A 72,089-nucleotide genomic window follows, 5' to 3' on the forward strand; every position below is an offset into this window, starting at 1 on the left:
GCTGCTGGGCACAGGCCGAGAGTGAACTCTTCCAGCTTAGGAGGGCTATGAAGCGCTTGGGCCCAGACCTCCTGTCCCACCCGTTGGATGCTGGAAGTTGAAGCAGCAGCAGGGCATGAGAAGCCCCCAGGCTGAGGTGCCTCCCCCCAGGCGCTTCTATCTGAGCACCTTCCCTGGCCCAGGCCCTGGAGGTGGAGGAATCAGCGGTGGCCCCTAGTCTCATGAAGCTTACAGGCTCTCTAGTGGCAGGGATGTGAGGGTGGAGGGGGTGAGATAAGACAAGAACACAAAACTGATACAAGGTAGAGATCAGGGCTCCTGTCCCATCTCTGTCACTCACAAGCTGGGTAAATATGTCACTTTTCGTTGTCACTGTTGGCTGACAGGACTGCGTTGAGGATCTCTGCCCAGGAGGAGTGAACAGTCCCCCAGGGAGACAGCAGAGGTAGTGCTCAAAGCTTAGATGCCCACACACCAGGTGCTCAGCAGAAGCAGGAAGGGACGTGAAGGTGTGGCTGCAGGGAGGCTGGGGAGGAGGGCCCTGGCTCTCCATCTGGTCTGCCATCCATGCACTCACTGGACACTTTAGAATAGTGGTTTTGGTATTCCTGGGCCTTGAGTTCTTTCTTGATACTAGAGAGTTGACAATTTAACAAGATAATCTATTGGGACTTTGTTAGATGCGTGGATGAATGGGATCTTCCTGAGGCAGAGCCCAGCTTGCTATCCCCAGAGTCATCTTTGCATTCCCAGACCCAGACCATGGTCTCAGCCATGACAGGAGCCCCGGAAAGTGGGTGAGTATGTCAGTGGAGGATGAATAGATGCCTTAGTTTTCCCTTTATCTTAGACCTTCCCCTCTCATTTTAAATGCCATCTTATTACTTTCTCATGTTGAATACTTCGAAAAAGGCATTTAAAACATACTTTCTGAATGGCCTTTCACTCAATAATCCTGGTGTCTGGAGTTCCAGGGTGCTTACCCTCATTCATGACAGATGATTTCCTCTTCCTTTTTCTAATTTGGTGCTGTGAACTCACTTTTAGCTGGTCCTTATCAGTGGGAATCCATGTGACCAGGTTTGAGGGTGTCTCACTAAGAGCTTCTGTGTCTGCTTCTGGCAAGGATGCTTCAGGGGTGTGACCAACCCTGGACCATGTTACTTGTTCATTTTATTTGGGCTTCCAAGGCCATGTAGATAATATAATTGTGAACCCCAAATCCAGGTGATAGCAAATCTTTGGTTATGAATTCTCAGGGGAGACCCTCTGTTGGCGCCAGATCCCACAGTGAGACAGACAAGATTCTTCCGTGCTCTCTGGGCTGATGGGGAGATATTTTTTTTCTACTCTACTTTTTAATTGAGGGTGTCACTCTTTAAGGGACTAAGCTTTGTGTTAGGGTCTCAGCTTTCAATGCCCAGGCAAGGCCTCATCTCCTATCTCTGGTGCGTATAAAACCAAAACCCCTTCATTGCCAAGATCTACCGCCACTGAGCAGCTCACTCAGCTCTGGTTTTTAATTTCCTTTTTGTGTATGGCTCCTGCGAAGTCCTCTCACTTTCTTGAAACCCAGCTGTGCATTTTAAAGGATGTTTGCTTAATTTTCTGCAGCATCTCGAAGTGTTTCATAGTGGGGATGTGCTTGCCGGGTGATAACATTCACAGCAACACAAAACACAGTTTCCTCTAAGAACACGGTTCAAATCTCTCCCTCCTTAAAACAACCAGTCAGCCAACAACAGATTCTTCACCCCTCACCACATGACCTCTCACTACCTTCACAAACTCCTGGAAAGAGCTGTCTGTCCTAACGGCCTACATTTCCTCATCTCCCCATCACCCTACAACCCACTACAGACTTCTGCACACTTCCAGCACTTTCCAGAAACTGCCTTCACCCGAATCGTGACCCACAAAGGACACTGTTCAGCCTACTATAGGCAACATTAGGCATTTTGATTCCCTTCTTGACGAGTTCTCTTCCTGGCTTCTGTGCCTCCCTTCTGTCCCTTTGGCCACCCTCTCTGGCTCGTTGCTGTCTGCCTTTCTCCAGGCAGCCCTAGACTGCTTCTCTCCTGGCACACTCTTCCTGCACAATCTCACTCAAGCCCATGGCTTCAATTGCTGTCTCACACCCTGATGATCCCCAGGTCCCTATTTCCAACTGTAGTACATAGGGTCCTCCTATATATGTTTTGTCATTATTCTAAAGTCATAATACAGTGACTTTTAGTGGTTAACTAAAAGGTTACCTCAGAACCACTCATGGCCATTTCTGGGAAAAGAGTCAGGCACCAGGATAAAACCAACCCCCGCCTACAAAAAAACAGGGGTCATGAACTCACATGCATGAAGAGGCCAGGCAGGAGACATAGGTGAGCAATGTAGACCAGGGAACAGAGGTGAGAAGGGGCCAAGTGCCTGTGTGTGGGGGCAGCTGCCACTCAGTTCTACCAACCGTGCCTCCCTTGACTTTCCAGCAGAAGCTAGAAATCTGGGGTTTTACATAAAATCAATCAAAATGACATTCTAATGATATTCATTAGATATTCTAATGCTGCCCTGAGATCTTCCCCCCCAGGAAGTACTGAGACAGAGAGCCCTCACCGAGCAACCACCCTGTGCTATGGTGGCCAGACAGCGCTCAATCTCACACACCTGGGAAACACTGCTGGGCACAGGTCAAGAACTCTTCCAGCCACTCTACATGTATATTAATCTATCTACCTATGAAAACCAAGTGAAACAAGTCTGTGGGCCCCATGGAGATCCCTTCTAAACAAACTTGAGCAAGTGCCTGGGAAGGTTCCTGAAGTGGCTGTGGAGGGTCCCGTCCTGCCTTGGCCTTTGGCGGTGTGAGAAGGGGCAGCCTGTTTCCAAATGGTCTTACATCAGCGTTTCACCACCTTCACCCTATTGACATTTGGACCAGATGCTTCCTTGTTGTCGGCGACTTTCCTGTGCATTGTAGCATCTCTGGCCTCTACCCACTAGATGCCAGTAGCATCCCCCTAATTGTGATGACCAAAAATGTCTCCAGACATTACCAAGTGCCACCTGGAATGGAACAAGAATTTCTCACCTAAGTGAAACATTTTAATCAATCAACACTCCTGCCAGCCACCCAGCTGGCTGTGGAACCATGTGGGCCTCCTCTTACTAACCGAGTGGCACCAGAAAAAGATTACAATGAAGAGACAAAACAACAACCAACCTTGGAAGAAATAAATAAGATAATGCACTATGAAACAAGAGCCTAGGACAACATTACAACTGGAAAACAAGAAAATGATCTGGAACTTACAAATATAATCACTTTTTTTTTTAATTTTTAAAGATGTGGGAAGAAAGGTTTTTGAACATTTTTCATGATGTAGAGTAAAATGACAAAAAAATGGAAAATATGAAAGAAAACCTAAGAGATGAAGGACCGATCCATTCAATACTCATTTAACAGAAGTTCCAGAATGAGAGAACAGAGAAAATGGAAAAGAGGAAATCAGCAAAGAGTCTATGTGACCAAGAAAAGCACGGCAAACAGAGAGAAGAAGTCTGTAAAGCCACTGTCACCTGGCCACACAGTGGACCACCCGAGGACTTCTTAGAAACCCAACACAGAGACTCCCACTTCCCGGCAAGGTGGAGTAACACGGACTGGGTTAACCCTCCTGCCTGAATCACCACCATAACAAAACCAGGTGAAACACAGAAAAGTAAGTTTTCAAAATACTGGACACCAAGCAATGAAAGACAGTAATGGAAGCAAAGAAATCCCAGAGAGACAGGAAAGCACACTACTAAGCTGAGAGCTTCCTGAGCAGTCTGCCCATTGCCTTGTGACATTTTCCAGTCTGACCCATGGGAAAAGGCCCTAGGAATGGCTCCCTCTGATCCTTTCAGATGGCTTTCCCTTGGCCTTGGGTAGTTTCCTCACACTCACATAAAAGTATAATGTTATATGTCAATGATACTGCAGTGTAAAAAATGAAGAGAAACACCATTTGACCCAGTAGTTCCTCACCTAGAAATTTACCTGAAGAAAACAAAATCCCTTATTTGAAAAGATATATGCACCCCTATGTTTATCACTGCACTATATGCAATAGCTATGATATGGAAGCAACCTAAGTGTCTGTCAATAGATGAATAAAGAAGTGGTACATATATACAGTGGGCTATTATTCAGTCATGAAAAGAAAAGAAATCCTGCCATTTGCAACAAACATGGATGGAGCTAGAGGGTATTATGATCAGTGAAATAAGGTAGGTGGAGAAAGACAAAAACCATATGATTTCACTTATCTGTGGAGTATAAAAACAAAGCAAAACAGAAGGAACAAAACAGCAGTAGACTCATAGACACTGAGAAGTAACTAGTGGTTACTAATGGAGAGAGGTTGGGGGATAAAAGGGCACAATAATTCACAATCACAATAAAAGTAGATCATGGGGACTGTTGAACCACTGTAATGTACATTTGAAACCAACATAAGATTGTATATTAACAATAATTTTTAAAAATGAAGACAAAAGAGATATTTTCAGATTTGCAAAACCCAAACCAGCAGAGGCACACCAAACAAAAATGTTAAAGGACATCCTTCAAGTAACAAGAAAATAATCCTAGAAGGAAATTTGGATTTACATAAAGCAAAGAAGAGCATCAGGAACAGTACTGTATGGGAAGAGATGGGACAAATAAAAAACAAATAACATGATAGACTCAAATCTAACCATATCAATAATTACAGTAAATGTAAATAGTATAAACAAGAAAAGAAGAGGAAAAAAAGGCAACAAAGTTGGAAATAAAGAAGTAAAACTATTTGCAAATGATGTGATCTCATACATAGAAAATCCTAAGGAATCCACACACAAAAAAATCAGTAAAACAAAAAGTTGAGTATGACAAGGTTGCAGATACATAATTAATGTATGATATCTATAAGTACATGAAAAGATGTTCGACATCATTAATTAGGATGAGACACCAGTTCACATTCACTAGAATAGCTATAATAAAAAGGACAGATAATAATAGTGTTGGTGAAGATGCAGAGAAATTCAAACTCTTGCATATTGCTGGTGGGAGTGTACAATGATGCAACGGCTTTGGAAAAAACACTTCGTCAGTGCCTCAAAAAGTTAAACATGACCCAGAAATTCTATTCCTAAGTATAGACCCAAAAGAAATGGAAAACATGTTTGCACAAAAAGTTGTCCATGAATCTTCATCCCAGCATTATTCCTAATAGCCAAAAAAATGGAAACAACACACATGAGCATCAACTGGTGGATTGATAAGCAAAATGTGGTCTAGTCACACAGTGGAATGTTATTCTGCCTTAAAAAGGAATGGAGTACCAACACTTGCTATAACATGGATGCCCCTTGGAAACCTGCTAAGAAACACAAAAGGCCACATGCTGTTTGAGTCTATTTACATGAAATGTCCAGAGTGGATGAATCCAGACAGAAAGTAGGGTAAAGGTTGCCAGTGGCTGAGGGGAGCAGACAATAGGGTGTTTTTTCAGGATGATTAAAATGTTTGGAAATTATATAGTAGTGATAGTTTCACAACTCCATGAACATATACTAAAAACCACTGAATTGAACAGTTTGAAAGAGTGAATTTTATGGTATTAAATTAGATCTCAAGTTTTAAAATTTAATAAATCAAGAAGAGGGGATTAGATATATCAAAGTTTTAATGATAACCAATAGGAAGATCTACCAACAAAAATAAAACTAACAAAATTAAAGAAAAGAAAAGGTGTGAGTGAGCTAAATTCTTTGTCCTTCACATAGGGAGCTATAAAGCTCTCAGTAGAACATTTATGATCATCCTAACAATTCAACAGGCAGTGACCAGAGGAATTAAAAACAACTTAAAAGCGGCTACCTCAGGGAGATGGAGATGAATGGAGATTTTTACTTCTTCATTTTATAGTCTGATAACTAATTTAATTAACAAATGGAAAGAAAGGAGAGGATACATTAACTGTCACAAAAAATGTATGGGCTTTTTTTGGTTCCATTTTAATTATTGTATGCAGAGCATTACTGAATTTGTGTCTCAGATAGGTCACAGAAACAATTCTACATTTTCCCCAGTGGACATGTCATCCATTGGGATAAAGTAGATTGAAATTAACAACAACAACAAAAAAAGCAAGCCTTGGTTTAGCCCTTGAAATCTTCCATCCATTTAGCTAGTTACTATACCAATAATATAAAAATATGTTAAGTACAATCCTTTACCTAAAAAGCTGCCAAATCTCAACGAATTCCCCTTCTGGCTCATAACATTCTGAGAAAATACAGCAAATCATGCAAAAAATAAAAACGAAATATTGTTGGTTCTTGGTAAGATTACAACTAAGGGGCTTTTGTTGTTTAATGTGGGAAGCATCATTTTTATCCAGCCCTTAAGAAATCATAATTGCCCTTCATATAGTGACATATTATTCAAACAAAGATGCTTCCCTTTGGATTAAAAAGCAGTCAAATATCAAGAAGCAAGTGACTTGGGGGAAAAGCTCTTTGTTGGTGCTCCTCTAAGGCTTTTGAATCTTTTAGCCAAAGCGCTGGGAGAGAGGAAAGATGTTACCTAGCGACCCATCACCCTAGAGATGTGTATGAAGATCTCTTTGCCCTGATCATTTCTGGCTGTGCGGTACTAGTTTTCAGTGATCTAAGAGCACCACTTACCACTCACCTGACATAAAGGAAGCCCAAGTTATCTGGGATAAATCTGTTGTGTTTACCGATCAATGGAGATGTTATTCACAACCTCCTGGTCATTCTCTTTAGTACTTTATAGTTTGGTCTTATGAGCTGAGCTACTTAGGATCTCAGGTAGCAGGTCTTAAAATGTTGCTGAGTAACTGCCAAATGATCCATTACTCAGGAAGTGATTGGAACAAAGGACAGAGGTACTACAACATTTATGGAATTTTACCTATCATATTGTCCTGAAGGGATACTGATAAAATTAATGTACCACACCACATGGTACCACACCACATAATACCACAGTAGGATGCTTTAAAGAACCTAAGTTGAATTGTTTTCAGATGCAGTTTGGCTTGCTAATAATGTCATGCCATTTTTAAACACTTTCAGCTACTGGCTACACTAAGACTTATGCTCATTGAGCTCACTGACACTCCAACTGGTTTGACCTCTTTCCTTCCCTGACCCTCTTTCTAAACTGAGTGCCCATTTGGTGGGTAGTGGAGGGGTGGGAAGAGAAATAGATGGAAGTGGGGTGGATGGGCTGGTGAGTGAATGTCTCTGTCTTGCCAATGGGTTTCAGCCCCTGGCAAGTTCGCTATGAATTCAGTGTGACCAAAGAAATTGACAGCAAAACGTTCTTCGGGGTGAAAGGGTTTATTACCCGGCTTGTTCTCCTGCTTGTTCTTTAGCTTATTGCCTAAAGGTGTGGAAGCGGCAGCCCAGCAACAGGCCAGTTACATCATCAGGTGGTTTAAGTTCAGTGAGGATCCTGGCCATAGGAACCCCAACTTCCCCACAGTCTCAGTGGAGTTCCCAGGGCCTTGAAAAGTCAATGAGGTATCTTGGGCAGTTGAATGGGGATCTGATGAGGGGATTATGCTGGAAAAGTAGGTGGAAGAAGGAACTACTGAACATCCCTCTTCAGTTTCATTCTTGAGCAGGTGCTATACTTTGTATTCATAGCCTCCTTGGCCATTACCTTTGCGATGGAACCAGAGAATGGAAGACAGTGTGGCCACAGTGCCCTCTGGTGGCCATAAGGGGACTTGCCATTTGGTACTCACATAGTCATTGTCTTTTCTTCCTATCCTCCACCCCACTAGGCTATAAACTCCATGAGGACAGGGATTTTTGTCTGGTTACTCATTGTCGTATATCCAGTGTCTAGGATAGTGCCTGGCACATAGTACGCGTCCCATAAATATTTACTGAATTGAATGACTGACACAGATTTCAAACCCTGATCCACCACCTTATTGTTGTATGACCCAAGCAGCCCTAATTTCATAAAGCCTCTTTCCTCATGAGTAAAATGGAGGTGCTAACACCTACCTCCCGCAAGCACTGACTGAGGAGAAGAGACTTACATATAAGGTCTGAGCAAGGGCATTCAGTCGACGCCAATTCCCTTCTCACCTACCAGTCAGCAAAGATGATGCACTCTTTATATTTTGACAGCAACAGCTGATTTAATGGGCATATTTGCCACAATAGGGCAGCCTGGGGAAATTTCCCAAACCTAGTCCTGGGTTGCCCAGGCAAGGAGTAAATGTATCCAGATAGATAGGGCCTACCAGGTGAGGTGTATGATTCCTCTTCTGGCATCCTCCCCCTGACTCCCCACCCCCACAGCCACACCCAGCTCTTCCTACTGTCCTAACGCATTGGGCTCCCTCTGCCCTCTGAGCCTTTGCAGATGCTGTTTCCTAGGCCTCCATCTCTTCTGTCTAATCCCATTGCCATGACCCACTTTCAAGCCCTCTGAGTGGCTGCATCAGCCTCCTCCTGGCCCCCCAAAATACACCTTTCTGCAGTGAATTCAATCTGAACTGCATATATGCTTATCTCACCTTCCAGCTTCAATCTGATCTCGGGACAGAGTCCAAGTTCTCTGACTTACCATTTTGTGGTCTGGACTTAGCCCAGCTCCTAGCCATTTTTCCTCTCCTGATCCCAGCTTCAAATCCTAAACCAAATAATCCAGTTGTTGGTAAAAGACTTGGGTGATTTCCCCAGGCTGCCCCATTATGGCAAATTTGCCCCTTAAAGCCCAAGGAGACTCTGCCCTTCTCGGCCTGGAAATCCATTGCCCTGCAAGGCAGGCATGTATTGCTTTTGCGGGCCCTTTCCTCTGGTAATGGAATCCCCTTCTAGCTCTCAGATATGGAAGTACCTATAGTGCTGACCCATTTCTGGGCTCAAGGGTGAGCTTGACACTTAGTCTGATATATTTGTTTTCTTCTTTAATTGGAAGGCTGTGGGTGCAGCATGACCTTCCCAGTTAGCCCCAGCACACTCCCCTTTGTCTTATTCCAGCTTCCTCCATTTGTTTTTTCTGCTTGGGTCCTAGAGGCATTTGAGACTCCTGTTACATGTCTCCCTTCTGCCTTGTCAGGCTCTGATTCCTTCCTGGATCCCAAGTGTTTGGCCTTCCATCTCCCAGCTCAGCTCTGACACCCAGAGGTGGCCCTGGTTCTATGGAGGTTCAGTTATGTCCCTTCAGGTCTTAGGAGCTGGGGCTCAGAGATCTAAGTTCCCTGAACAGAGAAGGCTGCCCAGCTGAGAGTGTCCTTGTTTACCCAGGAGAAACAACTGGTGGACCTTTGTGTAGGTTCATTTTAGGGAGGACAGCACAGCCCCAGGTGGTTCCTTGGGCCGTGTCCTGTGAGAATAGCCCCTGCAGTTCCAGACATCATCAAAAGCAGCATCTGCTTCTGTCCAACACCTCCACCAGATGGGTCTCTGCTGTGTGCTCAGAGCCTGGCCACAGTAGGTGTTCAGCCCATTTGGTGTGTGAAGAATGAAGGTCTTGGCCTCTCTGGGGCTTTCACATCTAAGATGAGCTCATTGTTTTATTGATCTGCCCCCTTTCCCTGGCCCTTCACTGGTCTCCAGGGTTGAGCACAGGGCAAAGGGGCAGAATAACAAGTCTCCGTGGCGGACTGTGACCTTCAGATTTCCCCTGGGGAGAAAGCCTCTGTTGCCAAGAGCTGTTTTTTTCCCTTTCTGGCAAAGGTGAAGAAGAGTGCATCCTGGGAGGGGAGAGGTAGCTCCAGACCAGACCCTCTTCTAGGAGGAGTCACTTCAGGGACCACCTTCATCTCAGGGAGCCCTTGTGTCCTGGTTCCTCCCAGAGCCATCCCTGGAGGGTTAGAGAGAGGCGAGTTCTAGGCTTGAGGTGAGGGTAGGGACGGCCACACTGGTGAGCAAGACCTGAGGTGTGTTGTGTGTTTGGGAGCTGGATTTAGATCCTTTGCTTAGACCCAAGTCCTGACTTAACAAGGAAGGAAGTTTGACGTCTGAACATGGACCCCTGCCTGCCCCATCCCTTACTTCCTCAACTGACCTTTGCTCCAGCCCTAACTGCTCTGCAACCACTGTCCTTTCCCAATTAATGACAACCCCATGGTACCAGACCTTAAAAGGCCTTCAGCACCAAATTTGGGGATAATGTATGGTGGAGTCTGCTGAGGACCCTGTGAGGAATGGACACATTCTCACCTCCACCAAAGAGGTGTTAACAGTACCAGAGGTGAGATGCAAAATACTTAATAACCAACACAACATGGGCATTGACTAAGTGGAATATTCCAGCTGAATATCAGACCTAATGCCATATATCCTTAAATATGCTACTGATTTTAAAACACACATACTATTACTCAAAAGTTGTCAGTTAACTGTGATGCTTTCTTATCACTTATAATTTCTATTTCATATTTGTGGGAAGAGCTCTTTTTGACTTACTTCATTCAACATAGATTGTTAAAAAGTGCATCTTAGGGTAGACGAAGCATGTCTAACATTGCTGAGCCTTTACCATATGTAAATTATCACCCAAAATAATTCATAATGTTGATCATTTATTAGGGCCATTTTACAGATTAGGAAACTGAAGTGAGCAGAGGTGAAGTCAGCCCTCTGAGGTCACACAAGCAGTAAGTGGCAGATCCAGGCTTTAGCCCAGGCTAACACCGAGAGCATCCTATTGGTCACTATACATAAAGATATGTAACCTTGAGGGTCTCAAGAAACCATGTCATCCACTGCCAGCATCATCCCCTTTGGCTTCAGGGCTGGTGGGTGTGGGGCACTGGAGTGGCCCCTTCAGCAAACAGCTTGAGGGAGAAATCAAGGGCTGGGGCAGCCTGGGTCAACATCCCCAAAGAGATGACATCGATGTGGGGTCCACAGAACTCAGGGAGGTTGCCCAGTGTGATGCCCCCACTGGCCTCCACGCCCACACTCGGGAACCTGGCCTTCAGTGCTGTGGCTGTGGGGTGCAGCTCCTGCAGGACACAAGCCAAGGAGAGGTGAGAGCCCGCAATACTGCCCCTTCCCAGGAGGCAGACCCCACCTCACCTCAGGCCTGAAGTTGTCCAGCAAGACGAGGTCTGCTCCAGCCTCGGCTGCCTCCACAGCCTCCTGTAGGCTGCTGCATTCCACCTCCACCTTCAGGGCAAAGTTGGCTGCCCGCCGGGCCCTTAGCACTGCCTGCCAGGCAGGTGGGAGGAGTGAGAGTGAGGAACAGGTGGCACTCGGCACAAGGCACAGTGAGCTGGGACTTGCTTCAAGAAGGCCCAGATGGGGCTAATGAGGAAACTGGACATTGGATGGTTTCTTTTAAATTAGGTAAAACCACATGAAATTATCACTTTTGTGAGTCCAAAAAATGGCCAAATATCAATATTTAGTGTTCAGACCTGAATTTCAATTTGACTCAGAATATTAAAACCAGAAGTGGTCTTCAACATTTCCATAGATGGGGAACAGGTCCAGGGAGCTACGGTGACCTGCCCAAGGTCACAGAGCCATCAATACCAGGTTCCCTACAGCCTATCCTTTGCTCTTGAACATCATACTAAGCAACAGAACTTCAGTAAAGACAAGTTCACCCCTTCACTTGATGGGGGGAACAACTGAGGGGTGGGAGGTCTTATGCCACTGTCCCCGACTATCACTGTTCCCCGGGGAGCGGGGGAGCCTCTGGTGGGGGAAAGGGCTAAGATGGGGGGTTGGAGCAGGGCTGGGTAGGGACTCAGCCAGACACACACCTTTTCCACACTTCCGGCCGCCATGACATGGTTGTCCTTCACCATCACCAGCCCACCGAGGTCATAGCGGTGGGAGGCAGCTCCGCCCACGAGGAGCCCATACTTCTCCACCATCCGGAAGCCTGGCGTGGTCTTCCTCGTGCCTGCCACGTGCCCAGCCCAGCCAGTCGCCCTGGCAGCCTCCACAGCGGCAGCGGCAGTGCTGGCAATGCCACTACAGCGAGCCAGCACATTCAGGGCCACACGCTCCCCCAGCAGCAGACAGTGTGCAGGGCCCTGGACCTCAGCCACCCTGGCCACGGGCACCAGCTTTGATCCCTCGGGGAGGAACCAGGAGACCTGGCAGTTGACTTGGGCAAAGACTGCATCAAAGAAAGGCCTCCCAGCCAGTACCCCTGGGGACTTGGCCCACAGCGCTGCCTGCGAGGGGGCCGCACCTGTGACCAAGGCGGCGTGGTTGAGGCCCGGGCAATCCTCTCGGAGCCAGCTGTCCGCCAGGGTGGCCAGAGTGGCATGGGGCAGCAGGAGCGCCAGGCCTGGGAGGGAAAGAACAGCAATACATTTTGGCTTCCTCCCTTGTAGTCAGGGGTGATTATCAAAACATTGAACATGCTAAACCAGACTCCAGCCAATGAGAGTGAATATCTGGGGGTCCCAGGAGAGGGGCAGGGTCACTGGGTGGGCCCTGTGGGCTGGACAAGGTTGCCAGAGTAGACAAATAAAAATATAGGACACCTAGTTAAATTTAAACCTCGGACAAACATCAGAGGTTTTGTTTTTTGTTTTTTGTTTAGTATAAACATATCCTTGGTGATATTTAGAACTTGCTTAAAAATTATGTCAGTTATCTGAAATTCAAATGCAACCCAGTGTCCCACATTTTACCTGCAAACCTAGTGCTGGATCGGCAGCTACTTCCCAACTAGAAGAGAAGGGCACACCACCTGGCCACCCCACAGCCTCTTCGGGAGGCCTGACACAGGATTATTTAGGAGCTGAAGCTCCCAGTACAAGGTAAGCTGTGTGTCTTTTTTTTATCCCAGTCTGCTCTATAGCACCAAGTATTTTTGAAGCTAGAAGTTCAGCTTTGTACTGACAGAGAGACTGAGAACTGGAGGGGCAAGGCAAGCCAGCCAAGGCACACAGCCCACTGGCAGCAGAGTCAGACAGGCCGGGCCTTGTGGCCGCACCCTCCTATCCCTCTGCCTCTGCTGGCCTGGCGACCCCTCCCATGCCTGATGTTTCAACAAACCGTCCTCTCTCTAGAGATGAGGGCTATACAAGGAGGAAAGAGCACAGTAAACTGGGCTTCAGCCCCCGCTCTACAAGACACAGCTTCAGGGATGTGGGCAAGTCCTTTGCCTGTAAAGAGAGAGTTATGGACATGGCCTGTGGGGCCTCTCTGCCAGCACGGAGTTGCTACGGAGCCCCTCGCACTAGTGGGGTGACTGCAGAGGCCGCACTCAGTCATGGTACGGCATGGCCATCTGTACCCCAAGAGACTTGCCACTGTGTGGCTTCCCAGGTGAGGAGACAATTTGACAGCACATGAAGGGGTTGGGTTGGGTTGGATTTCCCCCACTTTTGCTCCAACTTGAAGCTAAGGCCAGACATTCTTTCAGTGACTGCCCTTTGCCCTTCTTCCCCACATCCTTTCCCACAACTGCCCTTGGTGGCTTCCATTCCTCACTCAGAGCCAGCCGTGCTCTGGTTGGCGATGGGAACAACGTCAGTAAACACGACAAAGACATAGTCCCGAACCACACCATTCATGGTCTAGCCAGGCAAAAGGCCTGGGAACAAACAGCAGGGATGCAGAGGCCTCCCCCCCTCCATTCAACTAGGCACAGTCATGTTTGCTTTTTAAAGCGAAATTTCACTCTTTCAACTGGTAAATATTGGATAAACAAACTACAATAAATCTATACAGCAGAATTCTATTTGCCAATAAAGAATCAACTGCTCTTATGCACAACAGGGACACATTTCAAATGTATTATTCTAAAAAAGCAGCCAGATTCAAAAGGCCATCCATATGACATTCTGGAAAAGGCAAAAACAAGAGCAGCAGAGAACAGCCCAGTGGTTGCTGGTGAGGGGAGAAGGGCTGCACCAAGAAGATTTTGGATGTGATCAAAGTGTTCCATATCTTGTCTATGATGGTGGCTACATGACTGATGCATTTGTTAGCATTATTAGAACTATACAGAGAAAGGGGTTAACTTTCAGTAATTATACCTCATTAAACCTAACTTCTTAAAAAATTAAAAAGTAAATTTGAGTGGATCATTCTCCTGCTTAAAACTCCACTCTCACTGTATTAACTCCAGTTCTCTTGACTTCTTTCCATCTTTCATTTATTCTTTTGACAAATCCTTATTGAGCATCTATTGTGTGCCAGGTACTAATTGCTGGGAGACTGTGGGCAGCTCTTCGTCTTAGCTTTCAGGCCCTAGCTTATGCTGTTCCAAGGTTGTGCCTCTACCTGGAAGTCCCTTGCGTTACCCTCATTCCCCAAACCCCCCTTCACCTTCATTCTCTTTCAGGTCTTCTCTTAGGGGTCACTTCCTCAGCAGGGGCTCCCACAGACCCCTGAAATCAATCACATGCTCACTTGGCTCCTCGCACTTCCCACACTGTCATACTCCACTGTAGTTTCCTCTTTGGAGGCAAAGATGTGTGTGTCTAGAGGGTTTTCTGCTGTAGCGCAAGTGCCTAGCACACTGAACCATACAAATGTGCTTGCTGCTTTGATAGGCAAAAACGGCCAAGTATTGGCAATCTCATATTGTTCAGCTTAACACTAAGTGCTCAGTTATAATTATCCAAGCAGAAAGGCTGCACCAGGGAATGAATCAGAGCCCAGACCCTGGGGCCACGTGGCTTGGGTTTCAATACTGCCTCTATCACCTTCAGCTAAGTGACTTTGGGCAAGTGACTCCACCTCTACAGAGCCTTGCATTCCTCCTCTCTAACAGGGGTCATACTAATAAGCACCGGAGAGGCTTGTTAGGAAATTAAGTGAATTAAAATTTGCAAAGCCCTTAAGACACTGTCGGGCACATAGTAGGTGTGTTTGCTAAAGGAATGACTGAAGCACTTACCAAGGGTCACAGGAGCAGAGGAGGAAAAGACTCAGTGTCCCTGAGAGAGGGGGAGGTAGTGTTACTTGCCTTAAAGGGCGAGTAATGTTTGCCAGGCAGGCATGTGGGGTGGCAAGGAGGGAGGGCAAGACATTTCAGGCTGAGAGAGCAGGTGTTCAAAGCTTAAAGGCAAGAAAAGAGAGTAGGTAGGGGCAGGCTGACTAAGGTTCATGGGAGAACTGATGGGAGGTAAGGCCAGAGTGAAAAAGGGCAAAACTACTCAGGTGAGAAACTTGCAGATCCTAGGGACCATCACAGAATTTTAAGCAAGGGAATGATATGATTATGATTTTGTTCTAGAAGGATCACTTCAGCCACCAACTGGAGACAAATTGGGAGGCTAAAGGAGGCTAGAGGAATTGGTCAGACAAAAAGCAATGAAGTGCTGAGCTCAGGCAGTAACTGTACGAATAGTGAGCAGGGGCCAATTGGAGGGTTATTTCTGAGGAGGATTTACCGGAATTAGCAGCTAAGTAAGAGCAGAAGGCTTGAGTTTCTGTGCTGGGTAGGTGAGAACTGACATAAGGAGCTATTCAGGGAAGAGTAGGTGGGGCAGTGGACAGCGAGAGCAGAAGGCGGCAGCCACTACTGACCGGGTGCGTGTGGTGCACTGGCTGTGGGCACCATGTTCTCCCACTCTTGCCTGAACTCTCCAGAGGAGGCTGCTCCCATTTTGCAAGTGCAGAAACTGCATCCCAAGCAGGTTACCATATGGAGCCCTAGTGACACAGAGCTGGGGAGGAAGAATGATTTTGGTCTTGCAGATGAAGGTTGAGAGGCCAGCAGGAAATGTGGATGACTGCGTCCTGGTGGTGGATTGAACAGTAGTTCGGGAGTTCAGAGAAGTCTTGGGGTGATGAATGGAGATTTGGGAGTCGCCCGCATACACGGATGTTGACTTAGCATAGCAGTGCATAAAGTCACCAGGTCAAGTAAGAAGAGGACTCTGAGAAACACCAGTATTTAAAGGACACCCAGAGGCGTTGCTGTCAAAAACAGAAGCAGCACCAGGAGAGGGTGGGTGTCTAGATGAAGAAGGGGGTTCCAAGAAGCAGGATGTGAGCAGAAGCAAGATGAAGGAAGGCTGAAAATGGGCACTGGACTTAGCAACTGGGAGTTCTCCACCAGAGCAGTCTTAGTGCCATGTGGTGGAGGCAGGAGACACGTTGCCAAGGTCAAGGAGTCCACAGGAAGTGAGGAAGTGGAGGCACTGCTCCTGTCTGCAGAAGTTGAAGAAGCAGGGCCCTTCACCTGGGCTGCACATTGGAATCACCTGGAGAGATTTTCTGACTCTGCCTTTCAGCCCCATTCCAGACCAACCAAACCAATCTTTTCAGAGTGGTTCCCCAGGCATCCAGCTTTTGGAAGACTCCCTGTGTGACTCAGATGTACACGGGTGTTAAGAATCAATGCTCACCAAGACCACATATTGTGCCTCCATTTACAGGAAATGTCCAGAAAAGGCAAATTGAGACAGACATGTTAGAATAGGGTTTCCCAGGGCTGGAAATAACTCTAAATTACATGGGATCACACTGGGGTGATGGAAATGGTCTGCGGTGATGGCTACACAACTCAGTAAATTTACTAAAAAAATCACTGAATTGTTCACTTAAACAAACAGGAACCAAGGCTGTGCCAACAGGCAGGAATCACTTTGCAACCCTAGTCAACCAATGGATCTGGGCATCAAGCATTAAAAGCCAACATCTAGGAGAAAGACAGCTAGATGCTGCTGCTCCTGATGGGGAAACACACACCACCCACAAGCAGCTGAACCAGAGTCAGATCAGACCTCTAGATGCAACCACCAACTTTCAAGAAAACCAGAGGACAGAGGAACATGTAAAACTATACCATGGGGATACAACTAGCAAAATTCAGACCATAGGAAACTCTACCAAAGGATAATCTCATTTCTTCAACAAATATTTTGCAAGGAAAACAGAAGAATAAAACAATCTTAAAACACAGACTAACCAATCACAATCTATGGATCTTATTTGGATCCTAATTCAAAGAAACTGAAAACAAATTAAAACATTCATGAGACAACTGGAAAGCTGAACATTAACTGGATATTTGATAACAAGGGAATTTTAAAATTTTTTGTTGTGATAATTGTATTGTGGTTGTAATTAAAAGAAAAGTACCTATCTTTTAGAAAATGCAAGCTGAGATACTCATGTTTGAAAGATCTGAAAGCTGGTTTTGCTTTAAGGTAATCCTGGAAGGTATAAAGTAGAGGGGTGTGGATGGGTCCAGACTGACCAAGTTGATGGCTGTTGAAGGTGAGTGAAGGCACATGAGGACTCATCATACTTGTCTGTCTACTTCTGTGTATTTTTTTAGTTCTCTATTAGAAAAATGTTCTCTATTAGAAAAAAGGAAGAAAGGAAGGAAAGAGGGAGGGAGGGAGAAATGAAGGAAGAAAGGAAAAGGGAGGGGAGAGGGAAGGAGGATAGAAGGAGAGGAGGAAGTAGCCCTCATTTGAGGTCAAGGGCATTTTTTGGATGGGTAAGGTAGTCGTTCTCAACTACACCTGCACAATTGAGTTATCTGGCAAGCTTTGCAAAATGCTGATGCTTGGGCCCAACCTCAGAAATTCTACTATAACTGGTCTGGAATGTAGTAACATAATCCTAATTTGTAGCTGCCATATACTGGTGCCTACCTTATGCTAGGCACTTGCTATAGTCATAAATCCTACCAGCAGTTCTTCAAGGTAGAGATCATTCCTACTCAGAGACGGACAACTGAGGCTCAAAAAGAGAAACTACCTAAAGATCAGAGCTAGAAAATGATCAGCAAGGGCCCATATCTTCTTTCTCCACAGCCAGTACTTTTAGACACCCCCACACCTTCCACCAACAGGGGTTACTCTCTATCCCCTTCTTCCAGATTAATTGTTCTGACTGCCTATTGCAGAAGCAGGTCATTTGTAGAAAATAAATATGTACCTCTGATTTTTCTTAGGCCTGACTTTGCCATGCATTGCCAACAAAAGGGATTCCTGCAGGTAGCTTTGAAAATAGGGGCTCCCCTCCTTAGCAGCTGTTTCTGAGAAGGTCTTCAGAGAAGAGAGTGCTGTTCTTGCTGCCTGAGGAGACCTGGATAAGAGAGCTTGCCAGGAAGCCACTACCCAGAGGGCACAGACAGATTGCCCCTTGCCACCTTCTACCCTTGCAAAAAGGGTATAAAAGCTCTCTCAAGATGCCTGGGCTTCAGAGATTATAGTTTTAGTCTGTGGGATGTAACTTTTATCCCTCAAGTCAATACCTTCTTAATTGGTTGTCCAGAGTTTTATTAAAATTTGTTATCTCTATTTTTGAGGAGCTCCAAAGCATCCTGGGGTATTATCTGCTCTTTCCTCTTCAATTATACTGTAAAAAGATGGAGATAAACCAAAGACTCTGGCAGAATATATGAAAATCATCCTCCACTGGCACATTTGCTGTGCTTGTCTGGATTGCTGACTGATTTTTACTGTGTTTCTAGGACACCCTAACTAGATGGTGGCTCCTGACCAGGAGGGATGGTGCCAGGAATCAGAACTTGCCTCCCTTTTTCTTTCCTGCAGCCATTAACAAGCACTTGCTTGTGCCTTTGATGGATGGGGACAAAGGAGACTCTGTAAATGCACCTAAAATAATATAACAAGTCTCTGTTAATTTTATGTGTACAGTGTGGTCTGTGCTTATACCAACAGTGGTGTAATGTTATACAAGGCTGACAAAGTGTTCCAGCTAAAACCAAGGAAGGATGGCTTTCCCTAATTTACAGGAAAAAATTAACTTAGAAGTGTTAATTTTAAAGGTTTGCCCTTATAAAGTAGGTGCCTTCTACCATCTTCTGTAACAGAACCTGGAGTGACAGCTAACACTCTCACAGTCCTCTCTAAGTACTGCTACAAGCATTTTATATATATTAGTACATTTAATCCTCACAAGAACGCTATGAGGTAGGTACTATTATTATCCCCATTTTACAGATAAGGAAACTGAGGCACTGAAAAGGCAGGTACCTTGCCCAAAGTTCATGTGTCTGGGAAGTGTGGAGTCAGGATCATAAATCCAGGCAGGCTGGTTCCAGAGTTATCCTCACTCGCCCCACCTTATCACACTGCTATTTAATCTAGCACTAAATTAATTTTTAAATTACTACATGTTTATTGTGCCAACAGTCAAAGACTTCTGCAAACCACACCCAGGGTTGTAGGGCTCTGCCCCCACCACCCGCCCCCTGTGGATTGGGAGTCAGAAACACCTGGGTTTGAATCCAGATTCCATCCTCTACACGCTAGGTAACTTAGGCACCTCTCTGCTAACTTCTCTGAGAGTCAGTTCCCTGAGAAAATCCAGGGCTGTCAAGAGGAGGGAATGAGGCGACTCATACAGTGCCAAAGCCCATGTCTGGCTAGACGTTTCTGAACCCAAGTGTCAGATGCTGGCAGCTTTGTTCTTCCATCTATTTGTTCATCCATTTGGCAAACACCAGATGGAGACAGAGACTGGCCAGCACTGCAGCTTCCAGATAAAGTTCTTTCCCCTTCTCTCCCTAGAGAAGAGAAATGACCTCCTGGTAGGGCCAAATGTGAGTGCCTGGCCCAGAAGTGGCAAACCATTCCATAGGATCTCAGAGCAGCCAGAACGGAGCCAGAGCAGGGCCCAACTGAGCAGGCCCTGAATGGCAGGAAAGTGTTAGGGTTCTGTTTAATAGGTGATGGGAAATCACTAAAACTTTTGATCCGAAGTCATATGATCAAAAATGCACTTTGAAGTTTAAATATTTAAATTGTGCATAGGGTTCTTGAGAGGTGCAAGTTGGGAGGCTATCCCAAAAGGCTGGGCAAGAAGTGATGAGTGGGATGAGGTGCAATGCAAGGCATCCTCCAAAACTGTGAGAGAAGGGCCACCTGCACTCCACGCCCACACTTGACCACCCAGCCTGTCCTGCTCACACGTGTGCAAGTCTTTCCTCTCTGCCTGCCATCTGCATCTGCCCCCCTGTCCCCACCCCTTCTCTCCCCACTTCAACAGTTTGGCCTCAGTCCCTGACTTGTCTACTACCTCCTGACTTAATCCCCTCCAGGCAGGGATCCCAGAGCCAGCCCTGGATTCCAGTGTCAGTCCTCCAGCTTGGCCCCAGTTAAACTTCACATGTTGTCACTTGCACTTGCATGAAAGCCGAAGTGCAAAGGAAGGCCTCCACCCTCACTCCCTGCACCGCTCAGGAGGATGGAACAAAACAGAGGTCCAGGTGACACCGTGGAGGGAAGTCCACTGAACTCAGACAACCACCTGGGTATCGGGAAGCAAGCAGTCAAAGGTGAGATTTCCAGTCAGAGCAGGAGAATGTTGAAGCCGGCACAGCAACGGAGCTGGTGTTCGTGATGACTGAATTTGAGGTGCCAGGGAGATGTCCAGGTCGAGTTGGATACATAGGGCTCCCCAGAGTGTAACTGGAGCCTTCTGACTGCAGAGCTTGGCCCCTGTCATTCTGCATTCAGCCTCCCCGTGACATCACCCCCACCCCACAGCAGAGAAGCTCTGACTCAACTCCCCTCCCCCGCCAGCCATAGATGGGACAGGACTTTGCCTCCTCCCTTCCTGGCAAGGGACAAAGTCCAGAGCTGTTCCCCAGACATGGCCTCCTTCAGGCCATCCCTGACCTTCCCTGGGGCTCAAGCCCTTTTACTCCCCAGAACCTGTTGGGGATCAACATGGAAGGAGAAAGAACAGTGAGAATAGGACAGAAAGGAGTGCTTGGGGTTCAGTCAGGCTCAAGGGTAGAGGGGGAGGGAAGAGAGACCCAAAGGAGACTTGGTCTCCCAGTTGGGGGTTGAGGGTAAGGGGTTGCGATAAGTTGGTATAGAAAGGGGGCAGGAGAAGGGACAGATGGCGATACAGGGACACAAGAAGAGAGGTCTGGGAGGCCCCTTTACCTTCAGGGTCCATGACAGCTTGGAGCCGCCGGCCAGTGTGTTGTTCACTGCTCAGATCCGGTGTTTGAGAGGCGGGGGACTGGGGGAGGGGCTGCCAGCGGGAGGGGAGGGATGGGCTGACCTAGCCAGACCAGCTCTGATGCTCCCCTTCCTGCCCTCCTCCAGGACCCCTAGGGCTACACAGAGCCGGCAGCTTTCCAGACTCAGAGGAGGAGCTCTAGGGCGGGCGCGGTTGCGTGACTCAGCAGTCCTCTCCTCTTTGAGCCAGAGGCCCTGGTCTCGGCACACACCCAGCCCTCCCGAGGGTGTGAGGTTGCCAGTGCAAGAATGTGCTCCCTTGTGGTGGCCAGAAAGCTTTTTGTGAAAGGAAGGAAAATCTTGAGCTTCAGACCTGGGTTCAAATCCTAATTCCATCCTTTTTTATCTCAAATACCTTTTTACATTTTTCTATGCCTCAGTTTCCTTAGCTGTAAAATGGGATAATATCTACCTCCTGGGTTCAACTGAGAATCAAGCGAGAAACCTCTTGGAGTGACAGAGTAGAAACACAACAAATATCCACCTCCCTTGCCTTCTCTTTTCCCAAGGTACTTTAAGGGCACAAGCAATTGAGAGCTGGACTTCTGAACCAGAAAGCTGGGAAACTACCAGAACCTGTACAGGGTTTACAGGCAAGTGCCTGTCCAAGAACTGTTGGGGATTCCATTTCTTCACCAGAAGTTGCACTTTATTTAGAGTTGCCAGAACCATTTGTTACCCAAAAAGCTGTCGTGAGTTAATACTACTTTGTAAAAGAGAGGCGTGTATCATAGCTCCAGCAACCTGTTTTTTTGAGCCTGTTTTCCCCCTCCTTGGAGAACCCCCTCAGGCTTTTCTTCCACTAGGGGCCCAAGCCCTCCAAGAGAGTGGGAATCGGACTAGTTAATGATGATTAGGATAATGGATACTCACAGGAACAGGGAAGAAGCAGATTAGGCAAGAGTAATAATAGCTTAGTTTAGATGCAAATCAGGATCACAGGGCTTGAGTTTCCCCTAAAGAGCTATAGATGAAGTCTTGTCCCATGTCCTTGCGCTGTTTCACAGGAGTTAAGACCCCACCAAGTGGACCCCGTGCTCACCTCAGCCACGTGGACCCCAGACCAGTGGGAGCCAGAGATTGATTATTAAGATTCCCAAAATATCTCCAGTTGACCTCATGTTCAGCCAGTCAGAAGATGCCCATTAGCTAACATGGGGTGTGTGAGAAGCAGAATCAGCTAATGTGCCTGCTGGTAGTCTACTCTGAGCTGCCTCTGCCTGTAATGAACTGTGAACTTTACAGCCACTTTCTTAACCCTGGAAGCCTTGAAAACTGAAGCCGTACCCTCCCTTAGAGAAGAGGTGCTTTAGGACCTATCCCGAGTGTTCTCCTCACTTGTGTCAAGTAATAAAGCTTATTCCTAGCTGAACCCTGCCTGGTGTGACCTCGTTTGGCTAAAGCCATTGTATCTGTTAACACATTGAGGCCAAGTCCACTGGCATCTTCCCCTTCTCCCATTTCTTTCTCTGCAGCACATAACCCTGACAGGACTGGAACTCAGTGAGGCAATCAAGGATCCTGGGGCACAAAACCGGAGGACGCCTCACTCAGGTTCCACTAGGAGCCTTGCTCACTCACTCTAGTGCAAGTTTCCTGAAGTCCGTCTCCAATTTTTTCCCTTTTTTCCCTAGGCGCCCTGGGTTTCTCCTGGTTTCTCTCCTAAAGGCTCTTTACTGTCTCTCACAGGTTCCATCCAGCCCTCACATTTTGGTGTTCCCTCAGGGTAGTGGGACAGTTTCTCTTTTCCCTCCTGGGCACACAGCTAAACTACATTTCCCAGTCTCCTTTGCACTGTGGGCCCCTGTGACTGAATTCTGCCCTGTGGATGTGAGCACATGTGATCCTAGCCACTTCCAGACCTGGCTCCTGAAAGTCTTCCCATGATCCTCCCCTCTCTCTCCTTTCTAGGAATGACAGAGCCACAAAATGGAAGGAGCTTGGGTCCCTGAATGACTTTATGGAAGGTCACCCTCCCAATGCCAACACTGAACTGTTCCATAATCAAGGCAAAAAGCTGTTGTGAGTTATGCCCCTGAGATTTTTGGGTTGTTTGTTATAGCAGTTAGCCTGTATTGACTAACACTAAGATTCTCTCCACTGCTCTCTCCTCTTCTCATTCTACACAGTGAATGATGTAATGTATGCATGTATCCATCTATGCCATTATTTAAATTGCTATCTAAAATCAAATGACTTGTAAATCTCTAGCTCTAGCTCTGACTTCCCTCCCAAGTTCCAGGTCTATTTCTAACCATCTCCAAAACATCCTTCCTAATAGTTCTAAAAATGAACTCATTGTTTTCCCCCAAAACTGCTCATCTCTCTGCATTTCCACACAATGATGTCAGCATCTCCTCATTCTCCCAAGATAGGAACCTTGAAGTCTAACCTTACTCTTCCCCCTTCACCCAAGAGCCAACTAGTTCTAAAATCTTATTCTCTAAATAACTATATTTCAATTATTTATTGTCACTTTGGGCCAGACTCCCACTAGATCCACCATTATTAGAATAATGCTCTCATCCTGGGCTGCACTGCCCTCAGGCCATCCTGCTGGAAGCCAGAATCTCTCAAAAGACAGATCTCATCTTGCCTTCTGTTCACTTAAAAACCATTGTTTGCTCATTCATTAATTCACTGATCCCTCCATTCAGGAAGCACATATTAGGTAGCTACTGTGTGCCAGGCCCTGCCCTTTGGCACCACAAAGATGACACGTGGACTTGGAGGGGTTTACACTTTAATGAGTGAGGGACACCCTCATGTGATGACTGCCTAGATGTTCATGCTGTCACATAGGCACCGTAGGATGGAGAAGAAATACTGTCTGCTTGGGATGGAAGGAGCGCCAGCTTTTTCGCAATGGCTGTGACATCTGAGCTGAATTTTGGCAGTTGAGGAGTTTAGTGGGAGTTCAAGTTGTGTGCTGTGGGGCAGGCTGGGGGTGGTTTGGCTTCAGGCAGAGCTGCACAAATGGCGAAGTATGTGGCCCTTCCCATGGCCATCGTCTAGTTAGGCTGTCCTGATACCACAAGGTGGACAGGCAGGTGCTGAGCACCCCAGGGGCAGAGGCTCATCCTTGGGAGCAAGTCGATTGTCTCCAAAAGACCTTGGGTTTCCACTGTTTCTGGCTCTACCTGAGACCTCCCCAGAACAAGACAGTCACCCTCTTTATTATGCTCCTCAACCAATACCCGATTAGAGTTTGAAATTGTTCTCTTTCCTTTTGTTTGGGGTCTGCTTTTGTTTAGGAATCTTAGAACCTTCTGACTGTATACCTCTCTCATCTTGTAATAGTCCTGGCTCTATCTGTCTCCTGGCACAGTTGCTGCACTTGGGACTCAGGAATGGGGTCTGTTTCCCAATTCCCCCAGCCCAAGGGCTGAGGATCACCTCTGCCAGCAGCCCCCAGGTAGCCCATCCTTCACAGGTTCTGCTGGCCAAATTGAACGTGGTCAAGGGTCAGAAATGGGGATGCCAAGGAATAGTAGGTATAAATGTTATGCTGGAGGAAGGAAAAACAAGGACATGCAAACAGAACAGAGAGATACCATAAAAGGAGAACAGACCAGACCCCAAGGTCCATGCCTTATATGGAAAGGGGACACCTCTTCCTGAATTCCATCCTTCTGATGTGCCAACTAAGACCCAGATGTCAGCCTCCTCCCTCTTGGAAGGAAAAAGTTCCTAGTTGTCTATCATGTCACCTTTAGCTAATCATACCTCTCCACACCCCCTAGGATAGCTTACACACTCCTCCCCCTCCTAATCCCTTATAAGCCCCCACCTCCCTGACCTGGTGTGACTTCCCTGGCCTGTAATACCCAGACCAGAGAACATCACCTGGGAATTGCGCTCAAATAAACTGCCTGGCCCTTTGTTGCCTCTCGTCCCCTGCTTATTTTGGCTAGAATTTATCTTACATTTGGTGGAGAAATCCCAGGAAGGAGCATGAAAGCAGGGCCCCGACCGGCCACTGGTTGCCCTGCTCCCTCCTTCACTGACTCGGGACCTCAGCCTGCTCTCCGCCGTAGACTATTTTCCAGTGAGTCCCTCAGTTTCCCCCAGTCTGTTTCCCTTCCTAACTCCATTTCACCTGGTCTGTTAGAAATCATAGCTACGTCCAGGTGGGGCATTAGGCCCCTGGGCATTCGGCCCACACTCTGCAGGCATCTGGCCCACCCCTGCCCCTGCAGTATGGGAGATGTCCCTACCCCAGGCCCCAGAATGTCTTCGGTCATCCAGCCCATCCCTAGCCCTGCAATGTGGGAGACGTGCCTCACCCAGGCTCCCAGGACATCTCCCCTGACTTGCTCCGCTTGGGACACTGGGCGCTCCTCTCAGCGGGATTAGTTGGGAAGTGGCACAGACATGGGGAACCAGCCCTCGAAAGCAGAGGCTCAGACCCCGCTGCGGTGTCTCATTTCTAATTTCGCGACTCTATATTTGTCCCAGGAAGTTCTCAAATAGAAGCTAGTCTTTCTTTGCGCCAAGGCAGGCAGGGCCTCAGTATCCCTTGGACAATCAATTTTGCTGGCCCCCTGAGGGAACTTTCTATTTTAGTCTTCTCACTGACTTAACTAATTATTGCCACCGGAGCAGACAGTAGGGTGAAATCCTGTATGTGCAGGCTTTTTGGACTTTGCGCTCCTGCCCAGACCTTTGTATTAAGTGTTAAACAACTCAGGTTCTCCTAGCCCGATCCAAGTTAAAGATTGTCAGCCTCTTACTCTGCCCAGTCCTTCTTCCTTTTCAGATCCGCTGGAGGACCTTGGTCTCCCACCTCCCTCAGCTTGCGATCCCCTCCCCCTCTCTCCACCACCATCTTTAAGTCCTTTGTCCTCACATGTGTCACTGCCATCTTAAAGTCCTACATTCTCAACCATGCTGTTGTTCTGCTCTCCTCTTCCAGTGGCTACACCACACCCCTCCCCCTCTCCTTCCTCTCTTCCCCCACCAGAACACACTCCTTCTGCCCTCTGGTTCTGGAAGCCACAAACAAGAAGCTGAGGAGAGAGAAAGCAATTAGATATCAGTGACTCAAGTCTTTATATTGGTTTGTCTGTCTGTGTATATGTTTTTGTGTTTTTTATGTGGGGGGTGTTGCTGACTAGCCATTGTGTCTCAGTTTCTATATTTGTGTGTCTAGGTGTGTAGATGAAAAATATTTTCCTACCTCTGGATGGTATTAATAAAAATTGATTTAAAAACAAGTGCTTGTAGGGGGGCAGAACCAAGATGGCGGCGTGAGTAGAGTAGCAGAAATCTCCTCCCACAACCACATATATTTTTGAAAATACAACAAATACAACTCTTCCTAAAAGAGAGACCAGAAGACACAGGACAGCAGCCAGACTACATCCACACCTGCGAGAACCCAGCACCTCAGGAAGGGGGTAAGATACAAGCCGCAGCCCGGCAGGACCTGAGCGCCCCTCACCTCAGCTCCTAGTGGGAGGAGAGGACTCAGAGTGGGGAGGGAGAGGGAGCCCAGAACTGCTAAATAGCCAGCCCTAGCCATCTGCACCAGAGTGCAGACAGTGCGTGCAAGGGGTGCTGGAAACTATTGAAACAGGACAGTGAGACCTGTGAGCAGTTACCCGCAGCTGGCACCCCGGGGACAAAGAAAAGAGAGTGCTTTTTGAAAGTCTTAAAGGAACAGGGGCCTCACCACTGGATGGAAGTATTCCGGGACATGTAGCCCTAACCCCCTGTGTGGCAGCGCACCTCGGAGGCCCCTCACGGAGATAAACAGCCTCCCGGCCATTTCCCCTACGATGTGGCTCTGCCATATCAGAGCAGCAGCCTGAGGCATGCCACGCACACCCACAGCAACTGCAGAGCTAAACTCCACAGGGGCTGGGCAAGAATCAGAAGCCCCGTCTGTGCGCAGCTACCCAGCACAAGCCACTAGAGGCTACTGTTCTCCCAGGAGAGGGAGGCCACAAACCAACAAGAAGGGACGTTCTCCCAGCCGTCACTCGTGCCAGCACTGCAAACTATCTCTATCGCCATGAAAAGGCAGAATTTGAGGCGGACCAAAATCACAGAGGCAACCCCTGAAAAGGAGATAGACCTAACCAGTCCTCCTGAAAAATAATTCAAAATAAAGCTCATAACCATGTTGACGGAGCTGCAGAGAAATATACAAGAGCTAAGGGATGACGTCCGGAGGGAGATTACAGAAATGAAACTATCTCTGGAAGGATTTATAGGCAGAATGGATAAGATGCAAGAGGCCATTGATGGAACAGAAACCAGAGAACAGGAACGCATAGAAGCTGATGCAGAGAGAGATAAAAGGATCTCCAGGAATAAACAATATTAAGAGAACTGTGTGACCAATCCAAAAGGAACAATATCCACATTATAGGGGTACCAGAAGAAGAGAGAGAAAAAGGGATAGAAAGTGTCTTTGAAGAAATAATTGCTGAAAACTTCCCCAAACTGGGGGAGGAAATAATTGATCAGACCATGGAAGTATACAGAACTCCCAACAGAAGGGACCCAAAGAGGACAACACCAAGACACATAATAATTAAAATGACAAAGATCAAGGACAAGGACAGAGTTTTAAAGGCAGCTAGAGAGAGGAAAAAGGCCACCTACAAAGGAAAACCCATCAGGCTATCATCAGACTTCTCAACAGAAACTTTACAGGCCAGAAGAGAAAGGAATGATATATTTAATGCAATGAAACAGAAGGGCCTTGAACCAACAATACTGTATCCAGCACGATTATCATTTAAATATGAAGGAGGGATTAAACAATTCCAAGACAAGCAAAAGTTGAGGGAATTTGCCTCCCACAAACCACCTCTACGGGGTATTTTAGATGGACTGTTCCAGACGGGAGCACTCCTAAGACAAAACAGATGTCACCAGAGAAAATAAAATCAGAGCAAAGAAAGCAGACCAACCAAATACTAACTAAAGGCAAAAAATAAAATCAACTACCCACAAAAGCAGTTGAAGGAAACACAAAAGAGCACAGAATAAAACACCCAACATATAAAGAATGGAGGAGGAGGAATAAGAAGGGAGAGAAGTAAAGAATCACCAGAGAGTGTTTATAACAGCTCAATAAGTGAGCTAATTTAGACAGTAAGATACTAAAGAAGCTACCCTTGAACCTTTGTTAACCACGAATCTAAAGCCTGCAATGGCAATAAGTACATATCTTTCAATAGTCACCCTAAATGTAAATGGACTGAATGCACCAATCAAAAGACACAGAGTAATAGAATGGATAAAAAAGCAAGACTCATCTATATGCTGCTTACAAGAAACTCACCTCAAACTCAAAGACATGCATAGACTAAAAGTCAAGGGATGGAAAAAGATATTTCATGCAAACAACAGAGAGAAGAAAGCAGGCATTGCAGTACTAGTATCAGACAAAATAGACTTCAAAACAAAGAAAATCACAGAAGATAAAGAAGGACATTACATAAAGATAAAGGGCTCAGTCCAACAAGAAGATATAACCATTATAAATATATATGCAACCAACACAGGAGCACCAGCATATCTGAAACAAATACTAACAGAATTAAAGGAGGAAATAGAATGCAATGCATTCATTTTGGGAGACTTTAACACACCACTCACTCAAAAAGACAGATCCACCAGACAGAAAATAACTAAGGACACAGAGGCACTGTACAACACACTAGAACAGATGGACCTAATAGACATCTATAGAACTCTACATCCAAAAGCAACAGGATACAATTTATTCTCAAGTGTACATGGAACATTCTCCAGAATAGACCATATACTAGGCCACAAAAGGAACCTCAGTAAATTCCAAAACACTGAAATCCTACCAACCAACTTTTCAGATCACAAAGGTATAAAACTAGAAATAAATTGTACAAAGAAAGCAAAAAGGCTCACAAACACATGGAGGCTTAACAACATGCTCCTAAATAATCAATGGATCAATGACCAAATTAAAATAGAGATCAAGCAATATATGGAGACAAATGACAACGACAGCACAAAGCCCCAAATTCTGTGGGACGCAGCGAAAGCAGTCTTAAGAGGAAAGTATGTAGCAATGCAGGCATACTTAAAGAAGGAAGAACAATCCCAAATGAATAGTCTAACATCAGAATTATCGAAACTGGAAAAAGAACAAATGAGGCCTCAAGTCAGCAGAAGGAGTGACATAATAAAGATCAGAGAAGAAATAAACAAAATTGAGAAGAATAAAACAATAGAACAAAATCAATGAAATCAAGAGAAAATGAACAAAATAGATAAGCCTCTAGCCAAACTTATTAAGAGAAAAAGGGAATCAACACACATCAACAGAATCAGAAATGAGAATGGAAAAATCACGACAGACTCCACAGAAATATAAAGAATTATTAAAGACTACTATGAAAACCTATCTGCTAACAAGCTGGAAAACCTAGAAGAAATGGACAACTTCCTAAAAAATACAACCTTCCAAGACTGACCAAGGAAGAAACACAAAAGTTAAACAAACCAATTACCAGCAAAGAAATTGAAGCAGTAATCAAAAAACTACCCAAGAACAAAACCCCCGGGCCAGATGGATTTCCCTGGGAATTTTATCAGACATACAGAGAAAACATAATACCCATTCTCCTTAAAGTTTTCCAAAAAATAGAAGAGGAGGGAATACTCCCAAACTCATTCTATGAAGCCAACATCACCCTAATGCCCAAACCAGACAAAGACCCCACCAAAAAAGAAAATTACAGACCTATATCCCTGATGAATGTAGATGCAAAAATACTCAATAAAATATTAGCAAACCAAATTCAAAGATATATCAAAAGGATCATACACCACTACCAAGTGGGATTCATCCCAGGGATGCAAGGACGGTGCAACATTTGAAGGTCCATCAACATCATCTACCACATAAACAAAAAGAAGGACAACAACCACATGATCATCTTTATAGATGCTGAAAAAGCATTCGATAAAATTCAACATCCGTTCATGATAAAAACTCTTAGCAAAATGGGTATAGAGGACAACTACCTTAACATAATAAAGGCCATATATGATAAACCCACAGCTAACATCATACTGAACAATGAGAAGCTGAAGCTTTTCCTCTGAGATCAGTAACAAGACAGGGATGCCCACTCTCCCCACTGTTATTTAACGTAGTACTGGAGGTCCTAGCCATGGCAATCAGACAAAACAAAGAAACACAAGGAATCCAGATTGGTAAAGAAGAAGTTAAACTGTTACTATTTGCAGATGACATGATACTGTACATAAAAAAACCCTAAAGACTCCACTCCAAAACTACTAGAACTGGTATTGCAATACAGAAAAGTTGCAGGATACAAAATTAACACACAGAAATCTGTGGCTTTCCTATACACTAACAATGAACCAATAGAAAGAGAAATCAGGAAAACAATTCCATTCACAATTGCATCAAAAAGAATAAAATACCTAGGAATAAACCTAAACTAAAGAAGTGAAAGACCTATACCCTGAAAACTATAAGACACTCTTAAGAGAAATTAAAGAAGACACTAACAAATGGAAACTCATCCCATGCTCTTGGCTAGGAAGAATTAATATAGTCAAAATGGCCATCCTGCCCAAAGCAATATACAGATTTAATGCAATCCCTATGAAATTACGAACAACATTCTTCAACGAACTGGAACAAATAATTCAAAAATTCATATGGAAATACCAAAGACCCCAAATAGCCAAAGCAATCCTGAGAAAGAAAAATAAAGTGGGGGGGGATATCACTCCCCAACTTCAAGCTCTACTACAAAGCCATAGTAATCAAGACAATTTGGTACTGGTGCAAGAACAGAGCCACAGACCAGTGGAACAGATTAGAGACTCCAGACATTAACCCAAACATATATGGTCAATTAATATTCGATAAAGGAGCTATGGACATACAATGGGGAAATGACAGTCTCTTCAACAGATGGTGCTGGCAAAAGTGGACAGCTACATGTAAGAGAATGAAACTGGATCACTGTCTAACCCCATACACAAAAGTAAATTTGAAATGGATCAAAGACCTGAATGTAAGTCATGAAACCACAAAACTCTTTGAAGAAACATAGGCAAAAATCTCTTCGACATAAACATTAGTGACTTCTTCACAAACATATCTCCCTGGGCAAGGAAAACAAAAGCAAAAATGAACAAGTGGGACTATATCAAGCTGAAAAGCTCCTGTATAGCAAAGGACACCATCAATAGAACAAAAAGGTACCTTACAGTATGGGAGAATATATTTGTAAATGACAGATCCGATAAAGACTTGACATCCAAAATATATAAAGAGCTCATGCACCTCAACAAATAAAAAGCAAATAATCCAACTAAAAAATGGGCAGAGGAGCTGAACAGACAGTTCTCCAAAGAAGAATTTCAGATGGCCAACAGATACATGAAAAGATGCTCCACATCGCTAATTATCAGAGAAATGCAAATTAAAACCACAATGAGCTATCACCTCACACCAGTAAGGATGGCTACCATCCAAAAGACAAACAACAACAAATGTTGGCGAGGTTGTGGAGAAAGGGGAACCCTCCTACGCTGCTGGTGGGTATGTAAATTAGTTCAACCATTGTGGAAAGCAGTATGGAGGTTCCTCAGAATGCTCAAAATAGACTTACCATTTGACCCAGGAATTCCACTTCTAGGAATTTACCTTAAGAATGCAGCACTCCAGTTTGAAAAAGACAGATGCACCCCTATGTTTATTGCAGCACTATTTACAATAGCCAAGAAATGGAAGCAACCTAAGTGTCCATCAGTAGATGAATGGATAAAGAAGATGTGGTACATATACACAATGGAATATTATTCAGCCATAAGAAGAAAACAAATCCTACCATTTGCAACAACATGGATGGAGCTAGAGGGTATTATGCTCAGTGAAATAAGCCAAGCAGAGAAAGAGAAATACCAAATGATTTCACTCATCTGTGGAGTATAAGAACAAAGGAAAAACTGAAGGAACAAAAGAGCAGTAGAATCACAGAACCCAAGAATGGACTAACAGTTACCAAAGGGCTGGGGAGAATGGGAGAGTAGGGAGGGATAAGTGTGGGGAAGAAGAAAGGGGGTATTATGATTAGCATGTACAATGTGGGGGGTGGGGAAAGGGGAGGGCTGTGCAACACAGAGAAGACAAGTAGTGATTCTACAACATCTTACTATGCTGATGGACAGTGACTGTAATGGGGTTTATGGGGGGGGACTTGGTGTAGGGGAGAGCCTAGTAAACATAATGTTCTTCATGTAATTGTAGATTAATGATATCAAAAAAGGGGGGATTACTCCTTGATAAGATAAAATTAACTGCAAAAATGCATTAACGATTAATGCATGCTTTACATATCCTTAATTTTGATCTTTTAAAGGGTGTCAGATGATCAGTTATGGAAGTGTATTTTTCTGATAATATTTCTTTCTCTCTAAAAAAAAAAAAAAGCAGTTCCTGTGTGGTGGTCTCCAATAGGTTCTTCACAATGGTATAAAGGTCATATCAAACTGTGGGCAAAGGGTTTCTTTGTGTTTATACAGAGGATCAAAGCCTAATTTGGCTACCCAGAAAGCGAATTAATATATGATATGAAGAAGAACTTCCAACATCAACATCATCTGGAAGAGTCATTCCAGAAGATGACCATCAAAAAACTTCAACAAAGATCCTGGCGCTGTTGCAGTTGTTGCTGCATTTATCCCGCTGGTTCCTGGACTTGCTGTTGGAATGCAGAAGGAGATATCTAAGCTGGCCTGTGCATACAGTAAAACAACAAATTTGACTAGTTCTATATTGTTGGAACTCAACCAAGAATTAGGAGAAGTGCGAGTTGCAGTGCTTCAAAATCGTGCTACTATAGACTATCTATTGTTAAAAGAACATATGGGATGTGAACAGTTTTCAGGAATGTGTTGTTTTAATTTGTCTGATTTTTCTCAAACTATTCAAAATCAGTTAGACAATATCTATAATATTATTGATAAGTTTTCACAAATGCCTGGGGTACCTAATTGGTTTTCTTGGTTTCACTGAATATGGCCAGTAATTGTAGGTCTGCTTTTGTTATGTATCAGTATTCCTATTCTGTTAATGGGTATACACAATCTAATTAGTAGTTTGTTAAAACCTATACATGCTTATATTACTCTACAAGAAGTTATGTCGAAGAAATAATCTTCTCATGTTTTCTTCTGTCTGCTACTTCTATAGCTTTTCTTCTTCCTTCCTAATTACAGCCCTTTAGTAGAATTCATGCCTTATATTTAAAATTACCGAGTATCATAATACTTCCAAGCAGTAAAGATACCTCAAGACAAGTGCTGGGCATAGAAGCCACTGGGCATAAATCTGCAAAGAAGTAAAAAGCTAACCTTTTCAAAGAATATTGCTTCTCTCTCACTTACCAAATTTACATTTCACTGTATGGCCCCGGAAGATGGCTGGTTAGCCAGAGACGGGTAAGATTCCTCAAGGGAGGAACAACCTAAGACAGACACAGTCGCAGGGGGGCCATCAGGTGAGAAATTGGGGGTCAACAGAGGTGAGGCTTAGAACCTCAGCCCCCCTGTTTTGAGAGAAATCTGCATCCATGGATGTTTTGTTGCCCTTGTCTAGCTTGGATTAATACTTAGTCTATAGGCACACACCTGATCATCTACATTTGCCTTCTTACAGCACTAACTTATGCTTTCTATCTTTATCTTGCATCTACCTACCACTTCAGCATTTTATTTTTAAAAAAAAGGGAGAAATGTGGGATTCACATATAAATCAAGTATAAAAATCAAATGAATAATCATATCTGACTTGATTATAGTTCATGATGTGTGATAAAAACTGAAAGTTTCTGTGATATGACTGCCCTTGCACTGTTCACCATGTAAGAACTTATTCACTATGTAAGAACTTGTTCACCATGTAAGAACTTGTTCATTATGCTTCAGAAGATTGGAGACTGTTGAGAGTTAGACTTGGGTTTGATTAATGATTGTGCATTGAGTCCCCTATACAGAATTTTATTGTTGTAAACAACCATTTGATCAATAAATATGAGAGGTGCCCTCTCAAAAAAAAAAACAAGTGCTTGTGAAAATTGGGCATTCTAAAACTTCCAGAAAATTTGATTTAAAAATGTTAAGCATTAATGCTAATTTGGGTTTGGCTGAGGTGGGCATGTCCTTGTAGTTATCAGCTGCCTAAGTTTACCTAAGGTCATTTAAGTTGATGTTATCTGCTAAATCTTTTAAGAATAAAATGCTTAAAGGTTTGGCTTTGTCTAATATTCAGTAAAGGTCTTCTAAGTAATCTAGCATAGTTGTTAGGAATGAGTGAACTAAATAAGTGTGGCAAGTGAACACCTTAATAATTGTGTGTTACAGTGTGTATACCTACTTACAGCCTGAGAATCTTTGTGGTAACCTAAAACCTTAAAGTTTTGCTAAGTTAAGAAGATACACTTTGTGCTTAGTGAGAGATTGTGTTGTAAAGCTCATGGTTAACAGAAATTATTAAATGTTCATAAATTTGTCAATCCAAAGAATGCTAGTGTAACAGTTTATAATAGCCTACTTCTCAGTGTTCACTAAAAATTAAGGTACCTAATGGTTTTAAGTTCTAATTAAAACTGCTTAAAGTAATAAGGAAAACATTTCTGCATGTTAAAGAATGTGTCTTTTGATAAAAGAAAGTAACTGTTCTAAAGTACAGCTGTTTATTTAGAGGGAGAAATCTAAATGAAAGAGAAGGTTGTAGAAAGTTTGTAGAAGAATTTAATATAGTCATGCTATATAAAATTAAAGCAAATGAGTCTCGGTATCAAGTACACAGCAAAATTAGAATTTTGTTTTCAGTTAAAAAGACAAAGATTTCTTAACTGTTAATCTGCTCTTAATATTGAAAGATTGCAAAGAGTTCTCTAATTGTTTTATCAAAGCAGTTTTTCATGCTTAAAGTCTCAGTGAGTTGTCAGAGTATTCAAGAAAAGGAGATCTTAATATTAAAAAGACTAAAAGCTAATCTTTGCTAACAACTGTAACCTTCTGTATTTGCCTTTAAAGTCTTTTATTGTCATTCTAGTTAAAATAGATAAGTATTGCTTCATAGCAATCTATAATCCTATTTAAGCAAGTGCCAAAGAAACTTTCTTCTGACAACTTCCCAAAAATCAAATTCAAAAAGGTACTTTTACCTTTAGTTCACTCTGATATTTTCCAGAGGGTCCCTGGAACATGTCAGAGGAATTTTTTTCTCCGCATTGGAGAAAGTATTTGGCTAATTTGGCTTATTTATCTGATATATATTTACCTGCTTAATTACCTGGAAAGCACTGTCAGAGGGAATGATGCTAAACTTTGTTACTGAATGTTTTGTGTTACAGAAATATCCAAATTTCCATATGACAACTGTCTTACAGTAAGCTCTCATCAGATCTTTAACCGTTGTCATTTGTAAGTCTTTTGTCATCTATACTCACTGTTTTATTACTCCTAAACTAGTAAAAAACTAGATTTCAGCAGAACAGGTATTAATTACATAGGATTAAGTAAACTAAGGAAGATGATTTTGTGGCTTTTTGTTTCAAAGGTTGTTGATAAAGTGTTTTAAGCTTTTTCTCTTAAGATGACAACAGTTTAGTAAATAACTGCCTTTATAAGCAGAATTGAAATTTTATCTTTCTCTCTACCTGATCGTCCAGAATTTTAAAACTCTCAGTGACTATTTTTATATTTCATGGCAGTATGTTTATTTGCACAAGTTCAATAAGAATCTGCTTTCCTTGTAAGAACACCAATTAAAAACACTGGTTATATTACCAAGGCTTTGACTGGAATGTCATACCTGAGAGATACATGTGTAAACTCAGATATGAACAGACAGCTTTAAGGAACTAAGATTGACTTTATAAAGCCAACAAAGTCCCTTAGATGAACTGGCCTAGTACCTTGTTTACAGAGTTCCCAGTAGCCTTACCAGGTAAGTAAGGAAGGTCACTTCCTGGCAGGTGCAAGAACCTCAGGAATATCTTGAAAACCTCAAGAAGAGAAGAATTCACCCAAATGTACAGGTACTGCAGGCACAACCTGATGGCAAGTCTGGCTTAGCTTTCAGGCCTCAAAAAGCCTTTAAAAGTCCAATCTGAAATTCCTTATAAAAGTTCCAGCAAAGCATATTTAAAGAGCCTATGTAATCCATTGCTCTTCTTGCTGCACTTATGCAAATAATCAAGCCAACTGTTAATTATTTTCTTAATCTGGCTACTTCTAATAAAAATGAGGGTGATTTTAGAGAAAAGTATTGTTTCAATAATGCAATCTTATCTATACTAAATACTAATACTAGTCATTGAAATGTAAACTCAATCCAGAATTCCAGTCCCCCATAATGGCCTGGCTAATGCCCCTACTGGGCCCCTTAATAACAGTTTGTACTTTACTCTTAGTTGCTCTTGTGTCCTCAGGTTCCTCCAACCGCGGCTAACCCAGATGACCCGGGTTGCCACCAACCAGATGTTACTTCACTGCTACGCACCTCTTCCCACTGAACCCCCTCCTTCGGCCTAATACCAGCCTCAAACCCCCACGATGCCTCTTGTCAGTCAGAAGTAACCAGATCGAGTTGTCACCCATTATGACCAAAAGGCTGCAATGTTAGGCTGGAGAAAGGAAAAACAAGGACATGCAAACAGAACAGAAAGATACCATAAAAGGAGAACAGAACAGACCCCAAGGTCCATGCCTTATATGGAAACGGGACAGCTCTTCCTGAATTTCATCCTTCTGATGTGCCAACTAAGACCCAGATGTCAGCCTCCTCCCTCTTGGAAGGAAAAAAGTTTCTAGTTGTCTATTAGGTTACCTTTAGCCAATCATACCTCTCCACGCCCCCTGGAATAGCTTACACACTCCTCCCCCTCCTAATCCCTTATAAGCCCCCACCTCCCTGACCTGGTGTGACTTCCCTGGCCTGTAATACCCAGACCAGAGAACATCACCTGGGAATTGCGCTCAAATAAACTGCCTAGCCCTTTGTTGCCTCTCGTCGCCTGCTTATTTTGGCTAGAATTTACCTTACAATAAATACCCATTTTCAGAAATGAAATGTCCTTAGATGGAGGCCCTTTTTCTGTCTGCAAAAATGAATTGCATTAATAGATCTCTCACTGTCCCCATCCAAACCCTTCTTTCACCTGGAATTTTCATTTTGGATGACAATGCTTTATTCAAACCATGATCTTAATGTGAACTTTTGAGAGTAAAATGGAAACATGTATTTTAAAATATAAGATCAAATATAATACACTGTAGATGACTTTGTTTATGTGTGAGAATCCTGTTAAATAACAGAAACTAGAATGCAATGGTAATTTTGCAAAAGAGGTAATTAACTTTTTGCCATTTGGATGAAATAAACATTTTTCAACATTTCAAACTAACCCCCCATACACACCCCTGCCCCACCTCACCAAGAAAAGCACTGTGCATGGCATATTCAGGGAACTCCAAGGAATCTGATGAGGTTGGAAAGCTGAGCTGACCAGGCATGAGAAGACCATGAAGGGTCTTATCCTCCATGCTAAGGAAGGTGTGCTCTTAGAGAGTGCAGGGGTAATCTGGACAGAATGGCCTTTTAGAGGGGTCACTGGGATCATCATAGGCAGAGGGTGAAAGGGAGAGGGGTCAGGAAACCAAAAGGGAAGTCTTGGCAGGACCTGGATGAGGCGTAATAGGGCCTTGGAGAAGGAATGCCTCCTAGGGGCTGTGGAAGTAAAAGAATCAGCTGGCTCAGCACCTGGGGAGTGAGGACAGGGAAGAGTGGGCTTGACAGTGGCTCTGAGACATTTTTGCAGAATGATGGTATTTACCATTTGCTGAGGCCCCAAAAGAGAGGAGTAGAACAGACCTAAGGTTTGATGACTTCTTCACTGTTGCAGAACTGAATTCAAACCGCTTGAACCCTTTAAAGTGTGGCTCCAACCTGGCTTTCAAGCCTCACTGCCTACAGCTATCCTCAAACCAGAAGCTCCCAGGCCCTGGTGAACACTTTTTTGTCACTATTTTTTCTAACTGTAAAAATAACATGCATTTATTGTAAAAATTTTGGAAAATACAGAAAAGCAGAAACAAAATAAAAATTACCCATAAACCTGTACCATACAGATAACCACAGTAAACATTTGGGATATTTCCTTCCAAACTTTTTTCTACAAATGACTATATTTTTATAGTTTTATTACAAAAACTAGAATCATATCTATTTACAGATTAATAACTAACTTTTTCCTCACATAACAAAATCATTACATAGTTTTTGGAAACATCATTTTTAGCAGCTGTGCTAAGTAAAGTAAGCCACTTACAAAGATTTTCCTAACTGATATGTTTGATCCCCTCTCATCACCATATGTTATATTTTCTTATGTTTCATGCTTTCCTTTTCTCCCCCCCTTTTGGTCTTACACTGCCCATTGCTTCCTTTGCATTGTTTTCCTCTCAAGGGAATTGGAAGCTATCCATTCCATGTTTATCCAAAACAGAATCTACCTTGAACTGTTCAGGCTTTCTTAGGGTGCCTTTGGGTCTGCTCAATGCCCTTCCCACTTTTCAGAATGGCAAAATCCCTCTCAGCCTTCAAAATCTCCAAGGAGTCATCCATTCATTCATTCATGCACTCCTTCAAATGAATATTTACTGAGGACCCACTGTGCGCCAGCCCAGTAGCCACCAGAAACACAGCAGTGACCATGGCAAAGACCCTGGACAGCCACAGCCCTCTCTCCAGGAGCAGTCCACACTCTTTTTTAGTGTACTCATGAAATTTTGTACATCTGTTTAAACACTTTTCACATATTTTGATATTTTCTGGGCTGTGAGTCCTATTGGGTGCCTTCCCCACCCCCACCCCCATTTCCTTCAAGGTTGGCCCACAACCTAGAAACCAGTAATGGTTCAGAAAGTGACTGCATGTGTTGAAGGGAGGAGGTGTAGCTGATGGCCTCTGAGTTTTATGACAACAGTTTCGAAACCTGAAATTGGGTCGGTTGGTTTGACAAGTCTAAGACGGCAGTTGCTGCACCTCTGAGGGACTTGTGGAACTCACTTCTGTTGTTCAGGGGCTATATTTAGTCCAAACAGAGAGGTAAGAAAAGGCATCCAGATGCAGCTGGTAGACTCAGCCTGGCTGGTGGAGGCTGGGTTTCCATCCCTGCTCGTCCATCCCCAGAGATCAGACACAGGTGGCATAACTCACGGCAGCTGGAGAGTGGGAGCAGTGGCTACTTTGTGCCCCTTCTCTCCCCTCACCTCTTCCACCTCATGGACTGACACACCTGGGCCCTTCCCACATCTCCCACCGACCCTGCAGTCCAGACCACATGGCAGTCACACACACTCAGGCTCCACGGCTTCTCTTTATGTAGGTCAGCCTATCTGCTCTCAGCCCCTGCAATGACTTATTCAGCGACTTCCTCTTTGTAAATTTCCTCTTTGCTCCAGGGAAATGCCAACTGCTTCTGGCCCATGTTGTCCCCTGGGCTCTGGCCTGGGCTGGTCTCAGAGACAGCCAGCTGGGTCTTGGGGTCTTGTCCCCTCCTCTGCACTCCAGAGGCACAGGGGAAGTCCCTGGTTCTGTGGGCATGGCCACTCCTCAGGTAGCTCAGTCTCACTGATTCCCTTTGGAGATGGGAAGTATGCAACAGTGGGAGCAAGACCCCACTATGAGTCTCCTCTCCTTCTGCCTAGTGTACACGTTTGAGTGGGGGAGGCTTTGAGGAAGGGATGTGGTGGCTGAGCTGAGGAAATACACTGTGTCACCCATGCAGTCTTTCCTTTCTATCCCGGCCTTCTTTATTGAGCTGCAGAGTTAAGTCCTTGGCAGCCTCCACCCCATCTGAGCAAAGAAGAAGGCATGTATGTTCTCAGCAGCTCCTCAGTTTGGCTCCCCCAGGTGCTGCAGTCCCTCCTGCCCCCTCCATCCCACCGTCTGTGCTCACCACCACCCCTCACAAACATCTGCATGTGGACTGTGCCCTTGAACGGACCCATGCAGGTGCAGGGCTTCTGAGAACACCTGCCCAGAAACTTTTCTCACCTCTGCCCTTGGGAGGAGAAGTAGCTGAAGCCTCTGGCTGCCTCAGCCCACACATGGGGAAGAGTGGGGTGGCTTGGGCCATGGTGAGGCCTTGAGTCCAAGCGCAGTCACAGCATACCTGAAAGCACAACTGGATGCCACCACTGGCCCAGGCTGGCCAGCACAGACCCCTGAGGCCCAGAGATAAAGGGGGACCATGGGCGGCCCCAGTAGGAAAGCCTAATCTCTGAAGCCAAACGTACATTTCAGAGCAATCATAGGTGGGAGTTTGCTGGGCTCTCATTTCCTTCTGCCCAAACTCTGGTATCCCTGGAGAATCCTCTGAGAAATCATGTGTCAAGGAAGTTTGGCTTTATGGAGACTCAGCAGCTAGTTTCAAGGACAAAAACGTGGAGATAAAGGTGGTGGGGAGAAGCAGAGGATGATGAGGCAGGCTTCCTCATTCAGCCCACCAGCTCTCAGCAGGCATAGGTCCTGGCCAAGGGTCTGGGTGCCAGTGCTCCTGGAAGATGCAGGGTTAAGAATGAAGATTCAGAGTGAAATGCTGGGTGAAAATCACAGGATGCTGGGTGATGATGAACTTGGAAGAAGTGCTGGGAGGGAAGGTGATGAAGTTGGGTGTGACTGTGACCTCCAGTTTTGTTTCTCACAAGCACTGAGGGGCCTCCACATCTCCCACTGCTGGCTCTTCTGGAGTGGGGAACTCCACAGGTCCATCTGGATCAGGGGGCTCCACAGGCCCATACTCGTCGCCCACCAGTGGCTCTTCCTCCCCCTTTAGGTTGGGGGATGACCCAGCCTTTAGCTCCTCTAGTGCCAAAGAGCCCTGGCATGACTTGCGTCTACTGAAGAAAGTGGTGAGTGTTGGCCTTCGGCCAGACCCCTCCTCCTCCAAGGTCCCAGAACCCTTGTTGCCCCTGGACCCTCCTGCTGTTACTGTCAGGGTCTCTTCATCACATACTTGGGCTGGCCCAGCCCAGGCATCTACTACCCCATTGTGCTTTCCACCACTGCTTAGTGTCAGAATCCCTGTCCTCCGCTTCTGCCGCTGGTGCCACAGCAGGAGTAGTGCCATGAAGACAATGAACATTAGCAGAGCCACAAGCAGAGCCACCAGCAGGGTGCCATTTGTCCCATGATCTGAATTTGGGGAGGACTTTGGAGTAGTCATAGTGGGTATTTTTATCCCCCATGAGGGGGAGTTACTGATCCCCTTGGAGGTCTCCAGGGAGCTAGTTGCCATGGGGACAGAGGGTCCACTGGTCCCCATTGAGGTCTTCAAAGAGCTGGTTGCCATGGGGATGTAGGGTCCACTGGTCCCCATGGAGGTATCCAAAGAGCTGGTTGCCATGGGGACAGAGGGTCCACTGGTCTCCATGGAGGTCTCCAAAGAGCTGGTTGCCATGGGGATAGAGGGTCTACTGGTTCCCATTGAGGTCTTCAAAGAACTGGTTGCCATGGGGACAGAGGGTCCATTGGTCCCCTTGGAGGTCTCCAGAGAGCTAGTTGCCATGATTCCACTAGTCATATGTTGAGAATTCATTACTGAGATGGCCAGGTTACTGGTTGCATTAAAAAGCTGTAAGACTGATGACTGCTTGATGGAAATTTCCTGGGAGTTTGCTGGATCCAGGACAGATTGGCCACTGCTGACAACAGTAGAAGTCCCAGGAGAGGAAACGTCATTGGCTGTATAAGGAGTTGGGGCAGATGGGAAGATCTGGTGCCCAGTGCTATTATTCTTCTCAGTGACCCTTGTTTTTATGAGGGCAGAGATTGCTGACTTGAGGTTTGGGGTCTTAGTGGTATCAGAGACTAAAGAAACAGAGGACCTACTAGATAAAGTGGTCTGAAGAATGGTTGTCAACACCAAAGACTTTACGATCATCTCTTGGACCAAGATGCCTGCAAAGAGGAGGAGAAGCAGGGTCATTTGCATGGCAACAAGCATGAGCAGGAGCTGAGACCTGAGGGGGGGAAGTTAGAGAAATAGAAAACATAAGGAGCTGGGCGGGGGATACCCTGGCCAGGCCCTCCCCTCCTGCCCACATCCCTGCTAGCTGCTGGGCCCCTAACTTGTGGTTTAACGGCTTTTTCCACACTTGCTTTTACTATTATTGTAAATAACAAAGGAACAGATGCAGGCAGCTCTCCCATTAACTCTATCCCATAGGCCTCCTCAGCTTGACAGCTTGCACTGCAGCAACGGCTGCCCCTCCTGGCCTTCCCTGACCCTATTCAGCCCCAATGGCTCCTGATCCTATTTTCCCATCATCTACCAGAGTCTTCTCAAGCCAAAGGCACATTCCCAGGTCTGCTGAAGCCCCTGCTCCGCCAAGTCGCACCCCTTACCAGCTCACTTGATAAGGGCACAGGACTGGGGCCAGGCCACTCCAACTCCTCCTGCAACTGGGGCAAGACTGGGCAGACAGGGCCCCAAGAGGAAAGAAAGTGGCTCCACCCACCCCACCCCAGCATCCTGCCCCACCCTCCTGCTCCCACAGCTGCTATGTGATGAGAGCACCATCACTTACTCTTTCCGGGGTGTGAGATGGTGCCAGGGGCTCTGTGTATCATCTGAAGCAAGTGGGCATGTGGGAGGTCTGGAATGGAGTTTCCTGGGTCTTAGCTGGGAATAGGATGGTAAGAAGTGATGCTGGCTAGGGATGGGGGTCAGCACTGGGCGATGGGAAGGTGTACTTGAGATGTATAGGTGTAGAGAAGATGGGAGGGGCAGGTAGTTTCCTTTGCATTTGTGGTCCCCAACCTGTTCAGCCAGGACCCAGGGTGGCACCATTTCCTGCCCCAAGAGCTCCCAGGAGCAAATGCCAGGACAAGAAGAAGTCCCCAACTCTAGCTGGGGGTAGTGAAAGGTTTTTCAGGCTGCCTGTGATCCTTGGGGAGCTCTTGACCACTTCTCAATGAGGTCACCACAATGGTCTGCAGTTGTGGAGTGCTTAACTAAATCCAGGTAGTTACTAACACTGTATATGCTAGGATTTGATTTTTGTAGCATATTAATAAAGATGAGGGAAACTACATAGAAAACAGTCTGGAAAGATATCTACTAAGGTATTAGCCAAACTTCTTTGGATAGGTATGAATAGGGGGTTCTTTATTTTCTTTTTTTGGATGGCTGCTGTTTTCTGACTTTCCTCTAATTTGTAAGCTTTGACTTTTGGTGTGTGTATGGTTTTGTTTTTTGCCTTTAAAAAAATCAAAACTGACTAATAAAGGAAATGCATATGAAACAATGAAGAAAAATCAAAACTGACTTTTAGTCTGTAAAAATAATAATGTACATGATAGATGGAAACAGGCCAATGTCAGGGCCTGGGATCATACCACTCAAGCTAATGAGTTAGTCTGACAAAGACATGAAACTACTGGATCAAAGACAGGAATCCATTACTCACAGCACAGCAAGCAGCAGGAACAATGTGTTTGCATCAGTTCCTCTCATCCATAAATCCAATGGGGGTGACACAGAGGGGCTTGCCTTGCAGCTGAGGAACCCTAACCTTCAGGAATTTCCCTCCTTACCAGAAGGTGGTAAGCAAGTCCGCTCTTTGTCCTGAAGGGAGACATTACTTCCTCCCTCAGAGTTACTTACTGAAAACACACCCCTGAGAAATGGCCTGGATGCAAAGTGGCCAGGACCTTACTTTCTTGGCATACCAGTGGGAGTTTACAGAGATGTCCAGGGTGCATGGAGCCATGGTGGATTGCCTCTCCCAACAATCAGGAGAGTGTAAAATGAAAAGGCTCCTATAACAACAAAACAAAATGGAAGGAACAAAACAGCAGCAGACTCAATCCTCAAGAAGGGACTACTGGTTACCAAAGGGAAGAGGCTGAGGAGAGTGGGTGGGAAGGGAGGGAGAAGTGGATTCAGGGGTATTATAAATAGCACACATAATGTAGGGGGGTCACAGGAAAGGCAGTATAGCACAGAGAAGACAAATATGACTCTATAGCATCTTCCTACCCTGATGGACAGTGACTGCAATGGCTGGTGGGGGGGACTTGATACTATGGATGAATGTTGTAACCACAAGATACTCATGTGAAACCTTCATAAGAGTGTATATCAATGATACCTTAAAAAAAAAAGACTCCCTACCACCACCACCAGATAAATATTCATAACAAAGTCTGTGTTTAAACAAGCACATGTGAATATATTTCATTATACTAGATTCTGCACTTTTCTTTTTTTACTTTACTGAAAGAAAAAAAGAGAAAGAGAGAAAGGAAAAGAGGAAAGGAAAGGACCTATTCCATTGTCAGACACTTAGATTATTTCAACATTTTGCTACTACAAACAGTTTTTACTTTACTGAAAGAAAAAAAGAGAAAGAGAGAAAGGAAAAGAGGAAAGGAAAGGACCTATTCCATTGTCAGACACTTAGATTATTTCAACATTTTGCTACTACAAACAGAAAAGGAGGAATATTGGCTGAAAAGTAATTTGAGGTTAAAAACATTTTTTTTAATTCTAAGAATTTGACAAAAATGTTTAAGACTGCACAAAGATTCCAAATTTCCCAATCTTAAAAAAGCACAAAGCAAGATTCATTTTTTACCAAATTGTCATTCCAACCAGATTGCTGCTGTCAGAGTTGTATGTTTCCCAGGCTCTGTGTGGGACCCCAATTCTGGGGACAGCTGAGAGAATGTAGGTGGGTCCAGGGCCAGGGTTGGGGCAGGGAAAGTACAAGATTAGCCTGACACATCTTGTTGGAACATAGAGTAAGAAAGTGCTCAAAGAATGATGGGAAGCACTTTAGAAACAGGGTCTGACCAGAACAGACTGTTGGCCCTGGCAGAGAGGGAGAGATGATGAAAATGTGAACAAGGGAATGGTCATTGCCCACAAGACATCACAGAAGAGCAACCCTTGGAGCAGCAGTTTGCCAGGTACTGGCCCGAAGGTTCTCTATGTCTGATTCTAGCTGCTTCTCACAGCAGGCCCATTTTATAGGTGAGGAACCCAAGGCACAGAGAGGTTAAATAACTTGTTCCAGGCATTTAGAATTGCCAAGCTCAGTGCCAAACACTTTACATTCACATGGCATTTACTCTTTACAACAATCTCTAAGACACATATCATTACAGTCGAAGAAACTGAGAAACAAAACAGGGAAGAGATTTGCTGAGGCTTAGACAACCAGCATGTATTAGAGATGAGCTTCAAAGCAGGTTGATCTAACAGCCCAAGGCCAAGGATAAGGACATCCCAGATAGTACCAGGGTCTGATACTCAATTACTGTGCTGCATTTAGAGACATGCTTATGCATAAATAACTCAAATAACAGAATCCTTGCTAATGAAAGGGACTGGAGTCAGACTTAGTGTCTAATAAAACTTCAGAGAAAAGATGTCTTAAAAAGCAAAAGGGAGAAGGGAGCCAAGACGGCGGCGTGGGTAGAGCAGCGGAAATCTCCTCCCAAAACCACATATATTTTTGAAAATACAACAAATACAACTATTCCTAAAAGACCAGAAGACACAGGACAACAGCCAGACCACATCCACACCAGCGAGAACCCAGCACCTCGCGAAGGGGGTAAGATATAAGCCCCAGCCTGATGGGACCCGAGTGCCCCTCCCCCCAGCTCCTGGTGGGAAGAGAGAACTCAGAGCGGGGAGAGAGAGGGAGCCCAGGACTGCTTAACAGCTAGCCCCAGCCATCTGCACCAGAGCACAGACACAGGGAGTGCATGGGGTGCTGGATACTAGGGAAACAGGACAGTAAGACCTGTGAGCAGGTCCCTGCAGCCGGCCCCCCAGGGACAAAGAAAAGCGAGTGCTTTTGGAAAGTCTTAAAGGGACAGGGACCCCACAGCTGGACGGAAACGTCCAGGGACACTCAGCCCAGCAGCTGGGAATCTCGGTGAACTCTGGGCACTCTAACCCCCTGGGCAGCAGGGAGCACAGAGGCCCCTCACGGAGATAAAAAGCCTCCCAGCTGCTTCACCTCCAACGCATCTCTGCCATATCGGAGCAGCAGCCCGAGGCAGGCCACGCCCACAGCAAACGGGGAGCTAAACTCCATAGCGGCTGGCAAGAATCAGAAGTCCCATCTGCGCACAGCTGCCCAGCACAAGTCACTAGAGGTCGCTGTTCTCCCAGGAGAGGAAGGCCAGAAACCAAAAAGAAGGGACGTTCTCCCAGCCATCACTTGTGGCAGCTCCGCAAACTATCTCTATCGCCATGAAAAGGCAGAAAAATTTGATACAGACCACAATCACAACCCCTGAGAAGGTGATAGACCTAACCAGTCTTCCTGAAAGAGAATTCAAAATAAAAATCATAAACATGCTGACGGAGATGCAGAGAAATATACAAGAGCTAAGGGATGAAGTCTGGAGGGAGATTACAGAAATGAAACAATCTCTGGAAGGATTTATAAGCAGAATGGATAAGATGCAAGAGGCCATTGATGGAATAGAAACCAGAGAACAGGAACACATAGAAGCTGATGCAGAGAGAGACAAAAGGATCTCCAGGAAATATTCAGAGAACTGTGTGACCAATCCAAAAGGAACAATATCTGAATTATAGGGGTACCAGAAGAAGAAGAGAGAGAAAAAGGGATAGAAAGTGTCTTTGAAGAAATAATTGCTGAGAACTTCCCCAAACTGGGAGAATAAATAGTTGCTCATACTACAGAGGCACAAAGAACTCCCAAGAGACGAGACGCAAAGAGGACAACATCAAGACACATAATAACTAAAATGGCAAAGATCAAGGAAAGGACAGAGTATTAAAGGCAGCCAGAGAGAGAAAAAAGGTCACCTACAAAGGAAAACCCATTAGGCTATCATCACACTTCTCAACAGAAACCTTACAGGCCAGAAGACAATGGCATGATATATTCAATGCAATGAAACAGAAGGGCCTTGAACCAAGGATACTGTATCCAGCACGATTATCATTTAAATATGAAGGAGGGATTAAACAATTCCAAGACAAGCAAAAGTTGAGGGAATTTGCATCCCACAAACCACCTCTACAGGGTATTTTAGAGGGACTCCTAAAAAGAGCAGAGAACAAAACACCCAACTTATGAAGAATGGAGGAGGAGGAATAAGAAGGGAGAGAAATAAACATCAGACTGTGTTTATAATAGCTCAATAAGCAAGTTAAGTTAGACAGTAAGGTAGTAAAGAAGCTAACCTTGAAACTTTGGTAACCAGGAATCTAAAGCCTGCAATGGCAATAAGTACATATCTTTCAATAATCACCCTAAATGTAAATGGACTGAATGCACCAATCAAAAGACACAGAGTAATAGAATGGATAAAAAAAGCAAGACCCATCTATATGCTGCTTACAAGAGACTCTCCTCAAACCCAAAGACATGCACAGATTAAAAGTCAAGGGTAGGAAAAGATACTCCATGCAAACAACAGGAAGAAAAAAGCAGGCATTGCAATACTAGTATCAGACAAAATAGACTTCAAAGCAAAGAAAGTAATAAGATATAAAGAAGGACACTACATAATGACAAAGGGCTCAGTCCAACAAGAGGATATAACCATTATAAACATATATGCACCCAATACAGGAGCACCAATATATGTGAAACAAATACTAGCAGAATTAAATGAGGAAATAGAATGCAATGCATTCATTTTGGGAGACATTAACACACCACTCACTCAAAAGGACAGATCCACCAGACAGAAAATAAGTAAGGACACAGAGGCAATGAACAACACACTAGAACAGATGGACCTAATAGACATCTATAGAACTCTACATCCAAAAGCAACAGGATACACATTCTTCTCAAGTGCACATGGAATATTCTCCAGAATAGACCACATACTAGGCCACAAAAGGAACCTCAGTAAATTCCAAAACACTGAAATCCTACCAACCAACTTTTCAGACCACAAAGGTATAAAACTAGAAATAAATTGTACAAAGAAAGCAAAAAGGCTCACAAACACATGGAGGCTTAACAACATGCTCCTAAATAATCAATGGATCAATGACCAAATTAAAATGGAGATCCAGCAATATATGGAAACAAATTACAACAAAAACACAAAGCCCCAACTTCTGTGGGATGCAGTGAAAGCAGTCTTAAGAAGAAAGTATATAGCAATCCAGGCATATTTAAAGAAGGAAGAACAATCCCAAACCAATAGTCTAATGTCACAATTACTGAAATTGAAAAAAGAAGAACAAATGAGGCCTAAAGTCAGCAGAAGGAGGGACATCATAAAGATCAGAGAAGAAATAAATAAAATTGAGAAGAATAAAACAATAGAAAAAAATCAATGAAACCAAGAGCTGGTTCTTCGAGAAAATAAACAAAATAGATAAGCCTCTAGCCAGACTTATTAAGAGAAAAAGAGAGTCAGACATCAACAGAATCAGAAACGAGAAAGGAAAAATCACGATGGACCCCACAGAAATACAAAGAATTATTAGAGAATACTATGAAAACCTATATGCTAACAAGCTGGAAAACCTAGGAGAAATGAACAACTTCCTAGAAAAATACAACCTTCCAAGACTGAATCAGAAAGAAACAGAAAATCTAAACAGACCAATTACCAGCAACGAAATTGAAGCGGTAATCAAAAAACTACCCAAGAACAAAACCCCCGGGCCAGATGGATTTACCTCAGAATTTTATCAGACATACAGAGAAGACATAACACCCATTCTCCTTAAAGTTTTCCCAAAAATAGAAGAGGGGGGAATACACCCAAACTCATCCTATGAAGCCAACATCACCGTAGTACCAAAACCAGGCAAAGATCCCACCAAAAAAGAAAACTAGAAAGCAATATTCCTGATGAACGTAGATGCAAAAATACTCAACAAAATATTAGCAAACCGAATTCAAAAATACATCAAAAGGGTCATACACCATGACCAACTGGGATTCATCCCAGGGATGCAAGGATGGTACAACATTCGAAATTCCATCAACATCATCCACCACATCAACAAAAAGAAGGACAAAAACCACATGATCATCTCCATAGATGCTGAAAAAGCATTCAACAAAATTCAACATCCGTTCATGATAAAAACTCTCAACAAAATGGGCATAGAGGGCAAGTACCTCAACATAATAAAGGCCATATATGATAAACCCACAGCTAACATCATACTGAACAGTGAGAGGCTGAAAGCTTTTCCTCTGAGATCGGGAACAAGACAGGGATGCCCACTCTCCCCACTGTTATTCAACATAGTACTGGAGGTCCTAGCCATGGCAAATTTACAAAACATAGAAATACAAGGAATCCAGATTGGTAAAGAAGAAGTCAAACTGTCACTATTTGCAGATGACATGATTTTGTACATAAAAGACCCTAAAGACTCCACACCAAAACTACTAGAACTAATATCGGAATTCAGCAAAGTTGCAGGATACAAAATTAACACACAGAAATCATGGCTTTCATTAACACTGAACTAGCAGAAAGAGAAATCAGGAAAACAACTCCATTCACAATAGCATCAAAAAGAATAAAATACTTATGAATAAACCTAACCAAGGAAGTGAAAGACCTATACCCTGAAAACTATAAGACACTCTTAAGAGAAATTAAAGAGGACACTAACAAATGGAAACTCATCCCATGCTCCTGGCTAGGAAGAATTAAAATTGTCAAAATGGCCAGCCTGCCCAAAGCAATATACAGATTTGATGCAATCCTTATCAAATTACCAACAGCATTCTTCAATGAACTGGAACAAATAGTTCTAAAATTCATATGGAAACACCAAAGACCCCTAATAGCCAAAGCAATCCTGATAAGGAAGAATAAAGTGGGGGGGATCTCACTCCCCAACTTCAAGCTCTACTACAAAGCCACAGTAATCAAGACAATTTGGTACTGGCAGAAAAACAGAGCCACAGACCAGTGGAACAGAATAGAGACTCCAGACATTAACCCAAACATATATGGTCAATTAATATACAATAAAGGAGCCATGGACATACAATGGGGAAATGACAGTCTCTTCAACAGATGGTGCTGGCAAAAGTGGACAGCTACATGTAAGAGAATGAAACTGGATCACTGTCTAACCCCATACACAAAAGTAAATTCAAAATGGATCAAAGACCTGAATGTAAGTCATGAAACCATAAAACTCTTAGAAAAAAACAGAGGCAAAAATCTCTTGGATGTGAACATTAGGGACTTCTTCATGAATATATCTCCCCAGGCAAGGAAAACAAAAGCAAAATTGAACAAGTGGGACTATATCAAGCTGAAAAGCTTCTGTACAGCAAAGGACACCATCAATAGAACAAAAAGGTACCCTACAGTATGGGAGAACATTTTCATAAATGACAGATCCGATAAAGGCTTGACATCCAAAATATATAAAGAGCTCACACACCTCAACAAACAAACAGCAAATAATCCAATTAAAAAATGGGCAGAAGAGCTGAACAGACAGTTCTCCAAAGAAGAAATTCAGATGGCCAACAGATACATGAAAAGATGCTCCACATCGCTAGTTATCAGAGAAATGCAAATTAAAACCACAAGGAGATATCACCTCACACGAGTAAGGATCGCCACCATCCAAAAGACAAACAACAACAAATGTTGGCGAAGTTGTGGAGAAAGGGGAACCCTCCTACACTGCTGGTGGGAATGTAAATTAGTTCAACCATTGTGGAAAGCAGTATGGAGGTTCCTCAGAATGCTCAAAATAGAAATAGCATTTGACCCAGGAATTCCACTTAGAGGAATTTACCCTAAGAATGCAGCAGCCCAGTTTGAAAAAGACAGATGCACCCCTATGTTTATCGCTGCACTATTTACAATAGCAAATATATGGGAGCAACCTTAATGTCCATCAGTAGATGAATGGATAAGGAAGATGTGGTACATATACACAATGGAATATTACTCAGTCATAAGAAAAAAACAGATCCTACCATTTGCAACAACATGGATGGAGCTAGAGGGTATGATGCTCAGTGAAATAAGCCAGGCAGAGAAAGACAAGTACCAAATGATTTCACTCATATGTGGAGTATAAGAACAAAGGAAAACTGAAGGAACAAAACAGCAGCAGAATCACAGAACCCATGAATGGACTAATAGTTACCAAAGGGAAAGGGACTGGGGAGGATGGGTGGGAAGGGAGCGACAAGGGTGGGGAAAAAGAAAGGGGGCATTATGATTAGCATGTATAGTGTAGGGGGGGCACAGGGAGGGCTGTGCAACACAGAGCAGACAAGTAGTGATTTTACAGCATCTTACTATGCTGATGGACAGTGACTGTGAAGGGGTATGTGGGGGGGACTTGGTGAAGGGGGAAGCCTAGTAAACATAATGTTCTTCATGTAATTGTAGATTAATGATACCGAAATTAAAAAATTAAAAAAAGGTGAAAGGGTATATGGACTCCTCTCCTTCTTATGCAGCCTACATCCAATCTATCTGAAAATTCTGCTATCTCTACTTTCAAAATGTGGCCAGCACCTGACACCCAGATCTTGGCTTCTAAATACTACTCTCCTTGGAAAGGAACCAGCGCTCCTTGGAAAATGACTGATTGTTGGGTTGGGGCAGGAAAAGTACAAGATTAGCCTGAAACATCTTTTTGCAACAGAGAGTAAGAAAGTGCTCAAAGAATGATGGGAAGATGTCAAAAGGATGAGGGACCAGCTTAAAGGAGTTCCCCCAAAGTGGCAAAAGCAAGGCCACTTTGAGCATCAAAATGAATAATGTCAGTGATCAATTAACACATCAAATAAAGAAAGAACCCTGAAGTTCATACTGATTCTGAAAATGTAGAAACACAGAGTGAAGAAGGAAGGGAAGGGGTAGGGAAGGAGAAAGAAAAGTAGGAAAAGTTCTTTTACAGTAGGAAAGCTCACTAATAATTGCAGCAGGAATGTAGAGCTTAAACATGACCAATTTATAAGCACCATAATAATAATTAAATTAGGTAAGAGTGGATGTTAAATCTATTAGGTGAAATGGGGGTAGTAAGGGAGGGCATCATAGAATAGGTTTTTTTATAGGCTCAGAATATCTCCCCACAAGATATTTATTCATTACCAAGGAAAAGTTGCAACATCACAGTGAAGAAATCTAACCAAATGATCTAAGTTAACATCACCAATAGTGGAAAAACCAACATTAGGTGGCTCCAGATATGATACATTGAGAAGGGCACAATGTCACTTCTGTGGTAGTCCTTCCAAAAAAGGTGTAACTTAAATCTAATTGTTAAGAATCTCAGGCAAATCCAAACAGATGGACATTTTACAAAATAACTGGACTGAGACTGGCTTAAAGATGGCAGTGTGAGAGGTGAGACAGAAACCTCCTCCCAAAACCATATATAATATGAAAATATAGCAAACACAACGAATCCTGAAAGAGCAACAGGAAAGAAGGCTGAATCAGACTGTCTACACCTGGGGAACAGAGCAGACCTCACCAGAAAAGGGTAAGGTACCAAAGCCCTGATCTAGCGGGAACAAAATCCTTCCCCCAGCCCAGCTAACTAGAGGGAGGAAGAGAAATGGAGCAGGCAGGGCATGAAGGCCTAAGACTGCTGAACACCCAGCCCTGGGATCTTCTCTGGGAGCATGAACCTACATTACATGGTGCTCTGGAGATTAGTGGGTTTGAAAGCTAAGACAGGGAGAATACTTGGAGAGACTGAGATTCCAGCTGCTTGTGGAGAACAGGTATCCACAACCAGCCACTCTGGGACAAAAGAAAGGCAGGCACCCTGAGAGGCTTCCTAGCAGCAAGAGGGCTACTAAATGGGCAAGGATTGCACAGTGCTTCCTGCTCAGGAGAAAGGACAGGTGGACAAAATTGTCCTGGTGTACTCAGTCCAGCATGTTGAGAACTTTCAGGAGATCCAGGTGCTCCCATCCCCCTGGCTGATAAAGCAGCTATGAGGCCCCACACCATTATATGCAGCCTAATACTCCTTCCTGCCAGCTGAAACTAGCTTGCAAACCAGCTGCTCCCACCATTGTGCCAGGCCAGCCAGAGGGCAGTCCCACCTATGGCAGCAACAAGTGCAGAGCATAGAGGCTCCTCCCAGTGCACAAGGCCCACTGACCCTGGCAATAGATTCAGGCACTGCAGCTAGGAAGCAGGGAAGAACTCCATCCTCCCAGCAGGCACCAGCACCACTTGCCTGAAACCCCCACCATCACTCCAGGGGCTGAGCGGCTCCAGAGAGTAGAGCTTCTGGGCACTAGAGGGTGCTACCCACAAATACGAAATGTCAAAGGAAACTGTTTCAAACCCAAATCTAACAAACACCAGAAGGAGGGCCAAGTATAACTGAATTCATCAATCTCCCTGAAAGGGATTTCAAAATAAAAATCATAAACATGCTCACAGAGTTACAGAAAAATATTCAGGAACTTGGGGAGGAATTCAAGAATGAGATACAAACTTTGAAAAATACAGTATCCAAAATGAAACATAAAACAGAGGGATTTAAAAACAGATTAGATGAGGTAGAGGAGACCATAAGTGACATAGAAATTAGAGAACAGGAATACAAAGAAGCTGAGGCACAGAGAGAAAAAAGGATCTCTAGAAATGAAAGAATATTGAGAGAACTGTGTGACAAATACAACCGAGCAATATTCACATTCTAGGGGTACCAGAAGAAGAAAAGAGAGAAAAAGGGAAGAGAGAGATTCAATATGGGGGCATGAGAGGTGAGACACAGAAATCCTTCCAAAACCACATATAGTAAGAAAATATACTTAATACATCTAACCCTAAAACAGCAACAGGAAAAAAGGCTGCACCAGACTGCATACAGACCTCATGAATAGAGCAGACCTCATGAAGCAGGGTAACATAAAAAAGCCTTGATCCGGTGAGACCCAAGCCCTTCCCCCACCCCAGCTCACCAGGGGGAGGAAGAGAAATGGAGCAGCAAGGGGATGGAAGCCTAGAACTGCAGAACTTACAGCCCTGGAGGTCTGCTTTGGAGCACAAACTTGCATTGTGTGGTGCTCTGGAGATTGTTGGGGTTGGGGAGCTGGGAGTTGTGGAGTGCTTGAGGGACTGAGATAAAGGAAAGGCAGGTGGTCTAAGAGGCTTCCTAGCAGCTAGAGAGCTGCTGAAGGACGGGATTTTCACAGAGCTTACTGCACTGGAGAAGGGATAGGTGGACAAGGTTGTCTGGGTGCACTCTGTGCAGCAGGTTGGGAACTTTGAGGAGCTTCAGGCACTCCATCCCCCTGACGACTACTCAGCTTCAAGGCCCCCCCTGTGATATGCAGCCTGCTGAGTCTTCCTTCTGGCCTGGAGGCACTGGCTGGCAAATTTGCAGTCACTGCACAGGCGTCAGGCCAGCCAGAGGGAGGCACCACCTACAACAGCTAGAGACACAAAGCACAAAGGCTTACAACTGTGTGCTTGGCCCACTTGCTATGATACTGGAGGCAGGTACTACAGACGGGAATCAGGAAACAGCTCTTCCTTCCCCCCATGCAGCAGGGCCGCTCCCCTACAACCCCCAACCTCACTCTAGGGCTGAGCAGCTCCACAAACTAGACCTTCTGGGCACTAGAGTGCATCACATAGAAATATAAAAATACAAAGGAACCTGGTTCAGACCAAAATCTCACAAATCCCAGAAAAAGGGCCAAATGAAACTGAACTCACCAATCTTCCTGAAAGAGAGTTCAAAATTAAAACCATAAACATGCTCATGGAGGTACAGAAAAATATTCAAGAACTCAGGAACAAATTTAAGATGGAGATTCAACCAATAAGACATTCAATTTCTGAGATGAAACATACAATGGAGGGATTTAAAAGCAGATTAGATATAGTAGAAGAGAAGGAAAATGAAATATAAATTAGAGAAGAGGAATACAAAGAATCTGAGGCTCAGAGAGAAAAAAGAATCTCTAAGAATGAAAGAATATTGAGAGAACTGTGTGACCAATCCAAACAGAACAATATTCGCATTATAGGGATACCAGAAGAAGAAGAAGAGAGAAAAAGGGATAGAAAGTGTCATTGAAGAGGTAATTGCTGAAAACTTCCCCAATCTGGGGAAATAGACAGTCTCTCAAGCCATGGAGGTGCACAGATCTCCCAACACAAGGGACCCAAGGAAGACAACATCAAGACATATAATAATTAAAATAGCAAAGATCAAGGATGGGGGGGTGGAGCCAAGATGGCGGCGTGAGTAGGACAGTGGGATTCTCCTCCCAAAAACATATATTTTTTGAAAACACAACAAATACAACTAATCCTAAAAGAGAGACCAGAAGACACAGGACAACAGCCAGACTACATCCACACCTGTGAGAACCCAGTGCCTGGTGAAAGGGAGGATCAAAGCCTAGTTTGGCTACCCAGAAAATGAATTAAGATACGATATGAAGAAGAACTTCCAACATCAACATCCTCTGGAAGAGTCATTCCAGAAGATGATCATCAAAAAACTTCAACAAAGATCCTGGCGCTGTTGCAGTTGTAGCTGCATTCATCCCGCCGGTTCCTGGACTTGCCATTGGAATGAAGAAGGAGATATCTAAGCTTCCCTGTGCATACAGTAAAACAACAAATTTGACTGGATCTATACTGTTGGAACTCAACCAAGAATTAGGAGAAGTGCAAGTTGCAGTGCTCCAAAATCGTGTGAATATAGACTATCTACTGTTAAAAGAACATATGGGATGTGAACAGTTCCCAGGAATGTGTTTTAATTTGTCTGATTTTTCTCAAACTATTCAAATTCAGTTAGAATATTCTATTCAAATCCATATAAAAACTATTCAAATCCATCATATCATTGATAAGTTTTCACAAATGCCTAGGGTACCTAACTGGTTTTCTTGGTTTCACTGGATATGGCTGGTAATTGTAGGTCTGCTTTTGTTATGTATCTGTATTCCTATTCTGTTAATGTGTGTATGCAATTTAATTAGTAGTTTGTTAAAACCTATATATGCTTATGTGACTCTACAATAAGATATGTCAAAGAAATAATCAATCTTTCCATGTTTTCTTCCATCTGCTACTTCTATAGCTTTTCTTCTTCTTTCCCAATTACAACCCTTTAGTAGAATTCGTGCCTCATATCGAAAATTACCGAGTATCATAATTCTTCCAAGTGGTAAAGATACCTCAACACAAATGCTGGGCATAGAAGCCACAGGACATAAATCTGCAAAGAAGTAAAAAGCTAACCTTTTCAAACAATATTGCTTCTCTCTCACTTACCAAATTTACATTTCCCTGTATGGCCCCGGAAGAAGACTGGTTAGCCAGAGACGGGTAAGATTCCTCAAGGGAGGAACAACCTAAGACAGGCACAGTCACAGGGGGTCCATCAGGTGAGAAATTGGGGATCAAGAGAGGTGAGGCTTAGAACCTCACCTCCCTGTTTTGAGAGAAATCTTCTGCATCCGTGGATGTTTTATTGCCCTTGTCTAGCTTGGATTAATACTTAGTCTATAGGCACAGACCTGATCATCTACATTTGCCCTCTTACAGCACTAAATTATGTTTTCTACCTTTATCATGCATCTACCTACCACTTCAGCATTTTATTATAATAATAATAATAATAATAATAAGGGAGAAATGTGGGATTCACATATAAATCAACTATAAAAATCAACTGAATAATCATATCTGACTTGATTGTTTATAGTTCATGATGCGTGATCAAAACCAAAAGTTTCTGTGCTATGACTGCCCTTGCACTGTTGACCATGTAAGAACTTACTCACTATGTAAGAACTTGTTCACCATGTAAGAACTTGTTCATTATGGTTCAGAAGATTGGAGACTGTTGAGAATTAGGCTTGGGGTTGATTAATGATTGTGCATTGAGTCCCCTATACAGAATTTTATTGTTGTTAACAACCATTTGATCAATAAATATGAGAGATGCCCTCTCAAAAAAAAAAAGATCAAGGATAGGGACAGACTTTTAAATGCACTACAGAGAGAAAAAAGATCATATACAAAGGAAAACCCATCAGGCTATCATAAGATTTCTCAACAGAAACCTTACAGGCCAGAAGGGAGTGGCATGATATATTTAATGCAATGAAGCAGAAGGACCTTGAACCAAGAATACTCCACATGGCAAGGTTATCATTTAAATTTGAATGAGTGATTAAACAATTTTCATATAAGCAAAAGCTGGCAGAATTTACCTCCCATAAACCAAATCTACAGTGCATTTTGGAGTGACTGCTACAGATGGAAATATTCCTAAAGCTAAATAACTGTCACCCAAGGGATAGACAAAGAGTACAGAATATGATACCTAACACATAAAGAAAGGAGGAGGAGGAAAAAGGAGAAGAAAAAAAAGAAAGAATCTTTGAGTTGTGTTTGTAATTACATATGAAGTGAGTTAAATCAGACTGTTAGATAGAAAGGGAATTACCCTTGAACCTTTGGTAACTATGAATCTAAAGTCTGCAATAACAATAAGTACATACCTATTGATAATCACTCTAAATGTAAATGGTCTGAATGCACCAATCAAAAGACGTAGAGTCACTGAATGGATAAAAAAGCAAGACAAATCTATATGCTCCCTACAAGAGACTCACTTTAAACCCAAAGACATACACAGACTAAAAGTGAAGTGATGGACAAAAATATTTCATGCAACTAATAGAGAGAAAAAAGCAGGAATTGCAGTATTTGTATCAGACAAAATAGAACTCAAAACAAATAAAATCACAAGAGACAAAAAAGGACATTACATAATGATAAAGGGGTCAATCCCTTTATCATTATGTAAACATACAAGAAGATATAACGACGATAAACATCTATGCTCCCAACACAGGAGCACCCACATGTGTGAAACAAATACTAACAGAATTAAAAGGGGAAATAGAATGCAATGCATTCATTCTAGAACACCTCAACACTCCACTCACTCTGAGGGACAGATCACCCAGACAGAAAATAGTAAGGAGACTGAGGCACCGAACAACACATTAGAACAGATGGACCCAACAGACATTTACAGAACTCTACACCCAAAAACAGCAGAATACACATTCTTCTCAAGTGCACATGAAATATTTTCAAGAAGAGATCATATACTAGGCCACAAAAAGAGCCTCAGTAAATTCAAAAAGATTGAAATTGTACCAACCAGTTTGTCAGACCACAAAGGTATAAAATGAGAAATAAATTACACAAAGAAAATGAAAAATCCCACAAACACATGGAGGCTTCACAACATGCTCCTACATAACCAATGGATCGATGACCAAATAAAAACAGAGATCAAGCAATATATGTAGGCAAATGACAACAATAATTCAACAATGCAAAATCTGTGGGAAGCAGCCAAGGCTGTGCTAAGAGGAAAGTATATTGCAGTACAGGCCTACCTCAGGAAAGAAGAACAATCCCATATAAGCAGCCTAAACACACAATTAAGGAAACTAGAAAAAGAACAATGAATGAGGCACAAAGTCAGTAGAAGGAGGGACATAATAAAGATTAGAACAGAAATAAAGAAGATCGAGAAGAATAAAACAATAGAAAGAATCAATGAAAGCAAGAGCTGGTTCTTTGATAAAATTAATAAAATAGATAAACCCCTAGCCAGACTTATCAAGAAAAAAAGAGAGTCTACACATATAAACAGAATCAGAAATGAGAAAGGAAAAATCACTATGGACGCCACAGAAATACAAAGAATTATGAGAGAATACTATGAAAAATTATATACTAACAAATTGGATAACCTATAAGAAATGGACAACATTCTAGAAAAATACAATCTTCCAAGTCTGACCAAGGAAGAAACAAAAAATCTGAACAGACCAATTACCAGCAATGAAATTGAACTGGTAATCAAAAACCTACCTAAGAACCAAATCCCTGGACCAGATGGCTTCACCGCTGAATTTTTTTTCTTTTTTCTTTTTTATTGAGATATGATTGACATATACTACTATGAAGGTTTGACATGAAAAGACAATGTGGTTACTACATTTACCCATATTATCAAGTCCCCACCCACACCCCAATGCAGTCACTGTCCATCAGTGCAGCAAGATGCCACAGATCCACTATGTCCCTTCTCTGTGATACACTGTTCTCCCCATGATCCCACACACAATGTGTACTAAACATAATACTCCTTCCTCAGTCCCCTTCTCCCTTCCTCCCCACACCCCTCCCCTTTGGTAACCACTAGATAATTCTTGCAATATCTGAGTCTGCTGTCATTTTGTTCCTTCAGTTTTGCTTCATTGTTATACTCCACAAATGAGGGAAATCAATTGGCATTTGTCTTTATCCACCCGGCTTATGTCAGTGAGCATAAGGTCCTGCAGTTCCATCCATGTTGTTGCAAATGGTAGGATTTGTATCTTTCTCATGGCTGAATAGTATTTCATTGTATATACATACCACATCTTCTCTATCCATTCATCTACTGATGGATACTTAGGTTGCTTCCATATCTTGGCTATTGTAAAAAGTGCTGCGATAAACATAGGGATGCATATGTCTTTTTGAATCTGAGAAGTTGTATTCTTTGGGTAAATTCCAAGGAGTGGAATTCCGGGGTCAAATGGTATTTCTATTTTTAGTTTCCTGAGGAACCTCCATACTTCTTTTCAGAATGGTTGAACAAGCTTACATTCCCACCAGCAGTGTAGGAGGGTTCGCCTTTCTCCGCATCCTCACCAGCATTTGTTGTTCTTAGTCTTTTCGATGCTGGCCATCCTTACTGGTGTGAGGTGATATCTCATTGTGGTTTTAATTTGCATTTCCCTGATGATTAGTGATGTGGAGCGTCTTTTCATGTGTCTGTCGGCCATCTGAATTTCTTTTTTGGAGAATAGTCTCTTCATATGCTCTGCCCATTTGTTAATTGGGTTATTTGCTTTTTGGGTGTTGAGGTCTGTAAGTTCTTTATATATTTTGGATGTTAACCCCCTGTTGGATATGTCATTTACAAATATATTCTCCCATACTGTAGGATGCCTTTTTGTTTTGTTGATGATGTCCTTTGCTGTACAAAACTTTTTAGTTTGATGTAGTCCCATGAGTTCATTTTTGCTTTTGTTTCCCTTTCTTGAGGAGATGGGTTCAAGAAGAAGTTGCTCATGCTTATTATATTCAGGACATGTTTGCTTATATTGTCTTCTAATAGTTTTATGGTTTCATGACTTACATTCAAGTCTTCAATATATTTCGAGTTTACTTTTGTGTATGGGGTTAAACAATAATTCGATTTCATTCTCTTGCATGTGGCTGTCCAGTTTTTCCAACACCAGCTGTTGAAGAGGCTGTCATTTTCCCCATTGTATGTCCATGGTTCCTTTATCATATATTAATTGTCCGCATATGGTTGGGTTTATATCAAGGCTCTCTAGTCTGTTCCATTGGTCTATGTGTCTGTACTTGTGCCAGCACTGAATTGTCTTGATTGCTGTGGTTTTGTAGTAGAGCTTGAAGTTGGGGAGTGGAATTCCCCTGCTTTATTCTTCCTTCTCAGGATTGCTTTGGCTATTCCAGGTCTTTTTTGATTCCATATGAATTTCAGGATGATTTTCTCTAGTTCGTTGAAGAATGCTTTTGGTATTTTGATAGGAATTGCATTGAATCTATAGATTGCTTTAGGCAGGATGGCCATTTTGACAATACTTATACTTCCTATCCATGAGCACAGTATGTGTTTCCATTTATTGGCATCTTCTTTAATTTCTCTCATGAGTGTCTTGTAGTTTTCAGTGTATAGGTCTTTCACTTCCTTGGTTAGGTTTATTCTTAGGTATTTTATACTTTTTGATGCAATTGTGAATGGAATTGTTTTCCTGATTTCTCTCTCTGCTAGTTCATTGTTAGTATAAAGGAATGCCACAGATCTCTGTTTTTAATTTTGTATCCTGCAAAATTGTTGTATTCATATATTAGATCTAGTGGTTTTGGAGTGGATTCTTTAGGGTATTTTATGTATAATATCATGTCATCTGCAAACAGGGACAGTTTAACTTCTTCCTTGCCAATCTGGTAACTTTTATTTCTTTGTGTTGTCTGATTTCTGTAGCTAGATCCTCCAGTACTATGTTGAATAGAAGTGGGGAGAGTGGGCATCCTTGTCTTGTTCCCGATCTTGAAGGAAAAGCTTTCCGCTTTTTGCTGTTAAGTATAATGTCGGCTGTGGGTTTGTCATATATGACTTTTATTATGTTGAGGTACTTGCCTTCTATACCCATTTTGTTGAGATTTTTTATCATGAACGTATGCTGAATTTTGTCAAATGCTTTTTTAGCATCTATGGAGATGATTTTGTGGTTTTTCTCCTTCTTTTTGTTGAAGTGGTGGATGGTGTTGATGCATTTTCAAGTGTGGTACCTACCTTGCATCCCTGGAATAAAAATGAATCCTACTTGATCATGATGGATGATCTTTTTAATGTATTTTTGAATTCAGTTTGCTAATATTTTGTTGAGTATTTTTGCATCTATGTTCATCAGGGATATTGGTCTGTAATTTTCTTCTTCTGTGGTATCTTTGCCTGGTTTTGGTATTAGAGTGATGCTGGCCTCAGAATGAGTTTGGAAGTATTCCCCCCTCTTCTATTTTTTTGGAAAACATTAAGGAGAATGGGTATTAGGTCTTCACTAAATGTTTGATAAAATTCAGAGGTGAAGCCATCTGGTCCTGGCATTTTGGGGTAGGTTTTTGATTACCAGTTCAATTTTGTTGCTGGTAATTGGTATATTCAGATTGTCTGTTTCATCCTTGGTCAGCCTTGGAAGATTGTATTTTTCTAGAAAATTGTCCATTTCTTCTAGGTTATCCAGTTTGTTAGCATATAATTTTTCATAGTATTCTCTCATAATTCTTTGTATTTCTGTTGTGTCAATGGTGATTTTTCCTTTCTCATTTATGATTCTGTTTATGTGAGTAGACTCTTTTTTTCTTGATAAGTCTGACTAGGGGTTTATCTATTTTGTTTATTTTCTCAAAGAATTTATTTTCTCTCCTTTTCTGATCTTTATTATTTCCCTTCTTCTACTGACTTTGGGCCTCATTTGTTGTTCTTTTTTCAGTTTTAACTGTGAGGTTAGAATGCTTATATGGGATTGTTCTTCTTTCCTGAGGGAGGCCTGTACTGCAATATACTTTCCTCTTTGCACAGCCTTGGCTGTGTCCCACAGATTTTGTGTTGTTGGATTATTGTTGTTATTTGTCTCCATATACTGCTTGATCTCTGTTTTTATTTGGTCATTGATCCATTGGTTATGTATGAGCATGTTGTGAAACCTCCATGTGTTTGTGGGATTTTTCATTTTCTTTGTGTAATTTATTTCTTGTTTTATACCTTTGTGGTCTGACAAACTGGATGGTACAATTTCAATCTTTTTGAATTTACTGAGGCTCTTTTTGTGGCCTAGTATATGATCTCTTCTTGAAAATATTCCATGTGCACTTTGAGAAGAATGTGTATTCTGCTACTTTTCCATGTAGAATTCTGTAGATGTCTGTTAGGTCCATTTGTTCTAATGTGTTGTTCAGTGCCTCTGCCACCTTACTTATCTTCTGTCTAGTTGATCTGTCCTTCAGAGTGAATGGAGTGTTGAAGTGTCCTAGAATGAATGCATTGCATTCTATTTCCCCTTTTAATTCTGTTAGTATTTGTTTCACATATGTGGGTGCTCCTGTATAGGGACCATAGATATTTATAATAGTTATATCTTCTTGTTGGATTGACCCATTTATCATTATGTAATGTCCTTCTTTGTCTCTTGTGGTTTTCTTTGTTTTGAGTTCTATTTTGTCTGATACAAGTACTGCAACTCCTGCTTTTTTTCTATTAGTTGTATGAAATATCTTTTTCCATCTCTTCACTTTTAGTCTATGTATGTCTTTGGGTTTAAAGTGAGTCTCTTGTAGGTGGATATAGATGGGTCTTGTTTTTTTATCCATTCAGTGACTCTAAGTCTTTTGATTCCTGGTTTCAGTCCATTTATATTTAGGGTGATTATCGATAGGTATGTATTTATTGCCATTGCAGGCTTTAGATTCATGGTTACCAAAGTTTCAAGGTTAATTTCCTTACTATCTAAGAGTCTAACTTAACTCACTTAGTATGCTGTTACAAACACAATCTAAAATTTCTTTTCTGTTTCTCTTCCTCTTTCTCCCTCCTCCATTCTTTATATATTAGGTATCATATTCTGTATTGTTTGTCTATCCTTTGATTGACTTTGGGGATAGTTAATTAATTTTTCATTTGCTTAGTAGTTAGCTGTTCTACTTTCTTTACTGTGGTTTTATTACCTCTGGTGACAGCTATTAAATCTTAGGAACACTTCCATCTATAGCAGTCCCTTCAAAATAGACTGTAGAGATGGTTTCTGGGAGGTAAATTCTCTCAGCTTTTGCTCTCTGGAAATTGTTTAATCACTCCTTCAAATGTAAATGATTATCTTGCCAGATAAAGTAATCTTGCTTCCAGGCCTTTCTGCTTCATTGCATTAAATACATCATGTCACTCCCTTCTGGATTCTACTGAGAAATCTGATGTTAGCCTGATGGGCATTCCTTTGTATGTGATCTTATTTCTCTCTCTGGTTGCTTTTAACAGTCTGTCCTTATCCTTGATGTTTGCCAATTTTATTACTATATGTCTTGTTGTTATCTTCCTTGGGTCCCTTGTGTTGGGAGATCTGTGGATCCCCATGGCCTGAGAGACTATCTCCTTCCCCAGATTGGGGAAGTTTTCAGCAACTACCTCCTCAATGACACTTTCTATCCCTTTCTCTCTCTCTTCCTCTTCTGGTATCCCTATATTGTGAATAATGTTTGGTTTGGATTGGTCACACATTTCCCCCGATATTCTTTCATTATTAGAGATCCTCTTTTGTCTCTGAGCCTCAGCGTCTTTGTATTCCTCTTCTCTAGTTTCTATTTCATTTATCGTCTCCTCCACCGTATCCAACCTGCTTTTAATGCCCTCCATTGTGCTCTTCAATGATTGGATCTCTGATTAGAATACATTCCTGAGTTCTTGGATATCTTTCCGTACCTCCATTAGCATGTTGATGATTTTTATTTTGAACTCCTTTCCAGGAAGAGTCATAAGGTACATCTCATTTAAATATTTCTCGAGAGTTATATTAATTTTACTCTGGACCGGGTTCCTTTGGCATTTCATATTTGTATATGGTGCCCTCTAGTGTCCAGAAGCTCTACTCTCTGGAGCTGCTTAGCCCCTGAAGCAATGTTGGGGGTCGCAGGGGAGTAATATTGGTGCCTGGGGGGCCGCCAGTCTCCACTGCCTGAACCAGTGGGCCGAGCACACAGGTATAAGCTTTTGTCCCAGAGAAGCGGGATATGGATCCCTGCTTTCCACAAGTGGCTGGAATTTCTCCAGGAATTCTGCTTGTATTAGCTTTCAAATCCCTGTTCCATGAGGTCTGCTCTTTTCTTCAGGTGTATGCATTCTGGTGCAGTCCTCTTTCCTGTTGCTCTCTCAGGATTAGTTGCACCAACTATATTTTCTAATTGTATGCAGTTTTAGGAGGAAGCCACTGTCTCTCCTCTTATGCCACCGTCTTTAATCCTCTCCACTCACCAGTGATATTTTAAGATGTTAGATCCTGCAGAGCTCCAGAGCTCGTGGCCTTCCTGTTGCCTTGGGAGGTGGGGGAAGGTCCCTCAGGTCGTGTCCTTCATTCGAGCCACCACTTAATTTTATCAAACATTTAGTGACGCCCTAATACCCATCCTCCTTAAAGTTTTCCAAAGAGTAAAAGAGGAAATACTTCCAAACTCATTCTATGAGGCCAGCATCACTCTAATACCAAAACCAGGCAAAGACATCACAAAAAATGAAAACTACAGACCAATATCCCTGATGAATATAAATGCAAAAACATCCAACAAAGCATTAGCAAACCAAATTCAAAAATATATCAAGAGGATCATACACCATGATCAAGTAGGATTTATTCCAGGGATGCAAGGATGGTACAACACTTGAAAATCCATCAACATCATCCACCACATCAACAAAAAGGACAAAAACCACATGATCATCTCAATAGATGCTGAAAAAGCATTTGACAAAATTCAGCATCCATTCATGATAAAAACTCTCAACTAAATGTGTATAAAGGGCAAGTACCTCAACATAATAAAGGCCATATATGACAAACCCAGAGCCAACATCGTACTTAACAGCAAGAAGCTGAAATCTTTTCCTTTAAGATCGGGAACAAGACAAGGATGCCCACTTTCCCCACTTCTATTTAACATAGTACTGGGGGTCTTGGCCACAGCAGACAACACAAAGAAATAAAAGTTACCAGATTGACAAGGAAGAAGTTAAACTGTCCCTGTTTTCAGATGACATGATATTGTACATTAAAAACCCTAAGGACTCAACTCCAAAACCACTAGAACTAATATCTGAATTCAGCAATGAATTCAGCAAAGTTGCAGGATAGAAAATTAATATACAGTAATCTGTTGATTTCCTATACACTAATGATGAGCTCACAGAAATAGAAATCAGGAAAACAATTCCATTCACAATTGCATCAAAAAGAATAAAATACCTGAGAATAAACCTAACCAAGGAAGTGAAAAATCTACACCCTGAAAACTACAAGACACTCTAAAGAGAAATTAAAGAAGATACCAATAAATGGAAACTTATCCCATGCTCATGGATAAGAAGTGTAAATATTGTCAAAATGACCATCCTGCCTAAAGCAATCTATAGATTCAGTGCAATTCCTATCAAAATACCAACAGCATTCTTCAATGAACTAGAGAAGATTAGTCTAAAATGGATATGGAATCACAAAAGACCTCAAATAGCCAAAGCAATTCTGAGAAGGAAGAATAAAGCTGGGGGCATTACACTGCCCAACTTCAAGCTCTACTACAAAGCCACAGTAATCAAGAGAATTTGGTACTGGCACAAGAGCAGACTCACAGACCAGTGGAACAGAATAGAGAGTCCAGAAATTAACCCAAACATATATGGTCAATTAATATATGATAAAGGAGCCATGAACATACAATAGGGAAATGACAGCCTCTTCAACAGCTGGTGTTGGCAAAACTGGACAGCTTTGTGTAAGAAAATGAAACTGGATTACTGTCTAACCCCATACACAAAAGTAAACTCAAAATGGATCAAAGACCTGAATGTAAATCATGAAACCATATAACTCTTAGAAAAAACATTGGCAAAAATCTCTTGGATATAAACATGAGCAACTTTTTCATGAACATATCTCCCTGGGCAGGGTAAACAAAAGCAAAAATGAACAAGTGGGACTTCATCAAACTAAAAAGCTTCTGTACAGCAAAGGACACTATAGTAGAACAAAAGGGCATCTTACAGTATGGGAGAATATATTCATAAATGACATATCCGATAAGGGCTGACATCAAAATTATATAAAGAGGTCATGCACCTTAACAAACAAAAAGCAAATAATCCAATTAGAAAATGGGCAGAGGATCTGAACACTCTTCTCCAAAGAAGAAATTCAGATGTCCAATAGGCACATGAAAAGATGCTTCACATCACTAATCATCAGAGAAATGCAAATTAAAACCACAATGAGATATCACCTCACACTGGTTAGGTTGGTCAACATCCAAAAGACAACAACAAATGTTGGCGAGGAGGTGGAGAAAGGGGAACACTCCTCACTGCTGGTGGGAATGTAAATTAGTTCAACCATTGTGGAAAGCAGTGTGGAGGTTCCACAAAAAACTCAAAATAGAAATACCATTTGACCCAGGAATTCCACTCCTAGGAATTTACCCAAAGAATGCAGCAGCCCAGTTTCAAGAAGACATACTCACCCCCATGTTTATCACAGCACTATTTACAATAGTGAAGAAATGGAAGCAACCTAAGTGTCTGTCAGTAGATGAATGAATAAAGAAGAGGTGATACATATACACAATGGAATATTATTCAGCCATAAGAAGAAAACAAATCCTACCTTTTGCAACAACATGTATGGAGCTAGAGGGTATTATGCTCAATGAAATAAGCCAGGTGGAGAAAGACAAGTATCCAGTGATTTCACTCATCTGTGGAGTATAAGAACAACAACAAAAAATAAAACCTGAAGGACCAAACAGCAGACTCACAGAACCTCTAATGGACTAACAGTTACCAAAGGGAAAATGACTGGGGAGGATGGGTGGGAAGGGAGGGATAAGGGGGAAAAGGAGGCATTATGATTAGCACACATAATGTAGTGGGGGGGGACATATGGAAGGCAGTTTAACAGAGAAGACAGGTAATGATTCTATAGCATCTTACTACACTGATGGACAGTGAGTGTAATGGGGTATGTGGTGGGGACTTGACAATAGTGGGAGTCTAATAACCAGAATGTTGTTCGTGTAATTGTACATTAAGAACACCAAAATTTAAAAAATGTAAATACCATAAAAAAGAGATATAAAGTGTCTTTGGGGAGGTAATTGATGAAAACCTCCCCAATCTGCAGAAGGAAATAGTCTCTTAGACCATGGAGGTGCACAGGTCTCCCAACACAAGGGACCCAAGAAAGACAATACCAAGACATATAATAATTAAAATGACAAATATCAAAGATAAAGACAGAGTATTACAAGCAGCCAGAGAGAGAAAAAAGATCACAGATGAAGAAAAACCCATCAGGCTATCATCAAACTTCTCAACAGAAACCTTTCCAGCCAGAAGGGAGTAGCATGATATATTCAATCCAAAGACAGAAGAGCCTCCAATCAAGAATACCCTATTTGGCAAGATTATCATTTAAATTTGAAGGAGGGACAAAACAATTGCCAGATAAGCAAAAGTTGAGGGAATTTACCTCCCACAAATGGTCTCTACAGTGTATATTGGAGGGACTTCTATAGATGGAAGCATTCCTAAGGCGAAATAGCTGTCACCAGAGACAATAAAATGACACTAAAGAAAGACCAATTAATTACTAATCAAATACAAAATTAGATCAATTACCGTCAACGTCAGTCAAGGAATAGCAAAATATGATAGACAGAATATGATAACTAACATGTAAAGAATGGAGGACAAAGAAAAAGGAGGGGAGAAAAGAACCCTTTGATTGCATTTGTAGTAGGGCACTAAGTGAACTATGTTAGACTGTTAGTAAAGAAGTTACTCTTGAATGTTTGGTAACCACGAATCTAAAGCCTGCAATGGTAATAAGTACATATCTATCGATAATCACCCTAAATGTAAATGGACTGGATGTACCAATCAAAAGACACAGAGTCACTGAATTGATTAAAGAACAAGATCCATCCATATGCTGTGTACAAGAGGTTCACTTCAAACCCAAAGACATAAACAGACTACAAGTGAGGGGATAGAAAAAGATATTTCATGCAACTAATAGGGAGAAAAAAGCAGGAGTTACAACTTCAAAACAAAGAAAGTAACAAGAGACAAAAAAGGACATTACATAATGATAAAGGGGTCAGTCCAACAGGAGGATATAACCATTATAAATATCTGTGCAATCAACATAGGAGTACCTGTGTATGTGAAAAAAATACTAACAGAATTAAAGGGGGAAATAGAATGGAATGCATTCATTTTAGGAGACTTCAACAAACCACTCACTTCAAAGGACAGATCAACGAGACAAAAAACAAATAAGGCACTGAACAACACACTGGAATAGGTGGACCTACAGGACATCTACAGACCAGTCTACCCAAAAGCAGCAGGATACACATTCTTCTCAAATGCACATGGAACATTTTCAAGAATAGATCACATACTAGGCCACAAAGAGAGCCTCAGTAAATTCAGAAGGATTGAAATTGTACCAACCAGATTCTCAGACCACAAAAGTATGAAAGAGAAATAAATTATGCAAAGAAAACAAAAAATCCCATAAACACATGAAGGCTTAACAACATGTTCCTAAATAATCAATGGATCAGTGACCAAATAAAAACAGAGATCAAGCAATATATGGAGACAAATGACAACAATAACTCAACACCATAAAAAATCTGTGAGATGCAGTGAAGGCCATGCTAAGAGGAAAGTATATTTCAATACAGGCCTGCCTCAGGAAAGAACAATCCCATATGAACAGTCTAAACTTACAATTAATGAAAATAGAAAAAGAATGACAAATAAATCCCAAAGTCAGTAGAAGGAGGGACATAATAAAGATCAGAGCAGAAATAAATAAAATTGAGAAGAATAAAACAATAGAAAGAATCAATGAAATCAGGAGCTGATTCTTTGAGCAAATTAACAAAATAGATAAACTCTCAGCAAAATGTGTAGAAAGGGCAAGTACCTCAACATAATAAAGGCCATATACAACAAACCCACAGCCAACATCACACTTAAAAGGGAAAAGCTGAAAGATTTTCCTCTGTGATGGGGAACAAGACAAGAATGCCCACTCTCCCCTCTTTTATTCAAAATAGTACTTGAGGTCCTAGCCATGGCAATCAGACAACCCAAGGAAATAAAAGGCACCCAGATTGGTAAGGAAGAAGTTAAACTGTCCCTGTTTGCAGATGACCTGGTATTGTACATAGAAAGCCCTAAAGAATCCACCCCAAAACTACTGGAACTAAACTGAATTCAGCAAAGTTGCAGGATACAAAATCAACGCACAGAAATCTGCTGTATTCCTATATGCTAATGATGAACTAGCAGAAAGGGAATTCAGGGAAATGATTGCATTCACAATTGCATCAAAAAGAATAAAATACCTAGGAATAAACCTAACCAAGGAAGTGAAAGACCTATACCCTGAAAACTATAAGACACTCTTAAGAGACATTAAAGAGGACACTAATAAATGGAAATTCATCTCATGCTCTTGGGTAGGAAGAATTAATATTGTCAAAATGGCCATCCTGCCTAAACCAATCTACAGATTCAATGCAATCCTTATCAAAAAACCAAAGGCATTCTTCAACAAAGTTGAGCAAATACTTCTAAAATTCATATGGAACCACAAAAGACCCCAAATAGTCAAAGCAATCTTGAGATGGAAGAATAATGCTGGGGAGATTACACTCCCTGACTTCAAGCTCTACTACAAAGAAACAGTAATCAAGACAATTAGGTAGTGGCAGAAGAAGAGATCCACACACCAATGGAATAGAATAGAGAGCCCAGATATAAACCCACACATATATTGTCAATTAATATATGATAAAGGAGCCATGGATATACAATGGGGAAATGACAGCCTTTTCAACAACTGGTGTTGGCAAAATTGGACAGCTACATTTAAGACAATGAAACTGGATGATTGTCTAACTCCATACACAAAAATAAACTCGAAATGGATCAAAGACCTTAATGAAGTCATGAAACCATAAAACTCTTATAAGAAAACAAAAATCTCCTGAATATAGATATGAGCAACTTTTCCCTGAACACATCTCCTCTGGGAAGGGAAGCAAAAGCAAAAACAAACAAATGAGAATACATCAAACTATAAAGCTTCTGTACAGTAAAGGACACTATCAGTAGAACAAAAAGGCATCCTACAATATGGGAGACTATGTTCTTAAATGACATAGCCGATGAGGGGTTAACATCCAAAATATATAAAGAGCTAACAAGCCTCAACATCCAAAAAGCAAATTACCAAATTAAAAAATGGGCAGAGGATCTGAACATACACTTCTCCAAAGAAGAAATTCAGATGGCCAACAGGTACATAAAAAGATGATCCACATCACTAATCATCAGGGAAATGCAAATTAAAACGACAGTGAGATATCACCTCATACTAGTTAGAATGGCCAACATCCAAAAGACAAGAAACAACAAATGCTGGCGAGAATGTAGAGAAAGGGGAACCCTCCTACACTGCTGGTGGGAATGTAAATTAGTTCAACCATTGTGGAAAGAAATATGGAGTTCCTCAAAAAACTAAAAATAGAAACACCATTCGACCTGAGAATTCCACTCCTAGGAATTTACCCAAAGGAAACAAGATCTCAGATTCAGAAAGACATATGCACCTCTATGTTTATCACAGCACTATTTACAATAGCCAATGGAAGCAACCTAAGTGTCCATCAGTAGATGAATGGATAAAGAAGATGCGGTACATATACACAATAGAATACTATTCAGCCATAAGTAGAAAATAAATCCTACCATTTGCAACAACATGGATGGAGCTAGAGGATATTATGCTCAGTGAAATAAGCCAGGTGGAGAAAGACAAGTACCAAATGATTTCCCTCATTTGTGGAGTATAACGAAGCAAAACTGAAGGAACAAAACAGCAGCAGACTCACAGACTCCAAGAAGGGACTAGCAGTTGCCAAAGGGGAGGGGTTGGGGATGGTGGATGGGGAGGTAGGGAGAAGAGGATTAAGGGGTATTATGATTTTCACAGAGAAGACAAGTCGTGACTCTGTAGTGTTTTACTATGCTGATGGACAGCGACTGCCATAGGTTGTGGGGGGAACTTGATAATATGGGTGAATGTAACCAACACCAGTTGTTGAAGAGGTTGAGGTTGTCATTTCTCCATTGTATATCCACGGCTCCTTTATCATATATTAATTGGCCGTATATGTGTGGGTTTATATCTGGGCTCTCTATTCCATTCCATTGATCTATGGGTCTGTTCTTGTGCCAGTACCAAATTGTTTTAATACCCGTGGCTTTGTAGTAGAGCTTGAACTTGGGGAGCATAATCCCGCCAGCTTTATTCTTCCTTCTCAGGATTGCTTTGGCTATTCAGGGTATTTTGTGGCTCAATTTGAATTTTAGAACTATTTGTTCTAGTTCATTGAAGAATGCTGTTGGCATTTTGATAGGGACTGCATTGAATCTGTAGATTGCCTTAGGCAGCATGGCCATCTTGACAATATTAATTCTTCCTTTCCATGAGCACAGGATGTATTTCCATTTCTTGGTGTGTTCTTTAATTTCTCTCATGAGTATCTTGTAGTTTTTAGGGTATAGGTTTTTCACCTCCTTGGTAAGGTTTATTCCTAGGTATTTTATTCTT

The 72,089-nt window shown here is 42.7% G+C and overlaps 2 protein-coding genes and 1 long non-coding RNA gene across 3 annotated transcripts; 1 reads left to right on the forward strand and 2 right to left on the reverse strand.

The window, feature by feature from the left end:
• Positions 1-10,591: 10,591 nt before the first annotated feature.
• Positions 10,592-21,134, reverse strand: QPRT (quinolinate phosphoribosyltransferase). The gene is made up of 4 exons (XM_036917684.2): positions 20,883-21,134; positions 11,796-12,331; positions 11,104-11,235; positions 10,592-11,030 (listed from the first exon to the last, which is right to left on the reverse strand). Exons 1-4 carry the CDS (start codon positions 20,893-20,895, stop codon positions 10,812-10,814), a joined length of 900 nt encoding a protein of 299 aa, XP_036773579.2. The 5' UTR covers positions 20,896-21,134; the 3' UTR covers positions 10,592-10,811.
• Positions 12,342-37,204, forward strand: LOC130679152 (uncharacterized). The gene is made up of 3 exons (XR_008992167.1): positions 12,342-20,266; positions 22,872-22,982; positions 36,443-37,204. It is a non-coding gene; the product is annotated as an uncharacterized LOC130679152 (long non-coding RNA).
• Positions 37,205-40,426: 3,222 nt separating this feature from the next.
• SPN (sialophorin) lies at positions 40,427-42,010 on the reverse strand. Its single transcript, XM_036917649.2, has one exon. It carries the CDS (start codon positions 42,008-42,010, stop codon positions 40,718-40,720), a length of 1,293 nt encoding a protein of 430 aa, XP_036773544.2. The 3' UTR covers positions 40,427-40,717.
• Between the last annotated feature and the right edge of the window lie 30,079 nt (positions 42,011-72,089).

Source organism: Manis pentadactyla, chromosome 10 (assembly GCF_030020395.1).
Source record: "Manis pentadactyla isolate mManPen7 chromosome 10, mManPen7.hap1, whole genome shotgun sequence".
Taxonomy (NCBI): Eukaryota; Metazoa; Chordata; class Mammalia; order Pholidota; family Manidae; genus Manis; species Manis pentadactyla.

Excerpts from the sequence above, each read along its gene's own strand:
- QPRT (XM_036917684.2), bottom strand. Across the intron at positions 11,236-11,795 it reads CGGCCGGAAGTGTGGAAAAG|GCAGTGCTAAGGGCCCGGCG; the intron begins GTGTGTGTCTGG and ends CCTGCCTGGCAG. Across the intron at positions 11,031-11,103 it reads TGGACAACTTCAGGCCTGAG|GAGCTGCACCCCACAGCCAC; the intron begins GTGAGGTGGGGT and ends TGTGTCCTGCAG.
- SPN (XM_036917649.2), bottom strand. The coding sequence starts at position 42,010 with ATGCAAATGACCCTGCTTCTCCTCCTCTTTGCAGGCATCTTGGTCCAA.